A 72,089-nucleotide genomic window follows, 5' to 3' on the forward strand; every position below is an offset into this window, starting at 1 on the left:
CATCCTGCAGGTTTTGGCCCCCGCCCGACCCGGCCCAGCCCGGCGCTCTGCCCCAACAGATGTTAGAAACATTACAAAACACGGCCAACAATAAAAAAAGAGCCAGTGTAAGTTTTCCAAGAGCGCAAACAAAAGAATGTTTTAATGGTGCTGCTTTAAGAGGAAAAATGTTGGACTGCTGGAGAAATTCAATTACAGCGTGATTGAGTGTTGACATTTCTGAGGCTGTAAGACAGGAAATTCATTAAAAGCAGCAGAGCAGCCTGGGAGGGAAACTCCAGCGGCTGTAAAAGAATCCGCCGGTCCGAGGTGATTATGGAACGGATCGTTGCTCAGGTCAGGCGGCCGCTCTCGCTCAGCCAATCCTGGATATTCAGAGGCTCCAGAACCACCGTGCTCGCTCTATTGATTGAAAATAATCCACCTGGGACTCAGACTCACATCTGTACTGAGGAGGGAGGGCCGGGGGTGTTTCAGGCATAATGTGAGGCATTGATTCTGACACGCATGGTATTGTAATAAGCTAATCTGGGAAAGAAACAGTCATGAAATGCAGCCGAACAAGACGGCCATTTGTAAGCAATTTATGACGCCGTCTAATCATTACGGCGAGGTTAGGTCAACATTCACAGGAGGCCCGGACCTGCTGGACAGAAAGGTTTCGGGTTGCAGCCAGTTTCTCCTCCTTTATCAGGATTCCTGCTGCAGAAAATCTGCAGAAAGAATTTCGTCTTTGTTTCCAGGAAATGGTTTGTTTAAAGAATGTATCTGAGCTAATGGAGGAGGAGAAACGCGTCCAAGCTTCTTTCTCCTGGAGTTTTTTTTAGAGCCGCTGTATCACATATCAGCCCAGGTGGAGAGGCGCTCGCGTCCAAAATGTTCAGTTTTTATGACGCGAGGCAGCGATTTACGGCTGGGTTTGTCTCGGCTGACGGGATGGATGTGGACAGGAACGTCCTGATGGAGCTCTCTTCCTGTTTTCCGCTCATCTGATCTGGATTTACACGTTCAATCGTTACAGCTGACCCGGCTCCAGCCTGACACATCTAAAGGTTATTAGCAACAGGCGGTTTCCAGAGACTTCAGGAACAAATACGAAGGAATAACCGAGCAACAAACATGAGCAGGGCAAAATATAAGGAGCGCTCTTTAATACAGCACACATTTAGCTTTAAAAGTGTCTCTAAGGTCCAGCAGGGGGCGACACCTCTATTTCTACTCTATTTATGATCTCAGTGAACACTTTCCTGACGAGTTTACGTAGTCAGTCGCTAGTTTTGAGTTTTATTGGAAAAAACATGATTATTTACTAATTATCGTAGCATTAGAGTAGAAGTGTCAAATATAAGGCCCGGGGCCCAGAATCAGACTCCAGTCTGACCCACTGGACTACTTTGGAAAATGTGAGGATTTTTTTGTTTTACAGAAAGTTTTGCAGGTTTTTCTGCTGACAAAGACGTCACGGTTATTCATACTACACCAGAGCAATCGATAAACAATTCAGTGATATAAATGTTTCAGTATTTTTAAGTAGATCCTTCTGCAAATTAAAAGAAACTTTTATAATTACAGGACAGTCTGAGTAATGAGCTACTTTTTTAGATTTTTTTTTTTTTTTTTTTACCACAGCAGCATTTCTTTATCATGCAGAAAAACTCAGACGTGCTTCTTATTCTTAGATTAGGATATCTGACAGATTAAATGTGTAGTTAAACTTCTTAGCACTGTCAGAAACGGGAGATTCGCCGATCCGGCCCACTGAAGAGCAAAGTGAGCTGTACGTGTAAAATGAGTTTGACATCCCTGTGTAAGAGTGAAAATCAATCATGAATCACGCTGTGGCAGTGCTGTGTCATATCCACTCTCATTCATCATTTGTTGTTTTAAACACGAACAAAACAAGACAGGAAGTGCCCGACCAATCATTAAAGCCCCATCAGCAACATTCATCTTCTATATACAGTCTGTGCTTCAGAACACGTGTTCCTCATAAAGTCTCCCTCACAATAATATCAACTCTGCGAAAGGTACCAGTGAAATATACATAAATAAAGTATTCCGATCACATAAATAACCATCTCTAATTTTATCTTGTGTTTGTCATTAATTAAAATATGAACACTTTGACGTGACGAGAGTCTCGGTGACCGCGACTTAAAAAGATATACAAAAAGAATAATCGATGAATTATCATATGTGTATTACTGGTGTATTACTGACACCAGTATTGCCAATATTTCCTTTTTAAATGCATATTCACACACACAAAATCACACTTTTATTTTATTAATGATGTTTTTATACATCCAGACATTTTATTAGAAGATTATGTGAAAGAATCTATTCGCACTTTAACCAAAGCCTTTTCCTAAACCTGTTCACAGTTTTCAAAAGGTAAAAACAAAAATAAGTCAAAGTCCTGTAACCTGCTCCAACCTCCAAATGTGGACGTTTCAAACTGTGACTGAGCGTGATGTTTTTTAATCTACGATATATTATTTATTTATTCTATTATCTTGTACTGCTGAAAAAGTAGCTTAAATACAGCAGAAGGAAACAACTGAATGTGGTTAACGAGCAACGTTAATTAGAACATAGAAAAGGTGAAATGAAATAACAGCTCTGATCATGTACAAAAACCAAATACAACATTTGTGCTTATGACCTTAAACGTTTCATAAAATGCCCAAAAATGATGCTGACATTGTAAATAATTCTGTTTATGTTTGATTCTTTTTTTTAAATTACAGTAACAGTTAATGAGGCGTATTATTAATCTAACACTTATTTTTAGTATTTTTAAGCCCAAAACAATAACAAAAATGCTTAAAGAGTTTTTTAAATAGAGTATTTTCTGTCAGGATATGTGAAAATGTGTCCATGTCTCTTTGTGCTGTGGAAGTCTTTATTGGTTATATACGTCATATTATAAATAAATTGAATGTTATAATTTGGTCCGAGGTCGATTCACAAACACACGTGAGCAGTGGAAACAACATCGTTGTCTCTTTTGTGCACCTGAGTTACTTATTAACAAATAAAAAAGTGATAATAATAATAACTATGAGACTGCTGGGAGAGCGCGGCCTTCACTGAAGTCAGTTCAGAGTTTCACCTTTAAAGAAGGAAACGTGATCCAAACCAAAACTCGCTCGACCATGTTCCCTGAAATTAGACCCGCTAGTTTTTCTAACAAACTGCAAACCTACCAGAGCGAAACAAAAACAGCCTTTAAAAAGGCATGTCAGGAGAACAGTTTGGGTTTCTGTGGCAGCAGGGATTAATATTCAAGTCCTTCTACTTATTATTATTATTATTATTACTGTTATTTTGAAAGAGCTCCCTTTCAAACACTGATGCTCTGAAGTTTACCTGCAAGTTTTAGCTTGAGTTTCCAAACTGAATCTTCAGATTGATTTAATTTCTGAAGTCTTTGGCTCAAAAAGTTCAGGATGTTTTTGTCAGTTTCTCCTACAAATAAAAAGGTTAGAGGACTGCTCTCCGGTAGCTTTGGTTTCCAGCCCTTTGCGTCGAGTGTGTTGCTGTCGACTTTGTGGGATATTGTTTAAAATTTTGGAGCGGATCCATCTCTGAGTCTGGGTGTTAAGCGCTCCCTGGATGGAAGGCACCATCTCCTGCACTTCCAGACCCTAACGCCCTGCCCTGTTAAGGTGTTTATGAAACGTCATCCTTCATTTCCTTCACCGACTGCACTCCGAGGGCCCGTTTGAGGCCACCAGGGCGGCAGCAGGTATCCGATGACGCCCAAAGAAAAGAAAGCCCGTGTAGATATTTCTGGCACTTTGTTGCATCTTTTTAGTGTCTAACTGAAAAAAGAGCAGAACATTCAAAAAGTATAGCAGCTCTGCAAGTTTCTCCTAAAGTCTGAAACCCTCGGTGCAAGTGCAGAGTTCGATGCAGATGGATCAGCTTTCAGAGCATTGAAACCTCTCTCCTGTCTGCTTCTTATTTTCTGGCTGCACTGCAGGTGTTTAACAGCTAACACTGGAGTGTTAAACCCTCAGAGTCCCGCAGCCATCTCCAGGTGATTAAAAACAGGCCCGTACCTAAATAAATGATGCGCTTCTTCTCTCTGTTTGGATACCTTCCAGCTCTGAGAGGTCAGACTCCCAGCCCGGATTCACTCGCAACACTGAGGCAAAACAACAAAAAAAGTAAAGAAGCACGGAGAAAAGAAATCTTCAACAAAGGGTAAATAATATTTTCTACCTCAGAGCTCCTTCACGGGGGTTAAAGCAAATCCATGAAAACAGGAGCGTCCCGGGGTAATGAAACAGCTCATGAATATTCTGTGTGGGGCTTCGCAACAAGCCCACCTTTTCTTATTTTCTAATTGACGGAAAGTTCAAACAATTATTTATTTATGGCCGCTATCCTGCGTGTTCCCTGAGAGGCCGCTGAAAAATAAGCGAGGGGTGTGTTGTGTTGCGAGGAGGAGCCGGGCGGCCGACCGACAAACCCTAAGACCTTGTAAAGATCGCTGCTAACAGATTTTCTACCCAGGATTTGTGAACTCCATCTCAGCTAATCACAACGGAGCCTATTAGTGCTTGACATTTTTATCCGCCAGCCAAAGACTTCACATCTCGGCTGCAGCGGGGGCTAACGGTAGCGGACAGGTCTGTGCGGCAGGCGGGGGGCCCGGGGCCGAGAGGAGCCCCTCCTGGGCCTACCTGCAATCCAATACCTGAGCCTGAGCGCCCCGGACGCATTGATTTCTTGTCAGCCGCAGAAGTTTTCAGCCCGGGCTGAGGGCGAGGATGGGGGGGGCGATGAGGGGTGAGAGAAATCTTAATTAAGAGAGGGGGATTTACTCAACCTGGCTGCAGCTTCTTTGGGGATCCGGTCAATGAATCATGTGAAGGAGGAGGTGGAGGAGGTGCGCTCGCTGCCGAAGCCAGAGATTAGAAAGAGTGACAGGCCGAACATCATGCGATGTCGAGAGTTTTCCCTCCCTTCGATTCCTTCCTGCCTTTATGGGGGTGAAGGTGGGGCCTCGGGCAGATCTGCACTGTTGAACTCATTACGGAGTATTACCCGCTAAGAAAACACTTCGCCGCTCTAATTGCTCAATTTAGGACCACAGGTGGTCGCGGCAGCAGGCAGTCACTCACACCTTTTTAGCGTTTCGTAATAGCAAACACATGACGCTCTGCAACACGAAGGGTTAAACTTCAAATAACGAGCAAGGAGATCCACTCGAGTTGGCTCTGATTTCACTTCTTCAAACGTTCACTGCAGCTCGCATCAGAAGCAAACAGTCGGAGCTTCAAAAAGGACAAATTAAAAAGTAAAAATTGAAATGCTGAAGAATTTAAAGACATTTCCAGCAGCAGAATTTAAAAAGTGATTAAAACACACATTCATTGTGATGTCTTACAATTTTTTTGTATTTTGTCACAAGTTTTTACTAAAATCAGAACCTTTTCATTATGAGATGACGACGAAGGAAAAAAGAGAGGAAACAACATTTAGAAGCACCGCAGTCTGTTAATGCAATACAACAGAACCAGAGCAGCTGGTGGGAAACCTTCACAGTTTAATTTAAAAAACACATTAAACCTTAATCGACTGCACAGATTCATTTCTGCTGCAGGAAATCTCGGCTTCCAATCCAGGTGCATGGTCTTCATTTAAAAGTAAAAGTTAACCAAGTACAAAATTAGGAAAACTCCACAAAAATCTAAATCTAAAGTGAAATAACTGCCTACAAGAAATCTTAGGCTCTATCACAACAACCCAACTTAAAGCAGAATCCACAGACGACTTCCTGTCAGTCCAGTAACATCACAGCAGCTGTGTTATGATGATGTCATTAAAAAAGCTCCAACAAACACGATCCAGGGGTCCTGTTCAGCTGAGGCGAAGCTGGGAAGTCAGCTAGCAGCTACAGCCGCCTGCGTCACCATCCACCTCTCAGTCAGAGAGGCCACGCCCCTAATGATACAAAGTTTAATAGGTGAGTTATTCTTTTTTTCCCTCCCTTTGAGTTGTTATGAAGGTGTAAGTAATCAGGCTGTAAACATGTTTATTTCTGCTAACACTTTAACACGTGAGTCTGTGAGGGCTGACTGACTGCTGGAGCCTCTGGTGGACATTAGAGGAACTGCAGTACCGGAGGTCGATTCTTTGATTAAAAGTCAAGTTTATACCGATATTCCGGTCATATTCCAAGAGTTATTTATTTTTCTCTGCTTGTGACGTTTGCTTCCTCGTGTTTAGGTAGGTAAGGTTAAATTCCCAATATTGACAAGCTAAATAAAGAAAACATTTGAAAAAGTATAAAAACTATAAACAACAGAAATCTCAGCCTGAGATCTCAGTCGGGAAGTAGTGGACTCGAGTTTGTAGTAGTTTTGTTGGTCTTGTTGTCATTTTTAATCTCAGTGTGGTCGCTTTATGTCTCTTTTTATGTCTGAACTCGTTTCATCTGTTTGTGCTTTCACTTTTTTAGTCTGCTGCTCATTTTGTGACGTTTTTGAGAACCCTGAGTCAGTCCAAGAAGTCTGTGATTAACACAGAAGTGCACAGTTTGTGCAGCCAAGTGTGCTAAATAAACATGTCACATGTAATGCTATAATATAACTGTTTAAAGAAAAGAGCACATCAAGGCCCGAATGGTTAAAAAAAAGCAATATGTGGTGAAAAAACTGGAAAAGTGTGCACACCATGTATTCTTAGACATCTTTCAATGATAATAAATAGGATTTTTCTTAAAGAGTATTTTCTTATGTGAACAAACACATGGCTGGATTAAAGAAACACCGCCTCACCAACAGTTGGAAAAGCAACAACTTGCCAAAATAATCCAAAATCACCGCAAACTAGAGCAAAACAACATTTAATTGCTGATTATTGGTACTAGTTAAACATGGCGGTCTTTCTGTGAAAGGAAGGAGCTGGAGGCAGTAAAATTCTCCTCCATTACTGATATTTATCCTTATTTAATTTAACAGAAAATAAAATTAAAGTTAGAGTTACATTTATGATTTAACTATAATGAAATTAAAATCCTGGAGAAACTGAATGACTGAATGCAGGATGTGGACGACCCCCTCCTCTAATGTTCCACCTCAGAAAACACCTGAACGCCTCAGGTAAGACTTTTATCCACCTTGTCCAGCCTCAAATGAAGACCTGATACTTCAGACAGAAGCTGTGAGACTTAAACAGGACGCAGGGAAATAAAACCAGCAGTGCAGGATCAGCTGTAAAAAAACAACCCAAAACTATAAAAAAAACACTGAAACTGATCTGTGTGAATGGATCTGTCGTGAGCAGAACTGCAGTACTGAGGTTGAAAGTTGGATAAAAGTAGAGCTTGTGCTGATATTCTGCTCATATTACAACATTTATTTATTTATTTTTCTTTGTTTGTGACACCTGCTTCCTTGTGCTCAGGTAGGTAAGGTAAAAATCCCAACAAGAAAACATGTAGAAAAAATGTATCTGCTCCTTTTGCCTTCTTCACCTGTGGTAGGTGCTGAGCAGGAGCATAAACGGGACTGTAGCAGTCTAACACCAGAACACATCATTGAAGAAAATCAGGATAAAACATGTAAATCCCAATAATTTTGAGTGAGGGGTGTGTGTGTCTGTGCAAGCTGATTATTGATTTGATTAAATCTGATTACTGATGATAAATGAATGTGATTATCTATCAATGAATGCATTGATTATTTTAATATTTGACAGTAAATATGAGTTTATTCACTAAATAGAGACTGAAATTAAGATAAAAACATGAGAATTGATTATTTCACCACTATTAAAATTAATTGTTTACATTTAAAAGATTTAAAACACTTGGTGAGATTATACATTTTTCATTTAAATTTAAATTCAGTTTTTCAGTTCAGCAGTTACTTCAAGGTGGTTTATATTGTAAGGCAGAGGCTCAACAATAATACAGAGAAAACCCCCAACAATCAAATGACACCCTTTTAGGAAACACTTGTTGACAACGGGAAGGAAAACCCACAGTTTAACAGGAAGAAACCTCGAGCACAATCAATTTAAAGTAAATTAATTTATAGCCAATAATTTACAAGCAGAAAAAAATATGAAAAATTTAAAGAAACAAAATCTCTTCACTTTGCCAGATTGGTTGCTCAACCAGATCATTAAAAAAAATCAAAGAGAATCGTTTTATTTTCAGAATCAATCAGAATGCTTTATTAATCCGAGAGAAAATGATGTAATCTCACAGGAAATTATGGAAATTTGACTTACTTTTTAAAAAATAATTTAAGAAAGTATTTTAACAGCTGTTTACTTTTTGTAAAAACAACAACAGTTTTTGTACCTTTAAGTAAAATAAAATAATCCACAGATTAGGAGGAAATGCACATTATTAACAGTTAGAAACACGACAGTAGGAGCTGGGTTTTATACGTTTAGGGTGAATACCGCACAGCTCTGTGTTAAAACTGCTTTAACTGAGCAGTAAAAGGTCAGCCTCAGGATTAGCATGGATTGTGTCACAGAGTTTTATTACCTCATCACTGAGAAAAATGTTTTCATTCGTCAGATCAGTTTAAAAAGTCGGGACATGAAACTCGCTTTGAAAACCGATTAAAGGCTTTAGTGATTGTTGCTGGCAGGAGAAAGCCTGGGAGGAGCATCTCCGATGGTTGAAGAACAATGGAGGCCATTTTATTTTTCCGCAGCAGCGCAAAGAAGCCAAAAGTTCAGTTTTAGAGACACACAGCGATCAGAGCGCTGAGGCTCCGCGGCCTGTTTCCTCGTGGAGGCGTTGGAAACCGCACACCACCAGAGACACAATTAGCTCGTTGAGTTAAAGCTCTGCCCGGCCCTCGGCTCGGCCTCTAATCCAGCAGCTCCATGATGTCACTTCCTGCCCCGTGGTATGGAGAGAGGTGTGTTTGGACTCACAGGAAGGCTTGTCACACAGCTGGCCTGGAATCAGGTCTTTAACTAGTGTTTAAGGATTTAACTGGTTCCAGTGAGGCAACAGAAACTGAACATGTGACCCAGAATCCTTCGCTGAATGTGCCTCAGCAGGACGGACTGTAATACTTCCATTACACCGCCTGTGAGTCAGAAGCTGCTACACTGCTGGAGTTAGGGGTACAGTAAAAGTCCATGCCTGTGCCTGCCGGCAAAATTTACCTGTATGTACACCCCGAGGATAATTGTAGGACCTTAGTGTAACTGTACACCGTTTTAGGTGCAGAGAAAGGTTAACATTTAAAACTGAGTATTACTAGTATTAGGAGACAGTCTAAGCTGGATGAGCATTTAAGAAAATAGATGGGAGATGTCCACTTTATCCCTGGAAGTGCATTAATTTCTAAGAGCCTATGAATGATGGGGACGCCACATTTGGACATGCACTGGGATAACAATCAGTCCGACCACAACCGTAGTTTTCATTTGCTTTTTAAAACATGTTTCTGGAAGCATAAATAATGACATATAAGTAGAAATCAATATCTAGGCCCAGATAACTGCTGGCTGCAGTCAAATAAAAGACCAGATCGTGTCCCCAGTCCTCATAATCTTCTAAGATTGTGTAATTAAACTATTAAAAGTACTTTTTTCTGCAGTTCCTCCAAAAGTGAGTCAGAACAAGGAGAGTGTAGAGAGGTTAACATTAGGGGCGTGGCCCCTTTCACTGAAAGGTGATGTGGCGATGTGGCTGCTGCGTATCTGCTCGAAGGGCTGTCCACGGTCTATGCTGTTGTTTAGGACCACAACCACTTTTGGGAGGCGCATGCTTTTCTGTGTTGCTTGCTGCACATACTGCGGTTGTAGTACTTTTACATATAAATAAAGCTCTGTCACATTTAAGCTTTTATCAGATGAGGTCATGTTGAATCAGCCTATCAGCACCAGATAAATCTCTGTGTAGTTCACATAAGGAGATGTTAAATCCCAAGAATCAAACGACTTTGCTGGTTGGGAAGCTAACTTCTGGTTAGCTCCAGCGATGGTTGGGCAAAACTTGAACAGTGCCATCATAACGTTACATCTCAATACAGAATTGTAATTAGCCTAACGTTGCATAAATGAATCCTAAATATATATTTAGTATTATTTAGGAGTGGAGCTCCAGAAAGAGAAAAAGAAAATTAGAGATTTAAAACAAATAAGACAGGATGAAGGTATGTATGATTTATTTATTCTATATGAGTGAATTTGGCAGTCAAAGTTGTGTTTGAATATATTTAACAGTTAACTTTAACCTGATCTGCTGGCTAGACGTAAAAGATATACATGATGACTCATTTAAGATTTTTAGGACTTTCTCACTGATGTTTGATGGTGGTGAAAGGATGGATAGATGTTTTTACCAAAGTCTTAGCTGTTTTGTACAAAAGTTAGCAGTTGTGCTGGATTTTTTTTTTTTTTTTGCTACATATAAAATCTTATTTAGAGCCACCAAAATCCTCAGGCCGGCCCTGTCTGCTAAACTTCCACATTAGCTTTCTTCTGAAGCCAAACACAGCAGGTGGGCGGAGGTGGGCCCAAGATGACAATAGGAGGATATCTCCTCTCTGTGACGTCACACAGATCCATAAGTAGAATAAACTGCGATAAACTGTTTTTAGAGCAGTCTGCAGTCTGGTATTACTGTAGTACTGTGGGTACATGGATCCTATTATTTTAAATTAAAGACAAACAGGCCAAATGACAGAAATAAATACTTTAAAGTTTATACCAATCTACAGCTACAGAGCAGTCCATTTTCACTTTATTAAGAAGGTTTTCAGAAAATACAGCATCTGAAAACTACAAATAGAAACATGAAACCAGTGTAACTCTAAGCTGTGAACAACATGTCTCTGTGTGAGAGAGAGGTTGTGAACCTCCATTAGTTTATTGCCCTTAACAGAAGTAAGATTTTCCAAGTTTGTCGTTCTCAGACTCGGATGCTGAGCTGAGCTGTCCCCCCTTCACTTTTCATATTTCACTGCCATCTCCCTGAAATCACATCCAGATGTTGTCGTGGGCTTGCCGTTCTGCTTCCTGTGTCCAGTTCCCACCGAGCACTGGAACGTGACACTTTCCCCTGGAAAATATAATAAAACTGAAAAAGCTCAGTGCAGCCGTTTCCCTTCATAAATCCTGCGGCCCTCTCGGCCGTACTGTAGCTCTCAGAGTATTCTCGATATTTTAATGGAAGAAGCGCCGAGGTGCGTGGCAGTAAATCCATGTGAACAGCCAGCGGTGGGCTTTCATCATCTACCTGAACTTCGCTGGATTTATGTCCAAACACGCATGCAATAACTCCTCCCATCCTTTCTGCAGGGTGGGTCAGATTTAAGCCCCTGCGCGCGACCTGCCTTGTGTACGCTAATAAACGCCGTCCTCACCTGTCGACACGCAGGCTAGAGAGGTATCTGATCTGAGTATCTGACAGCTTTATGAGTCTTTATTTTTCTAAACTGATTTTTATCATGTTTATGAGCACACACGCATAAAAACGTTTGAGTTTGTCGAGGTCTTTAAAGAGAATCAGGATCATAGACCGACACACCTTCTGAAGCATGAAGCAGCCTTTCTGATGACCAGCAGGGGGCGACTCCTCCGGTTGTAAAAGCAGTTTGATTGCATAGAAGCTTATGAGAAAATGAGCTGATCACCCGACCTCTGACCTCAGTAAACTGTTATCAGGTGAGTTTGTGATCTCAGTTGCTGGTTTAAAAGCTTATTGAATAAAACAAAAAGTTTGTTGTGTTTTATTTGTTGTGTGTGATTTAGGACGATTTAGAGACGACCCCGTGCACGGTGGATATTTCCATTAATGTCGCCTTTTTAACATTTTCATTACAGCTTTTTTTTTTTTTTTTTTTAGCTAAAGATGATTAATTCTAACCTTCATCACACAAAATCATTTTGCTAAGTTAAAAGGCACATAAGCAGTCGACCGTTTTTTCAATGAGTACATTTTTCTTTAAGCTTGTTTTTCACATAAAAAAAACCAAAACTTTATGATGCTCAAGTTTGTCATTTACCCCAAATGTTGATTGTTACTCGAAAAGGAAAGTATTCCACATTAGTCATTACTTTAAGAAAAAATTAATCCAGTGCACTACTTAATTATCAATTGGAGAAACTAACTCATCACACTATTTTCGCGTTGGTCCATAAAATGACCTGAAACATTACATGAACATAAACCCGAGGCTACACAAATCTCTATAAGGACACACACGATCTTTCTTCTAGCTTTGAACACAAAGCAAAGATAACAACCCGCCTAAAAGACAGGTTGTTACCTGATCAGGCTCTGTCTGCTGTGCTCGGGTCTGCATACGCTCAGCGTTAACATCATCCTGGATTCATGGCTAACTCCATGGCCTTTACACACCAAGCACGTTGTGAAAGAACACACAAAACTCTGAATTTTTCAGATGGGAACTTTCTGTGTAACATATGTTCACATCGACAGCATTGCGGTTTTGCGAAAAATTAATTCTCAACATGAAAAAATGGAGGGGTTTGTGAAGCCATGATAGGCTGCTCCTGGTGTTTGAAAACAAGAAAAGGAATAAACAGAGATTCTGGGTTCATCCAATTCTCAGGAGACAGCAGCAACAGGAAAAGTTCATGGATTGATCCAGGAGTTGAAGCTGTATCGCAGCCTCTTTCATACATATTTCAGGAGGTCAGAGGGGCAGTTCAAGCTCTCGTTGGCAGAGTTGGGACCACATCTGAGGAGGCGGAGAAATCATTTCAGCGAGCCGACTGATCCAGAGAAACGTTTAGCAGCGTGTCTCAGGCAAAACTAACCGCTCCACCTTTTTCCTCCACCCTGCACATAAACTGAAGTCAGCTGATTGTAGCGCGTAACACAAATAATAATGAGATTGAATTCACGTTACTGAATTTAGTATGATAACGCGTTTCAGTGGTCAATTTTCAGTAACGTATTGCACCCACCTCTGATCGTAACAGCACTAATGTCGATAAGAATGAGTGTCAGGAGTGCTGCCAAATCCACCCATCGACTCATTTTCTTCCACTTACCCAAATAAGGATCACAGAGAGCTGAAGACTATCCCAGCTGACATAGGTCAAGAGGTGGGGTACACCTGGACAGGTCGCCAATCGGTCACGGGGCTTTTACGCCGATATTCATGTCTTTGTACTATGGGAGGAACCCATGCAGACACAGTAGGAACATGCAACCCTCTGCCTGGACTCGAACCCAGGACCTTTTCGACCTCTAACCAATGCACCAAAGTGCCGCCCTGCTTCCACATGTATCTTGTGAGTGTTGATAAAGGTTTAATAGATTAAACTTTGGACTGGATTCATCTTTGATAAAACGTAATCTTTGTTCTGCTCAGTGTTTCTCTTTAAAACTCTAATTTGTGCCTTTAGGCTTTATCACTCTTTGTTTTCTTCACTTCAGTCATTCGCTCTCTTTCATTATCTCTATGCCTCTGAGTTACTAAATCGCCCTCTTTCTTTGAAAACACTAAATATTCCGAATGCTTTCTGGCCTAAAAATAATTATAAAACGAGTCATTAAAAATCCATTTTGATTTAATGGTAATCACATGAACCTGTTCAGTTTCTGCTCTCCACTTTAATTTGCTTTATGAAACATAATTAGTGGGAACCTTTACTGCCCTCCTTTGTCTTCACCCGCCTGGAGATGAGAAGCGGCTCTCGCTGAAGTGGAGTCCCACACATGAATGAAAAGCAGAGGAAATATTGAGCAGCTGACGGAGGTTAACAGGTTTTCGGCGAGCGTGTTGTCGGTTTTCCTGCCTGTGTTTCATCATCGTGTTCACACTGTCGCTTTAATATCGGCTGTCGCTGGGGAGTGAAACAAATATGTACGATCATCGTCTGAGGCGATGAAGAAATGAAGAACACAATAACATCAAAAGAAGACAAAGTCGCTCTAAAGACAACAGGAGGAGGGGAAAAACTGACACTTTACAGCAAAACAAGCCGTGTTCATTTCCATATTCGATGTTGTCGAACCTTCGTTTAGGGCCCCGGGAGGTGTTCGGGTCCCCAGAGGATCGCTCCATCAGAGGAAAAGAAAAGAAAAGCTTCCCCCTCCAGAGCCCATCAGCTCTTTGTTTCATATGTCTGAGATTTTTTCCCCCTAAAACTAAAGCGTCTGATCGGATAAATCACGCTTCAGCCTGATGTGTTTTCAGAGTCCGAGGCTCCCTGAAGGCCCTGCAGAGTGTTTTCTCTGTCTGATAAGAATAACTGAGTTAATATTTTCAATATCCAGCCTCATACAAGACAAACATGTACAGTAACATTTACATTTTCTGACACAGAGCCCAAAGCCCTCAGAACAAGACAGCTTTCCAGCTTCTATAATAATAAAACATGGCCGAGCACTGTGAAATGAACACTGCATACTCATCTTGGCAGAGCTCTTAGGGCACTTAATGTTTAAGAGTTTAATGTAATTTACTGTTGAGCAGACTCCAAGGGTCATTCAGAGTGTTTCTGGGGTCTTCGAGGAGGATTTGGGGGGTCCTGGAAAAGGTATGGTGGTGCTTTACAGGGTGCAACAAGTCACTGAAGAGGTTCCTGAAGGAGGGCAGCAGGTTATAAAGGAAGTTGGAAGATTTTGGGTGATTCTACAAAGGGCACATTTTGTCAGGGCTCAAATGCTTTGAGGTTGTGGTCTCATTAGGGATCCTTGAAAGGGTTCGAGGACTCCTGAAGGGTGTTATTTCTCTCTTTGGGAGTTTGCTTGAGGGCTTCTAGACAAAGCTGTTGGGAATTTTTCATATAAAATATTAGAACAGCCAGGTTAGACTTTCCTGTTCAGTGTTGTGGGTTAAAATGGAACCTGGTTCAATTCAAATTTAGTTTGACGTGACAAAATATTTAAAAGAACCAAACTCTCCATCACTATACAAGCATGCCCCAACCAGTTCTTTACTCCAGGAAGAGCAGACGTTAGATTTAAAATACAGGCCTCTAAAGGTCTTTAAAAGACTGGGGACAGGTATCATCCACTTTCAAGGAAACACAGTGACTGTGTTTTCATTCTGTCTAGAGTTGGAAACTAGAATCTCAGCAGGGGATTGGCAATCAGCTCGTGCTGTAACTCTCACAGTGAACACATGCCACTCGGGTCACCTGATGATTAGATGCTGGCGCGCCTCACCTGACTCCTTTCAATGTGGAGGAGGAGCAGCTGCTCTGAGCTCCTCCTGAACAGCCCGGTCTCACAGATGTTTATGAAATAGCCACGGAAAAGTAATCTATGTATTTGTGTTCATGAGCACAAATTAGCAAGTAATGCATTTCAATAGGATGTCTTTGTGAAGGTAATTAAGTATGGTTTCACTGTGGTTGGCAGAAAGATTCAACCATTTGAGAAAAGTTTTAGAAAATAGTCACAGCAATAAAATCAACTTCATTCTAATAAAAATTAACCAACATTATTGGGCCTCAGTTTTTATAACAGCTAGGTTTGGGGACCTGCTGTGAACTCTAAATCATTCAGACTCAGAAAAGTTGTTTTGTCTTTTGAACTGACCTGATTTTTACAGCAAATTAGAAATTTTTCTTGATGAGTTTTACTGGGAGTTATTTGTTTTCTGGGATTGACATTTATTTAATTAATAAGAGCAGTTTGTTGTTTGCCTTCTGTCATTTTGGTACCTTGTTAGAGCTGAAAAACTGTAAATACGCTACGTCTTTAAAACTTTTAAAGTTCTAAGTTTAGAGTGATTAAGAGGGTTTCATACTGAGCCTCTCAGGTTTATAGGACTTTACAGGGACCAGTGCAGGGTTTCAGAGCTTACACAGCACTGTGGGAATCGCTAACGGGGGTTTCAGGGGTCTTTGGGGATGTTGTAGGGTGTCCTGGGTGAGTACTCGTGGTCCTTCTGGAAGCGTTCAGAGTTCTGTCTCCTCAATCCAAAACTAACTGACAAGAAAACTAAAAACACTTCAGAAGCAGATTTATTTTTTGTCTCCAAGTAAAATCTGGGTGCACTCGGACTGTTGATCCTCTCTGCATGGTTTCCTGTTCTTCATCTCTGAGCTGCTCTGACGACTGCTGCTGGCTGTACATTAAATCCAGATTGCACCTCTGAGACTCATGAGAACAGCATTTCCAAAACACTGAAAGAAAAGTCGCCTCTTTCTGGGATGTTTTTCTTTTAAGGGAAAAAAAACTGTCAGGGGTTCCTGAAGATGGAAAACTCTCAGAGAAGTCGGGGAATCCCTGAGGAACAACAGTGAGGAACATGGAAAAGAGGAAGGCGGGGCTCAACCCGACCGTGGAGGGTTTCAAGAACCACCGCAGAGCTGCGGTTTGTGGGGTCACATGTTGACTCAGTCCTGGACATGTGGAGGGTTTTGAGGAGAGGAAATGTAGCAGCATATTACAGCCCCCAAATGGTGAAGGTGGGGCTCACATTACAAAGGCGGGGCTCTACTTGAGCAGGCGGGGCTTCAGCTGTGGGCAGAAGCTCCTGCTGCTCTTGTGGAGACACAAGAAGTTTGAAAGCTGGAAACTTAAGTTATTAGCATGTCTACAGCTGTGATTAATGCTTCGCTCGTGCATGAATCAAAAACACGATCTTAAAAAATACAGAAAGATATTCCTGGAGAAGGAAACACTGAGAGTGCTGAAGGAGTCCAAAGTGAAACGTCAATCTCCAAAACTGAACTTCTTCTTCTTCTGTCTTTACCTTTACAGGCACAAGAGAGAAACTTTGGAGATCGAGATTTCTGAAACTGTGTCCAATGAACCTGGTGGGGGGCTGGTCAGGGACCACTGGTGGTCAGTCACCACTTTAAAAGATACTCTAAAAGATGGCGATGAAATGGCAATAAGAAGGCGTTAGTCTGCAATCAGTCTGCAATCAGTCTGCAACTGAATGGGGTCAATTTGGATATTACATCGAGTCTGTTTGTGATCATTAAATCAAAGATCTGAAGCATTAATTTAGAAATTCCTTCACAAGTAGTGACATACTTGCAGCAATTTAATTTGAATATTATTGTAACTTGTCTGCAATATGCAACTGGTTGCCAGCTGGTTGTATAGTGGTTATTTTCTGAGCATCTATCAGTGCAGACTGACTCAGAATGATTGCAGCATGCTGGGAATCTGAGTTTATAAACTAGACTGAAGTCATTTGCAAAAGTGATTGCAATTAATATTAGTTGGGCAACAGTTGTTTGGAGATGGGTTGCCTCAATCCAGATGACCTGTGCAATTAATCAAATGTTGCACCCTTAACCTCTGGGAAACCATTTAATCACTTAATTACCTGCAAAGTAAGTTATGCAGTAACTCAGCAACCCCGTTTTTTGTTCTAGTCATGCAGAGGTGGTCATCCTATTTTTACACTGCACCATAAGCAACAGACAGAAAGTCTGAAGTAGTAGCATCACAAACAAAGACCCGATAGTCTGACCTGATGATTGCTTTTCTACACTCTGATAAAACATCAGCTTGTAATAGTTCAGATGGCATTTCTGCTACTGAAATATTTTTAGTCTGAAGCTGTTCCCACGCTAAATTCCAAATAAGAACAGAAGAAAAAGTGATATAATATCATAAAAAAATATTATTGCCAAATTTGCCTTGGATTCGTTTTTTTGTCCATTTATGATTTTTCATGATTATTTTATTTTATTTCAATAAAAGAAAAGCTGTGTTATTTGACTAAACAGCAGATCTAATCTAAAGACTCTGAAATCTTTATTTAATATCCAGATGTTACTGTACGAACACATCAGCAATGACTAAGCCGTCAACAAATTAAACAAGAATTAGTTCCAGCACAAACGCCACCAGGTAACGGTACCATATCACAAGTCTACCACAGCAGACTGCACTGTTGCACTTTGGGGCTCAGTGCTTTAAGACAACCATCTTCTGATCTGCTCCTCCTCTCAAACACAAGGGTGGAGAAAAAACTGTGTCAAACATGAGTGTTTAGAGCAGTCTGAGCCTTACCTTTCAGATTCTGGCTCACAATGATTACTTGTGCATGCGTTTCCCTCGTTATTTGAAACTTCAGGCATGTTTAACATGAACAGCCACTAAAAGAACAGGAGATGTATGAAATATTAGAAAATAAGGAAAAGCAGAACAGGTCCACTTTAAAGCCTCTGCCTTGGAGAGATCATCTGGAAATGAGAAGCGAGCCGGCCAGATGTCGAACACAAAGCAACTGTTTTCAGTCGAGTCGCGACCTGCAGGGAGTGAATGTGAGTAGATGAAGTCTGTGTGTGTGTGTGTCTGTGTGTGTGTGTGTGTCAGGGGATGTGGCCTTACATTAACCCTGCTGTGAAGGTTCAGAGGAGGATGAAGAGGAAGACGAGAAGGGTCGGACCACCTCCTCACTCGTGCCTCAGAAAAAGCACAAAATGTCGAGGAAAAAAGAAACAGGGAGTGTGAATAAAGGTCAACCATCCCGCGCTGTCAACACACACACACACACACAGAATAACCCGGGCTGTCCTGAGGGGATCTGAGCATGTGCAGAGATGAATTGTGTTTTTTTTCCTCCCTGGAAGAATAAAGAAAGGACTCGTGCATCAGATGCAGCAGCTGCTTCATCATCCAGAGAAATATTCACAGTTCAAAGATTTAAAAAAACACTTCCTGACACTTTTCACATTAAAAGCATGCCTATAAACTGACAGCTGGAAGCCTTTACTGTGAAAATGTAATGTAAATATTAGGGGTGCAACGATATTCGTATCGATATTGAACCGTTCGATACAGTGCTTTCGGTTCGGTACGCATATGTATCGAACAATACAACATTTGTAATTTATTTTATCAATTTTCCTTCTGACGATGCTGTCTGTGTTGAGCGCTCAGTGAATCTGTGTTCGACTACTCCGCCTAGGCTGCACTGTCCAGCGCAGATCCACTGAGCGCTCAACACAGACAGCATAGTCAGAAGGAAGAGCGCAGGGCAAGCTAGCGAGACAGAAGTTAAGCTCTACTTGCAACAGGCAAATTGAACCTCATTCAGATCTGGCGTTTGGAATTATTTTGGTTTTCATGTGGCGTATGACCCTGAAGGTAAGCGAGTCATGGACTAAAGTAAAACAGTATGTTGGATGTGCCATGCAATGCTCAATTACATTGGTGTGAACTAGTGTGTTAGCGCAGTTAGCTCGTTAACGTGTTGGCCGTCTAGCCCCATGCACGGAGCGATCGGCGGTAGCTCGTTAACGGAGATTTGCCGTGTTGTGGCGTTAAGGTCATTTCAACGAGATTAACCTGAAAGCACTAGTGGGAACACAACGAATATGACTGCACATTTACGCCGACATCATCCTAGTGCAAAGACAAGTGGAAGCAGACAAAAAAAAGCAAGCATGCTACTAACTTTAGCCGAGTCATTTAGACAGCTGTTAGCACATGATTCTCCTTATGCTGCTGAGAATATAGCCCAGAAGAAGCGGATAGTATAGCTTTTATTTTGGAAAGAGCCATTTCTCTGTAATAAACTCTCTTTTCCAAAGATGAGTGATTCCTCAATCAGATACAGGGCTTGCAATATCGCTAGCCCGACGTCCTGGAGCTAGCGATTTTTTTCAGTCCGGCTACCAAAATCTTTCTCTTCCCTGCCCGTCGGGCTATTGTAGGAAAAATATATGTCAATGCTTTTGCATTCTTTCAGAAATGTAGCTGGGTAATTATGTCATTGGCATCGGTGAGCCACTGTCAATATGTGACATATTGAAGTCGCGTTTGAATTTGCGCTCGTTTTTTTGCTTTCACTTTGCAATCGTGCGAACTGTGTATAGAGAGCGACAGCACTGATCTGTGAGTGATGATAATTTGTGCACCAATTCCTCTGACATCGTCTTATTAATCGTTAGCTTACTATGCAAACATGACAAGTGAAATCTCCCGCAGCTTACACATGTGAGAGGTTGATCGCGCAGAGAATCGCTGAGCTTATGTGAGTGAGCGTGTAAAAGCATTTCAGTTCTGCTGAGCCAAATAAGACAGGTCAGGGTGAAGAAGTGACAGCCAAAGAAAAGCTTACCACAAAACGGAGAAGTTATGACAAATCAGACTATAAGGCAAAAAGAAAGTGCAGCTTTATGGTTTCATGGACAAAAGAATTTCTGTGGCTGCAATATGACGAGCTAAATAACCAGGGCTGCACATAAGTGGTCCGCAGGTGCGCATTCGCTGTCAAAATAAAAAACACGCACAAGGGTTAGGGTTAAATTTAAAAACTGTACTTTTGAGTTAAAATATACATTTATAATTTTAATAAATGACAAATTAAAAATGCTTGAACATTTTTTTGTATCGAAAAAATATCGAACCGTGACACCAAAGTATCGAACCGAACTGAACCGTGAATTTTGTGTATCGTTGCACCCCTAGTAAATATACACATTGGCTTAAGAAGTGAAGGATCTTCTTAAGACGGGAGGAGGCATAAACCTTTGGACACATTTTCATCTTGAGCCATGACTTTATTTGGGATTACAATCCAAGATTAATCCATGTTTATAACTATTCATCAGTCTTTTGCTGGGGTTGAAGTCCAACCTTCACTAAAAGCACTAGTGAAGGTGACTAATGATCTTCTTATGGCCCTTGACAGTGGATTCATCTCTGTGCTTGTCCTGCCAGACAGTACACTGTCTACACAGAGACTAGAACACACTGTTGGCATTAAAGGAAACGTGCTGCACTGGTTTAAATGGCCTCATAAACTCCAAACGAGATGTCTTCCTCACCCTGAATCCTGAGGAACCAGTGGCGGCAGACACACCCAGGACCACACTGGTACTGGAAATTCCACAGTGCTTGTCCTTTAATGAACACACTCTTCACCAACGTTACAAGGCCTGGTTGAACGGCTGCTGTCTTATCATACATGAAGCAAGCAGTGTTCATACAACCCGTAAGGTTACTTTGAGTAAGGGAGGTAAAGATATGAGGTCCATGTGCAAGCATGTTTCTCCCACACTCTACAGAGGGCAATGGCGCACACTGGTGACGTCACTAAACATTAACTTAAGTTGTCTTAAAGAGACACCACACAATTGCAACTATCACAGGGTCTAGCCTAGGACCCTTACTGGATACAGACGCCCCGGTCGGGAGTCGAACCTCGATGTGGCAGCAACATCAGGAAGAAGGAAAACGAGAAGCTGGAGAAGTACCAAGGGTGAAGGTAACAGTGGTCCCAGTGGTAACAGCGCAGGACCCTCAAGCTACCAGGCCTCTGGTAGAGGACACAAGCTTGAAGAATAGGCGCCCGTAGGGGTGAGAGGGGAATTTAAAAAAAATTTTTTTTAATGAATATAATCAGAATGCAAGCACTTGGCAAGCGATTAAGTCCCCTGTTGCAAAAAGATGTGTCGCAGAAGCTTATGACCTATGTTCAATCTCTGGGCAAGTAGGTGGTCTCAGAATCAGAATCAGAAAGGGTTTTATTGCCAAATGTTGAGCGGGTTTACAACATTAGGAAATTGCTGCGGTGCTTCAGTGCAAACATACTGTTATAAATACTGTTATAAATTAAGCTTAAATAGACATGAAAATAAAAATAAGAATAAGAATTAAAAGTGCTAAGTAGATAGATATATACATGAGTGCAGGTGGTGATCAGTGCCAAACATGGAATGATGCAGTGAACACAGCGTAGGGTCATGTGTTAGTGGTGGGAACAGTCATACGGTTATTGTTCATGTGTCCAACAGCAGAGGGGAAGAAACTGTTCTTATGGCGAGAGGTTCTGGTGCGAATGGACCGGAGCCTCCTGCCTGAGGGGAGCAGGTCAAACAGACTGTATCCAGGGTGAGAAGGGTCAGCTGAGATCCGAGCTGCACGCCCCAGTGTCCTGGAGGTGTACAGGTCCTGCAGAGATGGGAGTCTGCAGCCAATCACCTTCTCAGCAGAGCGCACAACACGCTGCAGTCTCTGTTTGTCCCTGATAGTGGCTCCAGCGTACCACACGGTGATGGAGGAGGTGAGGATGGACTCGATGATTGCAGTGTAGAATTGCATCATCGTCCGTGTTGACAGGTTGAATTTCTTCAGCTGCCTCAGGAAGTACATCCTCTGCTGGGCTTTCTTTATGACGGACGTGATGGTGGGCTCCCACTTCAGGTCCTGGGTGATGGTGGTACCCAGGAAGCGGAATGAGTCCACAGAGGTGATGAGGGTGTCAGTCAGGATGATGGGGGGGAGTGGGGCTGTGTGCTTCCTGAAGTCCACATTAATCTCCACTGTCTTCTGGGCATTCAGCACCAGGTTTTTGTGGCTGCACCAGGACACCAGACGTTCAACCTCCCTCCTGTAGGCAGACTCATCCCCGTCCGAGATGAGTCCAATAACGGTGGTGTCATCTGCAAACTTGATTAGCTTGACAGATTGGTGGGTGGAGGTGCAGCAGTTAGTATACAGGGAGAAGAGCAGAGGAGAAAGAACACAGCCCTGAGGGGAGCCGGTGCTGATGGTCCGGGAGTCCGAGACATTCTTTCCCAGCCTCACATGCTGCTTCCTGTCCGTCAGGAAGTCAGTGATCCACCGGCAGATGGGATCAGGCACATTCATCTGGGAAAACTTCAGTACAGTAGAAGCCAACCATCAATTTTTGTTGATCTCAAAGAGACTAATGTCCTTTTTTCCCCTCAGTGTGACTGAGCTATAAACTCCTGGCATGTCCTAAAGGCATAAAGGTTGATGTCCTGTAATTTTCTTCTCTAAATTTAGACAAAACTGAGTTTGTTCTATTTGACCCTGAAAACCTCAGAAACATGGTGTCTATCTAACCAGATGCTTTACTCTGGACGCCCCTAAAGGTTGATTCTGTTCATCATTTTCAGTGGGAGAAATGTTCCGTCACTCATCCAAGTGACAAAACGTTTCTCCCAATGAAAACATTATGTCCAGATGAACAGTATCAACCTTTGGGGATTTACTTACCTGGATGATTTAGCATGCATCAAGACATTTACTCTAGATGGCATTACCTTGGCCTCCTGAAACACTGTGAGGAACCTTGGAGTCTTTTTTAACCAGGATATCTCCTTCAGTGTGCACATTAAACACATCTGTAGGACTGACAGGGAAAGACAGAACACATTTCCCCTATATTAGCTTCTCTTCATTCTTGAATCCAGAAATACATTTCAAATCCTTCTCCTCACATATAAATTCAAATTCAAATTTATTTGTCACGTACACAGTCATACACAGTACGATATGTAGTGAAATGCTTGGACAACTGCTCGTGACCTAAAGAAAAAAAAGGAAAAGGCTATGAATAAGATAGGAAATAAATATGAAAAATTAAAAAGGGTAAATTTAACTAGGAAGGAATAAAATATAAATTAAGGTTAAAAATGAAATAACTGTACAACACAAATTAGAATGAAGGGTAAATTTAACTGGGAAAGAATAAGAAAATATATAAATTAAAGTTGAAAATAAAATAACTGTATAACAAAATACACAATATAGAACTATATAAGAATGTATGAAGAAATATAAATAAATATATACACAATAACAGCAGCTGTACAAGTATTAACTGGAAATGAAGAATATAATGTCCAGTGTTGTGCAATCCACATTATGTCTTGTGCAGTGCAAATATGCTTAAAGTGATTTAAGTGATGAAGTGAAAACAATGTCCAGAAAGTCCAGTGTGTGTGTAAGAACCATATGTGTGGGTCAGTACTGTGTGGTGGTGTGATTGAGAGACCGTATCGCCTGCGGGAAGAAGCTCCTCCTCAGTCTCTCTGTGTTGGTCTTCAGGGAGCGGAATCGCTTTCCTGACCTCAACAGAGAGAACAGTCTGTTGTTGGGATGGCTGAGGTCCTTCACGATCTTCCTGGCCTTGGTCCAGCACCGCCTGCTGTAGATTGAGTGCAGGTCAGGGAGCTCGGAGCGGATGGTGCGCTCAGCTGATCGCACAACCCTCTGTAGAGCTCGTCTGTCCTGCATGGTGCTGTTCCCGAACCAGGTTAAGATGTTTCCCGCCAGGATGCTCTCTATGGTGCACGAGTAAAAGTTCCTGAGCACCTTGGAGGGCAGTTGGAAGTCTCTCAAGCGTCTGAGGTGGTAGAGACGCTGACGGGCCTTTTTCACCATGGTGTTGATGTGACAGGACCATGACAGGTCCTGCGTGATGTGAACTCCGAGGGATTTGAAGCTGTCCACTCTCTCCACTGGGCACTCGTTGATGACAGGGGTCTGGTAGTTCCTCTCCTGCTTAGTGCTGAAGTCCACTATCAGCTCCTTTGTCTTACTGACGTTTAGAAGGAGGTTGTTCTTCTGGCACCAGTTCTCCAGATTCCTAATCTCCTTCAGGTAGGCAGTCTCGTTGTTATCAGAGATCAGGCCCACCACGACGGTGTCGTCAGCAAACTTGATGATGGTGGTGGAGCTGGTAGTGGCCACACAGTCATATGTGTACAAAGAGTACAGCAGGGGGCTCAGAACACACCCCTATCTTAAAGACTTCGCAGTGCCACCTTATCCCAACAGAGCACTTCACTCTCAGGCTGCTGGTTTACTTGCGGTTCATGGAGTTTGTTAAAGTACAATAAACCAGCTTCCAGTTTGGATCCAGGAGACACACACCCAAATATAAGGGCCAAATGCATGGATGAGTTCTTAACTCTGAGACAGGACGTCTTTAATGTTGGCAATGCCGTGCAGATAATTTGATGTTGAAATGCAGCTAATATTCCACAAGTTGCAGCAGCCGTCACTGTGTGTGTGTTTTATATTCGACATCAGTAATCATGTCTTGTCTAAGTGCTTTACACGCCTGCTTCATCCACACAGTGTGATGATCATTATTACATCCTATTATTGGAGCACAGCGAGGCAGCACAGACAATTATCCCGAAAACATGCAGTGGATTCAATATCTCAGCTCTAATAATAGACACATTAACTGAGCTCCAAACAAACTCTGAATCCTATTAAGACTCTGCTGCTTATTACTGCTGCAGTAATTATTTCCCTCCCTGCTCTAACACTTGTCTTACAGGATAATTCAGTCTCCGACAGCAACTCTCTCACTTCCTCCCTGTGAAAACCAGGTTACCGTCTTTATTTTTTCTTTGTTTCACTCTGACACAACCACCTATGTGCGTTAATATGAACAAAAGGAAACTGGTAAGGAGCATCCGACAGATCGCTCACAAGTTTTCTGGCCTTTGTATTCATCTGCTAATTGAGATGTTTGGCTGAAAGCAGCACATTAGTCCTCATGTTTTTATTAATTTCCATGTTTTTCAGTCACTGAGGAAACCACAGCATGAAAAGGAATTAAGTTTATTTAATCCCCCCTCAGGTTTTTCTTTATGTTGAGCAGCTTAGATGTAAAAACAAACACTTGATTTGTTCCAACTATTTTCCCCAACGTGTTGTTTTGTGGAAGTGACCATATTTGGATGAGAAGGTGTTATCAGCTACATTAGCTACATAAAATCCTAGAATTTCACCAAAAATGGAACACAGCCTTCTCGGATGGTCTGTTAGTACATTAACCTCACAACAGCCAAATTATTGGTGATTAAAAATTCCCCAAAAGGCTCCAACAGCACAAATACGGTCCAGAGGGCCAGTCCAGGGATTTCAATGGGCTGAGGTGAAGCCTTGCAGACAGCTAGCAGCTACACCAACGTGTGTCCCCCTTTCACCTCTAAGTAAAAGAGGCCATGCCCCCAATGATGCAAACTTTAAGACTTAATACAATTAAACAGGTGAGTTATAAAAACATTCTCAGTGGTACAGTTGTTATGATGGATTAAATTACCTATAGAGATCAAGCAGTTTTGAATCAGGCTGTAAACATGTTCATTTCTTGTAACTGGAAGGTTGCCGGACCGATCCCCAGCTCTTTCGGTTCTGGTCGTTGTGTCCTTGGGCAAGACACTTTACCCTACTTGCCTACTGGTGATGGCCAGAGGGGCCGATGGCGCGATATGGCAGCCTCGCTTCTGTCAGTCTGCCCCAGGGCAGCTGTGGCTACAACTGTAGCTTGCCTCCACCAGTGTGTGAATGTGACAGTGAATGAATAGTGGAATTGTAAAGCGCTTTCAGGATCTAGAAAAGCGCTATATAAATGCCATCCATTATTATTATTTCTGCTGTAAAGTTTTAACATGCCAGACAGTCAGGACTGACTCACTGGTGGCGCCTCTACTGGACATTAGAGGAACTGCAGCTTTTGGTGCCTCTTGGTTACTTGGTTTTTCAGCCTCAGTGTTGATAAATGAATTACAAAAGAACAAAAAACCCAAACCATGACAACATAATATCATTGTGAAATTTAAAAACCTTTGGTGTGCCACTAGGTTAATTTTTAGGTCCCATGTTATTTCCAAAAACCCAGTTGTGACATCACTCCAATGATGGCTGTTTTACTGGCCATGACTATATATAAAATATGTTGCTGAAAATTTGCCTTTTATTTTGTTTAGTTGCAAAAACAAAATCAGGAAAGTTTCTGTGTGCTTGAGGCCTTTTCCAAGTGATAAATATCAGTTAGTATAACGAGAAACAGAAGGGAAATCCTATATTTCGTGTCCTTAAGAATGAAAATGCTTTATTCTAATTTTTGTCGTGTTTCGGCCATAATAAAAACACTGAGATCCGAACACTTCAGAGTCTTTTTCCTGGACGTGGAGGCCTCGTTCAGCTCTGAAGCTCCGTCCTTCACATGCTGGCAGCGTCTGCAACCACACAGGGAAACTTGTCAGGAAACATGTCATGGGAAAAGCAGTAAACTGGATCAGGGAGCAGGCAGGAGGCTCGCCACATGAAACGATTCCTGGGAAGAGAAAAAAAAGAAAGAAACGTGGCAGACATTCCTCTGACTAGTTCTGATCCAGCAGCCAGATGAGGGTTAGAGTCAGAAAACTGGCAGGAAATCTTCTGCTGGTGAAGAAACAGGGTTAGTGCAGGAAGTTCATATTGACGGAGCTGGAATCTGCAGATGGGGAGGTGGTGGAGGGGCCGTCTTTAGAAAAATCTGACCACTGTAACATTTACATGATCCTAACTGGTTTCACAGCCTGCACAGGTCCATCTGGTTTGGTGGTTTTCGCTCATAAATGCAAACTTTTTTCTTGTGTTTCAGTCAAACGTAACTTTGGAAACAAAAGTTCTGTTTAAACATAAAATATTATTCACATGGTCCCATTTTTTCTCCACACATTTCTTAATGTTCTTTTGAAATGGCAGATTTCTGCTCTGTTAATCAATCTTTTCATCACTAAAAGTTAAAACAGAATGAAAAAAAGACTTCCTGTGCACTGTGGTGTTTAATCTGCAGGCTCTTCTTCCATCTAAAAACACATTTGTTGTGAAAGTAGTGAGTTTTTGGAGCAATTAATGAAGATGAAGTTTAGATAAAATAAAGTATTTAAATGTTGTTGTTTTTTAAATGAGGGAGCACGTGTCATGTCATTATGCAAATTATTATTATTTTATTTATTTAAACAGGCTGTCTCACTGAGATCCAGATCTATTTTTCAAGCAGAGAAGACAGACATTATGCAGATCTATTATTATGTAACAATGTACCTGACTGAATCTATGAATCAAGAAATACTGTGAGAGAGTGACTGCAGATACATAAATATGACTTTTTAAAATGTTATTGTGAAATAAGAGGAAGTCTCTTCATATTCCCGCAACTGTTGAACCAAGCTGTTCCAAATGAGGGGAATGGCATCACTATGTATACTATGAGACTTATTTCTGACAGGAAACAGGAGGGACATGAACAGAGACGAACACAATCAAAAAGAGAAGTATTTTATAGTGATGTGTCGTTCGCGAACGAAACGGCTCTTAGACCGACTCTTTGAAGTGAACGACGCGAGCCGGCTCGTGAGGGTTTTTTTTTTCTTTCTCTCACCCTCTCTCTCGCCCTTTTTTCCGCTAAACAAACTCAGAAGCACGTACAAACTCCAAAACACGTACGAACTCCAAAACACATACAAACTCCTAAGCATGTACAAACCCTGAAGCACGTAAAAACTCCAAAGCACGTAAAAACTCCAAAATGCGTACAAACCCCAAGGCACTTACAAACTCCAAAACATGTAAAAACTCAGAAGCACGTACAAACTCCAAAACACGTATGAACTCCTAAGCATGTACAAACCCTGAAGAACGTAAAAACTCCAAAACACGTAAAAACTCCAAAGCACGTAAAAACCCTGAAGCACGTACAAACTAGTGATGGGTCGTTCGCAAACGAAATGGCTCTTAGAGCCGACTCTTTAACGTGAACGACGCGAGCTCCTTATCGCGAGCCGTCACGTGGGGTTTTTTTTTTCTTTCTCTCACCCTCTCTGGCACTTTTCTTCCGCTTCACTCTGCACGCTAGCCTTGGGGTTTACGCTGGGCAGAGGGGGGCGGGGCGGTAGTTACACTTGCAGTAGCACAGGAACAGAGCAGGAGGGAGAGAGAGAGAAAGAGAGCCAGGGACAACAACTTCACATTAGAAACGGTATAGTAATCATCCACAACTATTTTCGGTTGCAGATGATGAAGGATTCAGAAAGTTTATTCATGCGGGCCCATATGACAGATGTTCTTTTTGTTTTCATATTATAATTTATATTTAATTGCGTTGTGGTTTGCAGTGTTTTGTGTTCTTTTCACTTTAAATTTGTAAAAGGAAAAAGCTGAAAATTTAAATAGTTAAAAGTTGAAATGTGAATAGTTGATTTTTGTATTATATGATTTATTTATTACATTTTATGTGGAGTAAATAAATAAAAGTATGTTTACGGTGGCCCCTAGAGACAAAGCACATACAAACTTCAAATCACGTATGAACTCCGAAGCACGTAAAAACACGTACAAACTCCAAAACACGTAAAAACTCCAAAACATGTACAAACTCCGAAGCACGTAAAAACTCAGAAGCACATAAAAACTCAGAAGCACATAAAAACTCAAAACATGTACAAAAGACAACAGAAGTGCTCCAGGCCCATATGGAAAAGAAATAGTAAAAACCTATATGTGATTACTCATGAAAGTGGCCACTTTCTCATTACTTTCATACATTGTTTTAGTAAGTATCCAAAACATACAAGTTTCATTATATAATTTTTCAAGGGATCTTATATCTGTTTTCATTCTTATATGCTTTTCATACAAGTTTCACACAAGACAGATAGAAACTTTATAAGATTTATATATATCTTTTCCATATGGGGGATGCTGGGCGCAGTGTTGAGCTTTTGTTATCTTGTGGCTACACAAGCCAGCAAGTACCAACGACCGGATTTGGTGTGTGGTAGTAACAGGTAAATGAACTTTTTTTTTTAAATTATTTGAATATATATGAGTGCCTGTGTATAAATACACAAACAATACACACATGCTTTCAATTGTGTAATTTAAGTCATCTAGTAGCTCTGCTTTGGAAGTTCAGTTCATGCTAGAAATGTGTTTTGGAGTTTGTACGTGTTTTGTCTCTAGGGGCCACCGCATATATTTATATATAAACATATATAAATAAAACCACTTTTTTTTACGTTAGTAATTCCTTTTGTGCATAATTTTATATTATTGTTAATAATAAATTAATTAAAGTAACAAAACAACATGAAGAGCCGGTTCGGAGCCGAAAGAGCTGGCTCTTTTTAGTGATCCGAACCGAAAGAGCCGGATCTCTAAAAAGAGCCGGAAATCCCATCACTAACGGTAATCTAATTACCGTTTTCGCAATAGTATTCCCTTACTTTACTCGTTACTTGAAAAAAGTAATCGGATTAACGCGTTACTGCCCATCTCTGGTCTTAAAGCCATTAGGTAAGTTACCTGCTTAAGACGTTAACACAGATTCTGTGCAAATGTTTAGACAACACTAGCTTGAATAACTTCCTCACTTCACCATCTTGTGGTTCAAAGTGGTATTACTTGAGATTACAACCTAGCTTGTGTTCACTTTTATGTGATATTGCTAAAGCACAATAAATACATGTGCTGGGCATGAAATCATAGCTGTTGTTTCTTCACATTCTTTTGATAGTTGAGGTGATTTTAGAAGATTCGATCCATTTTTAATGTACCTTTAGGTAGGTCAGTGTGAACCTTAATTCAGTGACATACGTATGTGTTTATGGTGAAAGAAAAAAAAACTCATATAACTTTAGTTCTCATCAGAATCCACTTAGATGCAAACAAGGTGACTCGTAGGTTGTCCCAGTCCAGCAACCGCACGCTTAGTAGTGCGTGCAGTTCACGGACTGTGTACGGCGGGTACTACGAAGTACGAGAAGTGCGGAAGTGAGAGGCTTGTGAAATGGGATGGTATGGCCTTCCTCACACTGCTCATGTTGCCTAGCAACCATTGTACTAACATGAGAAATGTTTCATACAGCATTGTTTGACAGAACTGAAGGAGAAAAAATGTTTTTTTGTTCGTTCATTTTCCACAGGACTGTAAAACATGATTGTTGGGCTTCATTTCTGTACTGAACAGTCATTTCAAGATTAGTTAGTAAATATCAATTAGCTAATGTTGTTCATGAGACTAAATTCATCACACTTTGGCAATGTAAATATAATATGGCCAATTTTAAAGTTATTGTCAGATTATTATTAGTTATTACAGCAGTGAGCTTGAACTCTGTGTCAAATACTGAGCTTCAGTAAAGACTCAAGTTGCATTTATTTAAATGTCCTATCACCTTAAATCTTCACTCAAAGACAAGTATCTTTGACAGTGTATACAGTGGGGCAAAAAAGTATTTAGTCAGCCACCGATTGTGCAAGTTCCCCCACCTAAAATGATGACAGGGGTCGGTAATTTGCACCAGAGGTACACTTCAACTGTGAGAGACAGAATGTGAAAAAAAATCCATGAATCCACATGGTAGGATTTGTAAAGAATTTATTCGTAAATCAGGGTGGAAAATAAGTATTTGGTCAATAACAAAAATGCAACTCAATACTTTGTAACATAACCTTTGTTGGCAATAACAGAGGTCAAACGTTTACTATAGGTCTTTACCAGGTTTGCACACACAGTAGCTGGTATTTTGGCCCATTCCTCCATGCAGATCTTCTCGAGAGCAGTGATGTTTTGGGGCTGTCGCCGAGCAACACGGACTTTCAACTCCCGCCACAGATTTTCTATGGGGTTGAGGTCTGGAGACTGGCTAGGCCACTCCAGGACTTTCAAATGCTTCTTACGGAGCCACTCCTTTGTTGCCCGGGCGGTGTGTTTTGGATCATTGTCATGTTGGAAGACCCAGCCTCGTTTCATCTTCAAAGTTCTCACTGATGGAAGGAGGTTTTGGCTCAAAATCTCACGATACATGGCCCCATTCATTCTGTCCTTAACACGGATCAGTCGTCCTGTCCCCTTGGCAGAAAAACAGCCCCATAGCATGATGTTTCCACCCCCATGCTTCACAGTAGGTATGGTGTTCTTGGGATGCAACTCAGTATTCTTCTTCCTCCAAACACGACGAGTTGAGTTTATACCAAAAAGTTCTACTTTGGTTTCATCTGACCACATGACATTCTCCCAATCCTCTGCTGTATCATCCATGTGCTCTCTGGCAAACTTCAGACGGGCCTGGACATGCACTGGCTTCAGCAGCGGAACACGTCTGGCACTGCGGGATTTGATTCCCTGCCGTTGTAGTGTGTTACTGATGGTGACCTTTGTTACTTTGGTCCCAGCTCTCTGCAGGTCATTCACCAGGTCCCCCCGTGTGGTTCTGGGATCTTTGCTCACCGTTCTCATGATCATTTTGACCCCACGGGATGAGATCTTGCGTGGAGCCCCAGATCGAGGGAGATTATCAGTGGTCTTGTATGTCTTCCATTTTCTGATGATTGCTCCCACAGTTGATTTTTTCACACCAAGCTGCTTGCCTATTGTAGATTCACTCTTCCCAGTCTGGTGCAGGTCTACAATACTTTTCCTGGTGTCCTTCGAAAGCTATTTGGTCTTGGCCATGGCGGAGTTTGGAGTCTGACTGTTTGTGGCTGTGGACAGGTGTCTTTTATACAGATGATGAGTTCAAACAGGTGCCATTCATACAGGTAACGAGTGGGGGACAGAAAAGCTTCTTACAGAAGACGTTACAGGTCTGTGAGAGCCAGAGATTTTCCTTGTTTGAGGTGACCAAATACTTATTCTCCACCCTAATTCACATTTTCACATTCTGTCTCTCACAGTTGAAGTGTACCTCTGGTGCAAATTACTGACCTCTGTCATCATTTTAAGTGGGGGAACTTGCACAATCGGTGGCTGACTAAATACTTTTTTGCCCCACTGTATACAGATGTATTATATATAAGAGACAAATATTGTTCTTTTATTATGTTGGCATTACTTAATTTGGCTCAGTGCTTACATATATGTGTAAAAAGAAAATGTACGAGCTGTGATAACTGTTTCTGACAGAATGAAGAGTAGACTGATATATTAAATATTCCTTTATTGGGTGAGAAAATCAGACCATGTCATAACTGCTTTAAGTTATACAGAATAGATATCAGAGCCTTAAACAGGCTGACTTCTGCTAAATGGGTCAAACTGGGCAGAAAGTACACAAACACATAACATCCTTATAGAATATGATGTAACACTATAGATCAACTTACCTCAGAATATATAAAGCATATAAACAATTACAGCAATATGATGCAACAAACACAGCAGTGCTACTAATCCAAAATACTCAAAGCTTCATAGAACTGAAACAAACATTTATTTTGGCTCCATTCTGCTGCTGATACAGACTTTAGGTTTCTGAATATTAAACTTACAGGGAGTGCAGAATTATTAGGCAAGTTGTATTTTTGAGGAATAATTTTAAAACTAAATCTAAATCTAGTTAATCAAGAGTAATGAAAACTAGACTTTAGCTTAATATGTAATATCTGGAGCTTCGGTCCAGTGCCACCTCAGGCTGTTGTGTATCGCCTTATTCTTATTTCCAGCTCATTATTTGTATTCTTTGAATCTACTACTATATAGGGAGTGCAGAATTATTAGGCAAGTTGTATTTTTGAGGAATAATTTTATTATTGAACAACAACCATGTTCTCAATGAACCCAAAAAACTCATTAATATCAAAGCTGAATGTTTTTGGAAGTAGTTTTTAGTTTGTTTTTAGTTTTAGCTATTTTAGGGGGATATCTGTGTGTGCAGGTGACTATTACTGTGCATAATTATTAGGCAACTTAACAAAAAACAAATATATACCCATTTCAATTATTTATTTTTACCAGTGAAACCAATATAACATCTCCACATTCACAAATATACATTTCTGACATTCAAAAACAAATCAGCGACCAATATAGCCACCTTTCTTTGCAAGGACACTCAAAAGCCTGCCATCCATGGATTCTGTCAGTGTTTTGATCTGTTCACCATCAACATTGCGTGCAGCAGCAACCACAGCCTCCCAGACACTGTTCAGAGAGGTGTACTGTTTTCCCTCCTTGTAAATCTCACATTTGATGATGGACCACAGGTTCCCAATGGGGTTCAGATCAGGTGAACAAGGAGGCCATGTCATTAGTTTTTCTTCTTTTATACCCTTTCTTGCCAGCCACGCTGTGGAGTACTTGGACGCGTGTGATGGAGCATTGTCCTGCATGAAAATCATGTTTTTCTTAAAGGATGCAGACTTCATCCTATACCACTGCTTGAAGAAGGTGTCTTCTAGAAACTGGCAGTAGGACTGGGAGTTGAGCTTGACTCCATCCTCAACCCGAAAAGGCCCCACAAGCTCATCTTTGATGATACCAGCCCAAACCAGTACTCCACCTCCACCTTGCTGGCGTCTGAGTCGGACTGGAGCTCTCTGCCCTTTACCAATCCAGCCACGGGCCCATCCATCTGGCCCATCAAGACTCACTCTCATTTCATCAGTCCATAAAACCTTAGAAAAACCAGTCTTGAGATATTTCTTGGCCCAGTCTTGACGTTTCAGCTTGTGTGTCTTGTTCAGTGGTGGTCGTCTTTCAGCCTTTCTTACCTTGGCCATGTCTCTGAGTATTGCACACCTTGTGCTTTTGGGCACTCCAGTGATGTTGCAGCTCTGAAATATGGCCAAACTGGTGGCATCTTGGCAGCTGCACGCTTGACTTTTCTCAGTTCATGGGCAGTTATTTTGTGCCTTGGTTTTTCCACTCGCTTCTTGCGACCCTGTTGACTATTTTGAATGAAACTCTTGATTGGTCGATGAGCTTTGCAATTTTGAGACTGCTGCATCCCTCTGCAAGATATCTCACTATTTTTGATTTTTCTGAGCATGTCAAGTCCTTCTTTTGACCCATTTTGCCAAAGGAAAGGACGTTGCCTAATAATTATGCACACCTGATATAGGGTGTTGATGTCATTAGACCACACCCCTTCTCATTACAGAGATGCACATCACCTAATATGCTTAATTGGTAGTAGGCTTTCGAGCCTATACAGCTTGGAGTAAGACAACATGCATGAAGAGGATGATGTGGATAAAATACTCATTTGCCTAATAATTCTGCACTCCCTGTATTGCTGCCTTTCATAGTGTGTAACTTGAAGGCCCTGAGTACTTTCTCCCACACTGAAAACACTGGAATGGTAAAATTATTTGAACATTACCTAATAAGACTGATTCAGGGCAGACAATTAGTGATTTTAAACTTTTCTAGCAGTCCTTCACAAACAGGGAACAGTCTGTCTATTCTCTCCATCTGTCAGCTGCTGCTGGCTCTTCCTCCTCTTCCTCACACACTGCTGAGTTTGTCCTGGTGGATCATCAGGGGTGCAACGCCTCACAGATGATGTGTAGCAGTGGGTCCCTCAGTCTGTCCTCACTCTGGACACTTGCAGTTGTCACACATGGAAATCAAATGTGTGATAAGCTGCAGGATTCAAACACAAGTGTAACTTATAAATACATGTTCATACTTTGGGTGGGGTGGCTGTTGCTCAGGTCGTAGAGCAGATCAGCTACTGATCAGAAGGTTGGTGGTTCGATCCTTGGCTTCCCCAGTCTGCATGCCAAATATCCTTGGGCAAGATACTAACTCAAAGTTGTTCATCAGAGTATGAATGTGTGTGAATGTAGTTTAGAAGTGCTTGTATGAGTGGGTGTGAATGAGGCATGTTGTATAGAGTGCTTTGAGTACTCCAGGAGAGTAGAAAAGCGCTATATAAGAATCAGTCCATTTACCATTACTTTTATTACACAATCAGAGAGAAAGAAACAGAGAGAGAGTGCAGGACAGACAGACAGGTGATAGTCTCAGGTGTATACACTAGTGATGGGTCGTTCGCGAACGAAATGGCTCTTAGAGCCGGCTCTTTGACGTGAACGACGCGAGCCGGCTCCTTATCGCGAGCCGTCACGTGGGTTTTTTTTTTCTTTTTCTTTCTCTCAGCCTCTCTCTCGCACTTTTTTCCTGCTTCACTCTGCACACGAGCCTTGTGCTTTACGCTGGGCAGAGGGGGGAGGGGCGGTAGTTACACTCAGTAGCACAGGAACAGAGCCAGAGAGAGAGAAAGAGAGCCAGGGACAACAACATTAGAAAGGTATAGTAATCATCCACAACTATTTTCGGTTGCAGATGATAAAGGATTGAGAAAGTTTATTCATGCAGGTCCATATGACAGAGAATATGCATGTTCTTTTAGTTTTCATATTATAATTTATATTTAATTGTGTTGTGGTTTGCAGTGTTTTGTGTTCTTTTCACTTTAAATTTGTGAAAGGAAAAAGCTGAAAATTTAAATAGTTAAAAGTTGAAATGTGAATAGTTGATTTTTGTATTATATGATTTATTTATTACATTTTATGTGGAGTGAATAAATAAAAGTATATTTACGGTGGCCCCTAGAGACAAAGCACATACAAACTTCAAATCACGTACGAACTCTGAAGCATGTACAAACTCCAAAACACGTAAAAACACGTACAAACTCCAAAACACGTAAAAACTCCAAAACACGTAAAAACACGTACAAACTCCGAAGCACGTAAAAACTCAGAAGCACATAAAAACTCAAAACACGTACAAAAGACAACAGAAGTGCTCCAGGATGCTGGGCGCAGTGTTGAGCTTTTGTTATCTTGTGGCTACACAAGCCAGCAAGTACCAACGACCGGATTTGGTGTGTGGTAATAACAGGTAAATGAACTTTTTTTTAAATTATTTGAATATATATATGAGTGCCTGTGTATAAATACACAAACAATACACACATGCTTTCAATTGTGTAATTTAAGTCATCTAGTAGCTCTGCTTTGGAAGTTCAGTTCATGCTAGAAATGTGTTTTGGAGTTTGTACGTGTTTTGTCTCTAGGGGCCACCGCATATATTTATATATAAACATATATAAATAAAACCACTTGTTTTTATGTTAGTAATTCCTTTTGTGCATAATTTTATATTATTGTTAATAATAAATTAATTAAAGCAACAAAATAACCTGAAGAGCCGGTTCGGAGCCGAAAGAGCCGGCTCTTTTTAGTGAGCCGAACCGAAAGAGCCGGATCTCTAAAAAGAGCCGGAAATCCCATCACTAGTATACACTGCTACAAAACAGCACAAGTGAAGGAGGATTTAGTGTTTGTGTTATTACAAGTGCTAAACAAGAAGAATTCCCAGATGGTACAGTGGACACATCTTTCTTTCAGCTTAACGAGTGAACCGTCAGCTCATTCAAACACACGTTAAAGTCCGTTTGGCTCGACACCACCGAACAGAGGCAGCAATGTAACGTAGCTAACATTAACAGTGCAGTGAATCCTGCTTGTGCCGTGATATTCAGGACTGTAAACCGAGCAGCATCACTGACTTTCAGCTTGTTATGTTTGTGGATATATGACTGACTTTAATTATCCATAAAATCATCTCATTCTCTGTAAGATTAAGGTCGACTATTGAACGGCGTATAATTTAAAGGCTTTAAAACCAAGCTGACGCTGGAAGTACAAACATCACTAATGTCACATAACTTGCCGACATGTGGCCAACATTCACGTTTTAATGTTCTTCATTATTAAACATTCGCACATAGATAAGTGACATAATATTCAGTACTTATTTTTGACAGTTTACTCTTCGGCTTCAGGCATCCGCCGTTTTTTTCCGAACAAAATATCCACACCGCCACGCCATGAATTGTGGGATTTATGGGACCACGAAGTCTACACCGGACCACACTTCAAATTTGGGGAAATGAACGGCGTATTTGTCAACCGCATTTGGAGTATACTTCGAATTTGGAATCGGTCTCCAAATGCACACTACGAAGCGTGTGGTCGCTGGATTGGGACACAGCCATAGCCTTCATAAATGCCACAATGTGGGTCTTAGTCAGTTATCCAATCAGCAGCATCTTATAGAGGTCACACATCTGTGTGGCTCTTTCTGATTGGATGATTGGTGACCCCTCCATTTTTGGTTTTTACGTAAAGCAAACTGAAAAATCTATTGGTAACTGAGATTTCAGGCATCATCAGCCAATCCAACCACTTATCACTATTGTAGAGTCTTTACCTTACAAGTGCCTTCGGATGACTGTTGCTGTGACAGCACTATATATGAATAAAGCTGAACTGAATTCAATTATTCCAAAATATTAAAGGTAGTGATTCAGAATGAACGCTGAAAAATAGGTTAACTCAAGTTGTGTCTTTTCACTGGTTGGTTTCTACAGTCAATGCGTGACTTTTATTGACTGTGTGCAGCTCGTTAACATGCAGGACAAATCGTAGTCGGGCACCCTGATTGGACATCTGTCAATAGAGGAATTAACGTGCTGGTCCCCCCCCCCCCCCCCCCCCGTCCTCTTTGGACAAAGGTTAGACAATCCTGTAGAGGCGACCCCTCGACCCCCACCACCACAATGAGATTGACAGCAGGATTAAAGTCAGAGCTTTTCCCCTGAAGACCTCTGAGAAAACTCTGAGATTGACAGCTGGGACTGAAAGAAACGTTCTGTTTCTTGAATGCGACAGCTGAAGAGGGTTTTTTGTTGTTGTGTTTCACTCGTTACAGACCGTGGAAGCTAGAAAAAAATATCTACTTCTTGTTCTTTTGACTAGCCAGTTAGGGTCACCACTGTTGATTCTCCTTCCCTACATCCATTAAATTTCTCTGAGATCTTCCCCTTCTCCTCTTGCCTGGCAGCTCCATCTTCAATATCCTTTGTCCAAATCCACTATCCCTCCTCTGCACATGTGCACAGATCAAAAATTTTAAAATATAAATATAATATAAATAAAAGGGAAGATCAGGTATGATTTTATCATCATAATATCAAGGTCAAAGGACAGCTCTTATGTGCCATAATCATGCATTATTAAGTCTCATCATTTTCCTACATATCCTCAATGTGCGAGCTAGCATCAGCCAAAATGATGAGACCAATGTAGGCTGCCCTTCACTGCTAGTTGCTCTGTTGTAGTCTATACTAAGTGTCAGGTTTTCATTACAGCTGAGAAACCAGCAAAGTATACCTGAGTATCAATACGATGACAACAAACTGACAAAGCTACCAATATCAGGCACACTAGTTACAGTTGGCTATCCGACCTAGCTTGCTATCGTTGCTTTGTGACATTATATGATGAACTAAAATCAGTGCTTTTACACATTAGTATCATAACTGGTGAATTAATTTCAACAATTCTAACCAAGTAAAATTTTTACTCAGATGTAATTTTGCTAGTGATAATTTTAGCAACCAAGATACAGTTCACTAGCTAACGGAAAATTATCTATAGCAGTCTGGTTATGGTTAATTTGTAACATTAGCTAATAGATTAATATTAAAGTGGCCAGTTATGAGATTAGCTGACATGACATATTTCACTACGAGTTTTTCAGATGGCTAAATCTGAAGTCTGAATCAGTTAGTCAGACAGGCTTAATTAGAAAAACTAAACATTAGCTCCTAACAAAGACAAACTTGATACCAAACCTAATAGCTAGCTGGTTAGCCTTAGCTTGCTCTTTAATGTTGTCTGTATCTAAATCCTCTGTGAAACCATATCAGTGTAAGTCCTCTTGGAGTTAGAGTCTATTCGTGCTGGGAGCCAGTCATTTAGTGATGTCAGTGATTAGTCTAGTCCATTTGTAAGCCAGTGTTAGCTAGTGTAGCGCTCTTTTGACACTGGAAGCAGAGGAAAGATGGCACTAAAGAGCTCTGGGACATAAACCTCACATGTTTTGGGTTTTTTCCTCTGAGTCCTTCATATCCAAATCATTCTACAGGATGTTAAGGGCATGTGGGCAAAGATTTTATTTTACATCAGGTCACAGTCAGTTCATAGATCAGCAGCATCTGACTATTTTACAGGATAGACAATATAAACATATTTAAAATTAAAGGAATTGAAATGTACATTGTGCCTTGGTTTAGAGTGTCTGGAAGAGAGTCCTGTCTCAGTCAATTATAGATGATGTGAGAGGGCGGGTGTGTGTGTTTAGGGCACGGATGGCTTGGGGATAGAAGCTCCTCTTGAGTCTCTCTGTCCTTGCCCGGAAGATGCGGAACCTTCTACCAGATTGCAGAAGTTGGAACAGTTTGTTGCCAGGATGGGACGGGTCCTATGAAGTGTTTCCCCCGAAATAAAACATCTTTTTCCTAAACTTCACTGAAACACCCTGTTTCTCAATGACTGGATCCAAACTCTCCAGGATGTTTTTTGTAATTTTCCAGTAATTCACATCTGAGCAGCATCTGATTAAGAAACTATAAAATGAAACGTCACATAACATTCAGGATTTCACAAATTGCCACTAATGCTGTGTTAGTCAGGAGAGCGAGGAGGGGGCACGGAGGAGAAAGGAGGTCCAGCATCAGGAACCAGAGGGCTGCAGAGAGACTTCCAACAAAAACTCAAGCAGAACTGTGGACGTGAAGCGTGAAATGGTCGAGAGGCAGCCGTGTGCCTTCCTTAATGTGTTTATGGTTCTGGACTCCGGGACGCTTTCCAGACCAACTTTAAGGCTAAAGAGACTCCAAGTGCCCTCCGGCGAAATAACACAGCCAGCTCCGTGACTGCTGACACATGAAAACAAGACCGGGTTTCTATCCAGATTCCTGAGCAGCTACTCTCACAGCCACAGCAGTCCTGAAACCTGAGCCAGCTCACTCCTCCTCCTCAAACTGACTCCTGGAGGTTTCGAGCCCCAGGTGAGGGCTGGAAATACACCTGCTGTTTCCTTTGTCTGTGACAGATATTCTCAAATGTTCCTGTTTAAATTGAATGACTCTGTGATACTTTTATCAATAACAAACCACGGAGAAGTCACCATAATCAGGAAGCTTCTGTTTCAAACTAAATCTGAACATCTGGTTTGCAGATGTGCGGTATTTCAGATATTTTGTGCAGAAACTCCCAGAGCAGTTAAACTGGAAAATTATGACTGTCAAAATTAGATGGCTAATTATCAAATAATTACCAAAAAATTGCGATAAAGTCGAAGCTTATACTATTTTAAAAAAATACACATTTCCTTGTCACACCAACAGCCCAATTCCTGTAAAAACACTACAGGAAATATTTTCTGATTAAAAATATACAGCTCTGGTCTTAAATGAAGGGTTAGTGACTTGAAGATTAAGCCTGCATTCGTTCATCATAGACAGTATAAAATATGGACGTAGCTTTCAGTTTTTCAAAGTGCTTAAAATCGGCATTATTTTAAATGACCAGCAGGGGGCGATAGCTCTGGTTTTGAAAGGACTTCTGTGGGAAAATGGCGCCCGATATCCTGGCTCTCTGACCGTCTGCAAGCTAGTAAACTAGTCACTGGTTTCAGGTCAAATTGAAGAAAACTTGGAGTCATGTTATAAATAAAGATTGTTATTGTTATTTCCTCCACGTGAGTTTTGTGTTGGCCATTTCCTGTTTTAATTTGGTAATTTTCTTTTTGTTTTCTCTCCTTTTGTAGATTGTCTGCGCCTCGCTATTAGGTTCACCTCAGGTTCATCAGATCAGTGTATTTATATTCCTCTTCTCCTCATTGAGTGTCTCAGCGTCTTCTTTAATTCGTCAGAGACTTTTTGTTTGTTCATCGAGCTGATTTTCAGAGTAAAGTCCTTAAACTGATTTCATAGAACAACATAATGAACACTCATCACTCATAAGGATGATGCAAAGCTGCTGTAGTAGAGTCCAAGAATGAAAACATAGATGGGGGAATAAGCAGAACAGATCTATTTTAAGATTTCCTTTTATTGTGAAACATTTTCGAGAGACTTGAAACATAAGAGAAATCGAATTATGTGGTTAAAAATAAATGTGTCAGCTGTCCAGATAAGAGGGAAACATAATGTGTCAAACTCAGCTGCAGAGTATCTGATGTTTGCTGATAAAATGATCGATTTACGGGCGTCGCTATCAGTGTTTTAAATGTTAAACTGAGATTACATTTAAGTGTAATTCAGCCAAAACTGACTGAACTCAGCAGTAAAACGAAAGAAAAGAGGTCAGCGCCTGCTTTCCCCTTAAATATTCACACTGATGATTGAGTACTCACACATTTAAAACACACACAAACACACTTTAAACGCACACACACTTAAAATTCATCCAAGTCCACGGCCGACCATTTAGATTCAGGTCATTAGATGCCCGAAATGTGCATCTCAATATGTGGGCCAACATTTATTAGGATTTTTTTTGACGGCTGAACGACTGAATAATTCATTTTTTGTTGGGGGCACATTATTTATTTATTAATCAGCCTTAAATTTGGACTCAGATCAGATTATCCGGCTGCTTTCCAACACCTTTCCTGCCTGCTTTTGACTGTTTTTTTCCCTTCTTCCTGTCAGTGAGGATTTCAGGTCTGAGCAGCAGCATTAACATCAGCTGCTCATTATTTGTTCCATTGATTTCTGCAAATGGCGTTTCCCCAAAATATCAGCCGCCCATTAAACATTATGAATTATAGATGACAGACGGGGCTGCTGGGAAACAAAAGGCAGGGCGTCCTCTCTGCTCCCTCTCCAAAATAAATGAGAGTGAGGTTTCTTTTCAGAGTAAAACAGCCGTTGAAAGTTTTTGGGGTGCTCGCAGCCGAGGTAAATCTGCTCCGACTGACCTCAGCGCTGTAAGGAGCTGAAAGTCTTGCATCACGAACTCTAACCAACTCCAGAAAAAAGGCCTTTAGCAAAATCTCTGCATAATTTAGCAGAATATAAAGTTTTTTTCCCACTAATGTGTAAATACTCATCGAGCGTGTATTTTTGCAGATAATGAGAATGATGAACAGAAAGGAATAAAGTCTTAATGCTCTGCAGAATAAACACGTTTAGCAGAAACTTGCGGCATCATTTGAAGCTTCGCACATCTGTCACAGATGCGAAAACACATTTTATTGAACGTGTCACTTTTGAACGCTGTATTTCATGATTGTTACAGCACACTGAAATTCTGGTGAGTTCTTTGCATCTGAAGACAAGTTCTCCCTTTAAACTCTACAAAACAACTTTGTCTGATTAAACCACATTCACAGGAAACCAAACTGTGTCTCAGAGATGTTTGTGCTTGTAAAGGAGGAGGTCAAGGTGGATGGAGGGCGGTGAAAGCACGGGAGTCTCACCGTTTCTGTATCCTGTTAACTTCTACTGAGCTGCTGGTGACCAGACTGGTGTTGGTTTTGGGTTTTCATCAACCCCCTTGTTTTTATTTGTTATTCACTTGTTATTAACCTCTGTCTCTCTTCCACAGCATGTCTTTTATCCTGTCTTCCTTCTCTCACCCCAGCCGGTCGCAGCAGATGGCCCCGCCCCTCCCTGAGCCCGGTACTGCCTGAGGTTTCTTCCTGTTAAAAGGGAGTTTTTCCTTCCCACTGTCACAAAGTGCTTGCTCATAGGGGGTCATATGATTGTTGGGTTTTTCTCTGTATGTATTATTGTAAGGTCTACCTTACAATATAAAGCGCCTTGAGGCGACTGTTGTTGTGATTTGGCGCTGTATAAATAAAATTGAATTGATTTGAATTTAATTGCTTGGCCAAAATTCATGACAGAAGTTTGCTTTTAACAATAATATGTTCCAGGTCAGGTTTTTAATGCTTCTTTAGGTATTCATAGGGCAGGGATAGTTCAGTAGGTAGAGTGGTCGCCCCATGATCGGAAGGTTGGGAGTTCAAATCCACTGAACCGCTACTCTGAGGTACCCCTGAGTAAGGTCCCGTCCCTACACACTGCTCCTCGAGTGCCTGCTTAGTGGCTGCCCACTGCTTCACTGAGTGAATGGGTCAAATGCAGAGAAAAAAAAAAGTAATTTCCCCACGGGGATCAATGAAGTATACATTATTATTTAGTGTGTGGCTAAAATGGAACCTAACCATACCCTGATGTGGTTTGCCAGTGGCCTGGTGGTTATTAAGAGCTTAAGGTTGCCTAAATATGTGTGGTTCAGGTGTCTGTATTAAAGCATCGCATGATCTTTCTGCTTCACGAGGTTCTAGCCATCGATGAAGAGGTTCCAAGAGTCTGTAGAAGGCCTTTGGGAAGTTCCATTAGCTCTGGAGAGGATCTACATCTCATTAGTTAGCCATTATGTCGTCACTTGGGTGGCTCTAATGGTCCTTAGTTGGGTTACCAATCCACTGGATGAATTTTAGAAGGTTTGTATCTTCCTTTCAAAGATTCTACAAAGACTAAAGGGGTAACTAAAAAGTTTCCACAAGGACTTCATAAAGCTTTTTGGTGTCTTAGATTTCCCTTACATCATCATTTAAATGCCTCTGTTGCTCCTTAGCTGGGCTTTGCAATCGATTGAATGGGCAGAGGTGTCCTTTAGAAGGTTTGTAACTTATTTTTTAAAGGTTCTACAAAAAAGGGTCACTAAAATGGTTCAACAAGAACTTCGTGTACCCATCATTGAGGAGGTTCCACAAGTCTTTAACTGGTTGTAGACCGCTCTTTTGAAGTACCAGTTCCCCTGGAGAGGTTCTCTGTGTCCTCAGCTGGCCTTTATGTAGTCAGTCAGGTGGCTCTAGTAGTCCTTTGGGCATAGTGATAACTTGGGTGCCTGACACTGCTTTTTAAAAGGTTCTAGATAAACTGTCCTTTAGGTGTTTCTCTAGTAGGCTTTGTTTGATTGTTCAACATACCCTGAATGTCTTGTACTTACCTGGTTTCACCTATGCTAACATCAACAATCAAGCTAGGTGATTACATGAAGGTGCTAATTAACTCGGTGTTCACAAGTTTGAAAACAACAGGAAAAGCTCTGTAGTTTGTACTGTCAACAGGTTTGAGTAGGTAATAATACTGAAAAAGAATTATATAGTTAATCAGTTAATGATGATCAGTTTCACTGCCCAATATTGGGAGACAAGAAGATCTGACTGTTTTCTAAACTGTGCTTACCATTAAATTAATGCCTAAATGAAAGTGTTTCTGCTGGTGTAGTACAGTTTAAGTTTTCTTCTTTCAGTGGCAGCCCCACGAGGGAACTCCAGTCAGTAAGTGGACAAACTGACACATGTATGGTTGCATGTATGGTTAACAAGGAGAAGGGTTAGATAACCTGTTTCAGAATTATATTTTACTGCTTGCACATTAACACAGTTTATTTCAAACTAGGGGGGACAGCAAGAGGTTGCTCCTGAGAATTCCTAGTGAGCATCAATAACAACACTTTAGACACTCGTTAATAACTATCCTCTCATTGTGTCTGCCAGCAGCTTGCACAGTTTGCAGATCTGTAGGTGGCGGCTTTGTACCTGTTTATCTGTAATACTGTGCACCTAGCTCGCAGCACCACCATCATAATCATCAAGAAATCTGAAGAAACCAAGCATCTGCTGCTACAGATCATTCTTAAGTGCTGCTTGGTGTTTCTTGGCTTCATGCCTCCGGTTCTTTAAGTTAAAGAATTAGAAATAAACATTCTTTATATTGACCTGATTTTGCTGTCATGATGTTCTTGTTCCTCTTTGTTTATCTGTTTGTTGGCTCCATAACTGATATTTGTAGGAAAGTTGAATTTGAGCCAAATATAATTGATTAGTTTTTGATTCAGATCCAGATTTTTTTATAAGTATTTCCTAACATAGAGTTGTTTTTGTGTCTTTTACTATTTTCTCATGAACTGTGCACTGACTGAAAATAAAATCTGGCTCATGTTATATCATCTTGTTATCTGTCACTGTATTTTATTTGATGCAGATTCAGATACAGATAAAAATATAATTTTCTTGCTATTATTAAAATAATAAATAGACAGTTATTGCACAACCTCAGCTGTATCCTCCGTGCTGTCCAGGATCAGAATTTGATTTAACAGTTTGCAGCTATTTGGCAGGTTTCTTCATTCTGAATTATTTCACTGTCATAATATTTCATGTTGTTTATATTATTGAATTATGATTAATCTTTAAGTTTGGAGAATCGCTGCCAAGAAGAACAAGAGCTGTTCAGGATGCTGGTGGCGAAACAACGGCTTACAAAACACTTCTGAATCTGTCACAGAAAGAAAAGGAAAAGATTTAAGTGATAAAGTAATTTGGATTTGATCTGATCAACACTGACAATGTTCTAGTAAATACTGGTGAGGTATTACAGTTCTTTCTATGTACTTCTTAATTTTCAGAGATCATCAGTAAGTCATGAGGTTAATGTGTTGATTTCTTGGAGGTGGTACAGAAACAGTTAGAATATAATTTTCCGTTCGGGCTAAAATAAAATGTTCGCCACTTTTTAAAGCTCACATGAATTAGTCCCTTGAAGATTTCAAATATATGGGTGAAGACAAGAAAATTCCTTCATTTTAGTTATAAAACTGTGTTGACCAAGGAAAAGAAAAACAAAAACGTGAGGATTTCCATCCATGTGCATGAGCAAACAGACTTTTTGTGACTCTTTCATGTTTCGCCACATGGCTGAGAGGTCTCTTATGAAGCTTCAGGATCTCTGACGAGCTGCTGGAATTCATGATTTGGCCTTGATGGAGTCACTGAAGAGGCTCGAGTGGTCTTTATGTGGATGTAGGTTTAAGTGGTTGTTTATGGGGTTCCTGTGATCACCGAGGGAGGTTCTGTTGGTCCAAACATACATCTTTCATCTTACAAATATAAGTGTTAGGGTGTTTTAAAAAGTTTTAAAATAAGAGAAGATGAGTGAACACTGTATTCGTGCAGATGTGTCAGTTAACGCATTAAATGTTCCCCACTGAGGCTGCAGATGTGCAGGGTCTAGATTTTTGCGCTGCATCGCCGCTTGCTCAGATCTGCTGTCGCCTTCCTCATTTATTTTTGTCCATCAGCGAGTCCCTCCTGGTTTCTTCATCTCGTGGTGTCCAACTGGACCAGCATGGCAGAAACTCGCCCATCACTGAGCGAGCGTTAAACCCCAAACACCCAGGGTGGGTGTTTTCGTTGGCCGAGCCTGGGGGAGCACGGGGGCCTCTGTACAGTGGCGTTGGGCAGAGATGGACGCAGGTAGATATTGAGTGCGACAGCCATAATGACTCCCAGCCATCTGGCAGTGCTGTGTGTCAGAAACAGACCGCTGCAGAGAGAAAACGCTAAGAGCTGCAGTGAAAACTTAATCGCCTGCTCTGCGTTTCAAGGCTGCAGCAAATGGTTTGTATGTACTCTCCATCTTTATACTTCACCGTGAGGACGCTTTGAGAGGTCAGTTAGTCAAGATGCAGCTGACGACATCCTAAAGGAATCGAGAAGTTTCTGTGGGAGAAACAAGGAGCTGTGTTCAGTTTAAAGGGCCAGTTTGAGCTTTAAAGCACATCCAAGGACTAAATAAGTAAATATGAGTGACTAAAGTCATCCGATTTTCAGTTTATTCTTTAACCAAACACACAGCAAAGCAAAAACATCACATTAAAAAGATACAAAACCACAATCAAGACAAATGAGTTTGCCATAAGTATGTGACAGAGCTGTTCAGTGATGTGGTCAATCTGATTTTCTTTTCTAATAAAAATCTGTGTCGCTTTTTTAACCTCAGATCAGCCGTTACTTCAGAGGCCTCGGCCCTCAGCCGCCCAATTAACCAATCTCAGCCGCCTTTTCGTTGTTAGTGGCCGATGGCGAGGGAGTGTCCGCATGATCATAAAAGACTAATCAGCTGATAAATCATCAAACCTTCAGAGACAGCGTGAAAACTGGGGCTGTGCGACCTTCAGTTTCTTATTTGATCCTCAATTTTCTGATAAACAGAAAGAGAAGTAAACATGGAGCCATCAGCCTGGACTTTATCATCATTTCTGTAAAAAAATTTAAATACAAACGTTCACCTTTAATCGTGCAGTTGTGCAGGTGTGTGCATGAGCTAAAGTCAGTAACACTGTTCTGTAATGATCTGTTATTAAGCATTAAGCAAAAAGTGTCTCAAAGGGAATTAAAGGGAAATTAACCCAAAATATTCTGCAATAAAAGCGCGCAAAAACAACATTAAAAAGTCTGCATCAGCCCACACATCAGCGATTCAGTTGTTCTTGATAGACGGTGCTGTTTACTTGGCATAAATGAGTGTTATTTCCCAGAAACTGGAGATGAGCTGGAGAGAGAGTCGTGCTGTAAAGAAGAGGAGTGGAGACAGTGATTGAGTATCCACATGTTAAACTCATCTTCAGTCCTGGCTTCAAGCTTTCCTCCTTCAAGTCACACTGCGCCCGCTTTGAATGTTACCAGCCGTTATCGCTGCCATAGAAGTGACAGCAGGCGCCCTCCTTTACATCCCAGCTGCTCCCACCTATGAGGGTTTCACAGACGTTCAGCAAGGAGAGCAGACTTTGTGTTTGCTCGACCTCGTTAGACGACACCAGCAGATACCAAGTGGATCAATTTTTGTTCACATACTTTAAACCCGCTGCCAGTTTAGTTTTATGAAGCACAAGTATGGTAGTAACAGGGACTGAGTATTCTTATCCTGTTACATGGCCATTATCAGTCCAGTGTTACTTACTCAATAATACTAACACAGTACTTCTTCTACTTGTGTGGGTTTTTTATCACATCACTTATATAAAAAGTACTATATCATCTTTTTTTGTGTTATGGTACATTTAAGTTGTAAATTTTACTGCCTTTACTCTCTATAGTACTTCAAAGTTGTAATTTGACAAACTGTTCCAGTTAGGTTTTTGTGTCTTGTAACAGAGTAAATGAAAGTTGGGAGTACTGTTGAATTTAACACTAGTTTTAACAAAAAAATACTATCATAGTACTTTTTATAGTAACTGTAGCTTTGTAACCACTGTTACTGTTGAAGCAATAAAATTACATTTTGAAGTGAAGACATTTTTTTTCATGCAGTGTTATTTTTAGGTCTATTTTTTGGAAAATGTTGTAACTTCCATCTAGTTTTTCTTAACTTAGCAAAGTATAGTACTTTAACAATGCATTTTTTGTATCATTATTATTGCAGTATTTTTTATGTGTTGTTCCTCGAATTTTTTTTTAGTTTTACTGCAAAAACTACTCTTAAATTTTTGCTGCTATTATGGAAATATTAACAGTTAAACTGTATCTTTGATTTTAATCTAAGATTACTGGAAAGTAGTTTTCACAGACTTTACTAAAATACCTTTTAAAAATGCATTTATATTTTTCTTTTTCTTTGAATGTATATTATTTGTAGTGAATCTCTTTGTATTTTTACCAAAGTACAGAACTTTAAATTTCGTATTTTATGACTGGATTTTTTTCCCGATATTGTACCACCTTCTCTTTTTTACTGAAATTTGCTCCAGTTGTATTTTAAAGTTGCAGTTTATCGTAACGTGGTGTACCACAGAGGTGCTTTTCTGTAGTTTTTTTGGTCACTTTTAATGCAGTACCGTTGTTGGCTTGGATTGGAGTATCCTCCGGTTTTCCCCCTGCTCCTGTTTTTTCTGCTTGACCAGCGGATGCAGAAAGGCCTGGCTGAGCTGCAGATCTGTTTTCCTGGAGGGCCGGGTCTATGTGCTGGGTTCACTAGGTGTTTAGTGGCGATGCAGGTCTGCCAAGTATGATGTTACGGCCTTCCCATGTTAATGTTCATTCAGGAAGGACCTTTACTGCCAGAGCAGCGGGAGGGAGCCAGCCAGCTGTGAAAACACTGTTAAAGAGGCTTTAGAGCTCATTTCACGAATACTTGAAGTTCACTTATTGAAGGGGAAAAAAGAAATTAATGGACTATGCGCTGGGCTTTTCCTTATTGTACTTCCATGAGACTTCTCCATATGTGCCGGTGAGCGCCAAGTCCAGCCCCCCAGTGAAACCAGATCCTGATGTTCCAAGTACGGAGGCACTGGCCTTTCCCCTCCGCTCCTGCTCTGGGATCAGAGTTTGGCTCGCTGTGCCGGACCAGACTGTAAACTTTCACCTCGGAGACGGAAACAGCGAGAGGGTGAAGGACAGAGAGACGAGGTCGTCCTGCTGCTGGAGGGCCCTCAGGGGCCGCCGCGGGGCAAACGACTAACTTGGAAGCACTGATTGGCTGGTAATGTGAGTTGGGGGTAACAGTGATGTCCTTCACTCCCTCAGACTCACCTCCTTAAGACCCTCCAGAACCTTCCTCAGCACCTTCAAACTTTATTAATGACCTTTAATACACATTAACAACCTCTAGAACCTTTTTAGAATTGTTGTATTCAACAATTTTACCAGGTAAACGTGTTTTCATGCAGGTGAAATCCAGACTCTGAATAGAAGCTTGGTGTTATCTACATCTAGTAGCTATAAGAACATTCTCCCCCTGCACAGGTGCTATGAAGGGGAAAATATCCAGAGACCAAAACAGTTTTTCTGTCAGGCTGTAAACATGTTTATTTCTGCTGTAAAGTTTTAAAATGGGAGTCTACGGGGGGGGGGGGGGTGACTCACTTCTGGAGCCTCTGGTGGATGTTAGAGGAACTGCAGCTTTTGGCACTTAAGAGTTGACTTCATTTCTCAGTTTTGGACATTAAAGGTTGGTGATTCTAATTATCTGAGAATAATTAACTAACAATCTATGAATTATTCAGCCCTTGTCTCAGATGTTAGTTCTTAAGGCACATAAAAGTAATGAAGCAACAGAAGAATTTTGATTTTTAGGGTCAAATTTTATTTCAAAATGAATAAAATAAAGAGTAGACACAAACTACTTAAAAAGAACATTCAAAAATGAAAAGACAGATGTGTGAAGTTTGGTTCAGGCTGGAGGTCAAAGTTCACAGAGCCTTTAAAAGCCGCAGAGAGAAAACAGGCCGTCAGCGTGAACATCTGAGACCACATGTTGTGATGCCTCGCACTCAGCCACGTGGGCGAGATCCGAGTGTTCATACGACCATTAAAACATGCCGTCTACATGCATGTTTCTGCCTGATGTGGCTCTGACAGCTGCTTGTTATTGCACAAATAAAAGTGCAACCAATTAGAGGTGCGGCAGAAACTCCGAGCTGCTAAGCTCCGCTGTATCCACGCTCCACAGAGAGGATCAGGCCAGATGAGCTCGGCTCTTGCAGACATTAATACCTCGCCTTTTCTCTTCCTACGGTGTCCTTCAGCCGAGTCTGCCGGGAGCGGCCCAAACACAGGCCGAGTGCGATCCAAAGAGGACGGATGTGTCGACACAAACATCTGGAAATCATTACATGGTTCCTCTTCTTCTTCTTATGTGGCCGAAGACAAGGAGCATCCGCGGGGGTGATTTTAGAGTTTGGAGGTGAAACAAGAAGCGATGCTTTATTTATCCACGATGGCGCCTCACAGGAGCAAAAGAGCACACAAACATCATTAATGCTGCGAATGTGATACAAAAACAAACAGGCTGACCGGAAAAACAAAAACACAGCAGGAAATCATAGACTGTATATAAACGATGGACACAACCGTCGTAGTCACTGAATGATGTCCCATCTTGAAGCCTTGTTGAGTGCTTTAGCCATCACCATCTTGATGTTTTGAAACCACACATGACAATGCACCCTCATATGTGTGCAACCTGTCAATCACAATGTAGCTCCACCCTAAAGCCACCTCCCTTTTTACCCCAAACAGACAATAACTGATGAAATAACCATCATGTTCTTTTAGTGTTGACTTAATAATCCAAAATTAATCCAAAAAGAGACTTTCTTTTACAGGACAACCATCATCCCGTTCAATGCCAACAGTTGGCAATGCCAGCTAATGTTAGCTACTGATCACCAATGTCATCAAATGACCGGCTCATCACCACAGCACATCACAACCCCGGCTCCACATAAGCACAAAAATGAACACTGATGTGCCTTCACACAGGATTTCCATATGTTAGCAAGAAAGGTAAGGTTAGCCACTTAGCTGCTACATCAAGTATTCCCCAGTTTGTCCGTTAGCTAAAATAAAGTTTATTTACGTGCTGAGGCACAACTTTTACTTTGACGGGGAACCTTCTCCATTTTCATCATCACATTTTAAGTTTTATTACTGTACTGTAGTAGTTAGCAAGTGCCTACAGAGAAACATCAAAAACTTCAAGCAGCCATGGCAGCCAACCAAAGTAACCAGTGGGAGGTTTTTGGGGCACCCCGGTTTTTAAGTGATGATGTGATGAACCCTGCCTCTGGGTCCAAACTACTCTGCGTTTATGAAGGCTGTTGTTTTTCTTAACATGTTTTAATGCCTTGTTATCTTGTTCTATTTAATCCAAACAAGCCCCTAAAAAGTCAGTGATCACTGTCGGCCTTTCTCGGTTTTTATTATCACTATTCATTTTAAAGCTCAGTTTTTAAAACCTTACAGCCCAGCCCATGCATCAGTACATTAATGACTAACCTCGTATTGTAGATGGATTATTTCAGTTGTTCTCCCGGCTGAAGTTTAGTCCGTTTACAGCATCCTGCCATGTGATTGCATTTGTCCCTATCCATCGAGAACCCTCGCGTTAACTTTTATCAAACTGAAAAAAATTTGCATTCATCCTCCAGCTTCACTGTGCTAATGTGTTTATATCATGCTAACCATAGCTGTGTAGCTAGCCACCAAGTAGCACATCATTATATACCAGCTAGCCCAACTTCAGTAACCCTACAAACGTCACTGCTGTTTAGTTTTTTGTCTTTATTTATGTTGGAAGTGATAGCAGAGCTGTACTTTTTAATTTTTTCAGAAATCCCTCAGTCATAGCATGGTATATCATCTTTAGATGGAAACTAGTGAGCTAACTCTCTGCTAACTTCGTTAAATTTCATAAATTCCGTTTTCATGGATGCCTGGATCTTCAACTTAATTGTTACACCTGGTAGAGCAGCAAGCCTGATCATTTTATTAAAGATAAAGAATTTAGACAGTTTGTAACTCTCAGTGATGCTGCAGTGTTCCTTAGACTTTGGGACCTGAAGCAGAGCTTTACCGAGAAACGGCTAATGACGTCAGACTTAAAGACCGGACAGCTTCCTAACAAACAGTCGTACCCAATGAGAGCCAGAAACGTCCAGAAACCACCGCTAACCAGTCGGGAAATATAGATTTTTCCCTAGCAACCAGTGCTGGTATCATGCCCAATATGGCGGGCACCTCTTGAGTAAAGACTTTGATTAACTGAAGGTTACAGATCTCTGACTTTAGAGGATGGTTTTATTTCTTCTTTGCTCTGTAGCGTCTTAACATCCTGAACAAGCTGTTTCATTTCTCCCAGGTCAGTTTTTGTGACCGCGCTCACTCTTCATCTTGTCTCCTCTGCTCGTATAGCTGATGTTTCTGCATCCTGATAAATCACTGCCATCGTATGTCTCCAGCTCGCACGCTGTGTCCCGCCTCTTTCTTTCAGGTCAGCCTGGATTAAAGCCGGTAACGCAGGGTTGAATCCCTTCTCCAGCTCCTCGGAGAGGCTGCAGCATCCTCTTATCGCTCCCACTGTCGGCGTTAAAGTGTCAGCGCATGAATTCTGCTTTACAGCTCTGAGCTGGTGTTTGGATTTATTCTGAGAGTTTGGGTGAGGAAGAGGAGCTGGAGAAGGAGGAGGGAGTCGAGGTGAGCTCCTCAGTGGCCAATAAAAGTCTGTTGGTCTCAACAGGTTTAACAGGATAATTGATGATGTCGGCATGTTTGGGTGAAAAAAATCGTTTGGAAGCTCTGTGGGAGGCTGCCAATAATCAATCAATACTGTTAACTAATCAACAGCTTCACTTTAGACTCAGTCTGTCGCTCATGTTTAAGTGTGAAGCTTTTCCTACAGTCGCTGTTTTCCTGCTATAACCACAGACAGTCTGCTGTGTTTTTATTCTGTAAATTAGGTGAAATGTTAATGGAGTTTTGAATGAGTTTTTCTTTCTTTATAATCTGTCATTTCCCACTGTTTGATCACTTAAACGATATTTTATATGAAAGGAAGAGTGAACTCTGAAATAAGTAGTTTGACTAGTGCAAAAAAAGTACTACAACCCTGCAGTTCCTCTAATGTCCACAAGAGGCTTCAGTAGTGAGTCAGTCCTCACAGACTGAAGTGTTAAAAGCTCCATCTTTACAGCAGAATTAAACATGTATACAGCCCTGTTCTCTGTAGCTAATTTGAATATTTTGTTCATAAATCATCTGTTTAAAGTGTATTATGGCTTAAAGTTTACATTGTGGCTTCTTTGACTGACACACAGGTGTCTCTAGCTTGAATAATACGCAACTTTTAAGTCTAGTTTTTGCCGATAATTTGCTCACTTCACCCTCTCATTCAAACACAGTCACTTGTGGCTCCAAAAAACAATACAGCAGCGGTCAAAATGTTTCACTTTGAGACTTCAAACTGGTGGGTGACGTCCATCTAATGGCTGAATGGATCAGTCTGAGCTTTGTTAGTTTATCTGTCAGCTGATAGAAGCAGTAAAACACGGGCTGATTAACATGAAAGGAGAGGATGGAAGCTGACATGAAACAACCCAGAGTACAGTCGCTATCACTCAGTGGGAAAGATAAACAACCTGAGAAAACACAGTTTGTCTGTGTTGGTTCTTTCAGTTCGGCTTGAACCTCAGTCTTTTTGGCTGCAAGCTACAGCTAATAACATTATGGCATTTTCAGGGTAGAAAAACTCTTAAATCCTCACCCCCAGATTTTACTTGGTCTATTTTTTAAGTGACTTTTAACCTTTAAAAGGTTTTCCAGTTTGGATCATTACACTCTCATAGTTTAATCCTGCTTACACACAGGGAAACAGCTCTACATGTTGGTTTCAGCAGCTGGTTAAGTAATCACAGGGTGAATTTTATCGATCAGATATATGATGTGCAGCGTGTCCTGTGGGGAGTCTTATCATTCATGTTAATGGGGTGTGTTTGTTCCCGCTGCTCGTCTCCATCCAAGAAACTCCGGAAATATCAGGTTAGTGAGATGAAAAGTGGCAGAGCTGCGTCTGACCCAGGACATGCTGAAACGCTCACAGAATGTAAATATGATGTGACAGCGACGTGAAACCGTGCAGTTCATACAAACCAGACCTGTCACACCACAAACATTACAATGTTGTACTAAACCAAAGGGAGACTTAAAGTCTTTAAATCTAGTTTCAGTTTTACTTCAGTTATAACTTTAGTTCAGACAGACAAACCTTTATTTTGTTTTATTCCCTCTTTTGTTTTTGTTTTTTGCAACAAAGAAGAAGATCATGCCAACAGATGGGCCAGCTGAATGACTGCGCAGAGACAAGAAGACTCACAAAACAAATCCAGATTCATACATATCGTCCTAAAAAATGTCAGAAAAACTACAGAGACAAAAAAGAAGAAACAACAACAAGAAATGAAACTAACAACCAGAAACTAACAATACAGAAAACCCTTACAGAGGCAAAAAAGAGTGAAAAACGAAAGATAAAAATGAATACAGAGACCTAAAAAAAATGCACAGAGATAAAAATCCACCCCAAAGTAACAAAACTAAACCCAAAGACACAAATAAATGACACAAAGACACGAAAAACAGACACAAAGACACAAATAATAGACACAATGACACAAATAACAGACACAAAGACACGAAAAACAGACACAAAGACACAAATAATAGACCCAAAGACAAGTGTAAAGAGACTAAAACAACTACACAGTGCAAAATACAACAAAGAAACAAAAAGACACAACCATATCACCGTTCTTAAAGCACTCCCACATCGACTCGCCCAGTTTTTTTTTTAGCTACACAGACACATCTCACCGTCTGCATTTAATCTCAGCAACTATGAAGGGTTCAAAGAAGAACAACAGCATTTAAAGTCTATATGAGAGAAGTGTATGTAAAATTCGACCTTAGGGGTAATTTTAAGTGAAGTTTATTCAAAAGGGAGCAGGAAGATCACATTAAAGGTGATAAAATATTGAAGTGACCTCCTTTCCCCCTGTTGAAACTGCGAATTTTCCGGGTTATAATTCCATTTGGCAGATCTGATTACAACCTGGACAGTTTCCACTCGAATAATAATAAAAATAAAAAAGAAATCCACCAAAGATGGACCCAGCGAGTCAAAGCTGCCGCCGCCGCAGTCGCTCTGATTGAATTCCAGCATTTTCTTTCCCCTCCAGAGAAGCCAAAGTTTGATCTTTACTAATTGATATATCCCGGCTGTGCACATGAATCTCAGAAAGCTCATACCTTGGGCCAATTTAGCTGTTCCACTGGCTGAGTTTTAATTGAGTCCACATTAAAATTTACTTATAAAATAATAATGGGCTCCCATGCAAATGAGCCCGTCCCGATATTGCCGCGGCTGCATTTGCATATCCACAAGCAGTCTGGGAGTTCAGAAATCAATATAGATGATTAATAATATATGGGCTACAGGAATAATTAAATTCATTTGATGCAAGGACTCAGTCAGCCTTGGCAAACCAAAGGTGCAATTTTGCCACAATCCAATTTAATACAAGTTGCCTGGATTGCCGTTTCAATTACAAGGATTGAAATAATAATAATGTGTGTTAAAGAAAAATTACACTTTCAAATATATGTTATTTCATTTCATTTTGCTGGGCTGAATCCCTCTTTCTTCCCACATTAACATACTGCACCAAATTGCTAAATTAAACTGCTCTTTAATTTATTGCGGAGGCATTAAAACGTACAGCTCCAACAGGCGCGTCTCCAACGTGTTGACACAGTTTAAGGATGTGATAAGTCAAAGCTGGACGCGCGAAGCTGCAAACTGTTTCAACGTTTATTAAAGTGCAGTGAAAAAAAACTGTTAAAATCCAGCTGTTCTTCGATGGAAGAGACATTAATCTCTGAGATAAGACTAAAAAAACAGATGTTAATTATTTGAGCTGAATCCCAAACTAACTTTACTGAGTACAGGCGCTGTTATAAAACAAATTCCGTCGCTAAGACGTTCAGGCGCTCACAGAGGTGAGCTTAAAGTCACACCACCTGACAGGAAGCACTGACAGCTACACTCTGAGGGTAACCATCCACTGTGGTGCATCAAACAGGAAGTACTTACCGTCAAGGACCTTTCTGACTGAGATACCAGAGGAGAAAACAGACTTTAAAACAGTTAAATGCTAATGGAGTTACTTAATTGTTACTTTACTAATCATTACTTGCACGAAAGAAAGCGTGACATAAACAGTTTGACAGGCACATATTCAACCAGCAACCTCCAGGATTAAAAAGCAAAGAGCCACCCACAACCTGCAGTTTCTCCAGTGTCCACCAGAGGCTCCAGCAGTGGGTCGGCCATTTTTTTTATGGCAAGCAACAGTGGGAAAGCTGTTTTGGTATGTTTAGCTCCTTCATACCAGCTGTACAGGTGGTACATTTATTTTCTAACTGACCTGTTTAATTTTATTCAGGCTTAAAGTTTGACTGAGAGGCAGATGTAGCTGCTAGCCGTCTGCTAGGCTTCACCTGAACTCACCTCTGGACCGTGTTTGTGCCGTTGGAGCTCTTTGGAGCATTTTTAATGCTGTCAGGTTAGTCGTACTAACAGATCGTCCAAGAAGCTCCAGTTTTGATGAGTGAAATTCTTGGATTTGGATGTTACTTCACACCAATTAGTAGGTTTGTGTGTATGAGACACATAACTTAGCTCTCTTCTTTAAATTTGGTCATTTTGGCTCCAAAGTCAGCACAGTGGCGACCAAAGCAGTGCAGTTGAGGCTTCACAGACATATAAATTGCAGTGTGCGGGTGATAAAATGTTCCAGGGGTCTTTGAATGGATTCTTGAGGAGGTTGTTGGTATACTTGATGAAGTTTTGGGATCCTGAAGCAGGTTCTGGAGGTTCTTACTTTACAGCAGAAATAAACATGTTTACAGCCTGATACAAACAATTTAAAAAGTTTGCCAAGACTTTGGGGTTTCTGTTGATAATTATGCAAGAATAAATATTTTTGAAGGTGCTGCTGTAGTAACCTAAACAGTTTTGGCAGCAAACGGGGACCAAAATGTTTTCCCTAAACATAAAATTACATTTAGTTTAGAGTTTATTTTCAAGGAGGCCTGTGCATAAAACTGACTCTAACTCTAATCTTCAGCCACATTGGAGGCAAAACTACAAAAAACTGTGTCACTGTCCATAAATCTAGGAACCTGAGAGTACACACCATGTGGAATACTTTCAGAATAAAACAGGAAGTGAAGAATAACCAAAGCCCAGAACAGAGAGTCCAAATCTTTGGGCTCTGGTTTCCAGCTGTACGCCTCAGCTGGCCGTCTGTTCGGACACAGCAGCTCTGACCTTTACATCAAACCACCAAGGCGCCGCTCGTGTTTCCCACCTGCTTCCTGTCACACCTCCAAACGAGCACCTCAGACTCCACCTGAGAGTCACGTGACGTCTTCCTTCGTTGACATTCAGCCGGTGTTCCTCTGGAGTTCGGGGAGTCTTGGACTGAGGCTGAGATGAGATTATGGGCATTACGTTCTAGACATCCTGCGTCATCGCCGTCTCTGCCAAGGCGATGTCAACAATGCCCAGAATCCACTGCTGCCCATAATGAATGCACTCCAATATGTAATGACTGAATAATCACATTATTTGCACCCTCGACTTTATTCTGACGAAGCGGCCGCCTGCATCTGTGCTCCGGTGGTAATTGCCAGGCCGGGGCGGCGAGCGCGAGCATTTGCATCCTGCACTGGGGAGTCGCATTGCAAATGATTATGCTGAATTGTTTTTGCAACAGGAATGTCCAATCCAATAAAGTTAATGATCTTGAAAGACATGGAGGGAAAGGAGGAGGAGGGAGGAAACAGAATCGATTAAAATGCAGATGTTCGCCATCCGACGGAAGCTGCGACGGTGGCGATGTGTCGATGTAATTAAACCCCACTTTTTGTCAATTTTTTTTTTACTTGCAGGAACTGCTTCAGCTTCTCGTTGGGCTTCACATTCATCACTTTCTGCTCGCTCAAAGCAAATAAAATGCTGCGAGTTTTTCCTCGCCTGATGAGAAGCATCATTATCCAGCATTTTGCAGCCTATTAGCTGTAATTTCCTTATCAATCTTAATTTTAAAACATCCAGTTAATCACAGTCGTAACCTTACGCAGAGACGTTTCCATCTTTCTGCAAAATTCATGTTGATTTTATTTAAAAACACAGAGTCGGAGATTTACAGTCATGACAAGTGTCTGTGGGGGGAAAGGGAGATTATTAAAGGTCCACAGATTAAATGATAAAATCCTGAAGATCAAAACAAAGCAGCTTATCCACATGAATTGTGGGAAATGTAGTAGTTGTTATATCAGTGCAGCCAGTGTTGAAATCACAGATGTGTGACAGCTGCTGTAAAACTGTTGGATTTTCAGGTAAACCACAGAGCAGGTGGGTGCTTCGCCAAAGAGGCTGTGAGCACACTAACAGCAGCTAAAATTAAATAATTTTAGTCACAGGGAGGCAAAATCTGGCGAGTTTGCACACCCAGAAACTCACCTGTTGTCACGATGGAGACCAGCGGTCACAGCTCTGGTCATGGCGAACGCCTGGTAGTGGACTGCTCTGTAAAATGATGAGTGAGGTCTTTCAGGATCCGACTCGCCGTTTATCTCTTCATCTCTCTCTCTTTCACCCAGGCCTAACTGAGTCTCCACCTGTGGGTGGAGCTGCCCTTTGCCACTGTTGCATCTGTTTTCCTCACGGAGTCAAGCAGTCTCTGTGGAAACAAGAACTTACCTGTTACTCACATGCCCACCCACCGGTTACCCCTCCTCAGCCTGAAGCCCTGCAGACCCCTCCTGAGCACTCCAGATGTTCCAGCACACTTAGTCACCTGCCGATCAATCATTCCATACATAGTGTAAATAAATCTTTGAAAACCTTTTTCTGCATCCGGAAACTGCATGAGAGGTCTCAGCTGCTCTCCTGACCTGACACATCCTCTTCGGTCTCAGTGTCTTCCACGATGAAGGATGCCGTTTGGTGTTTGTAGCTGTAAATCCAGCTCTCATCTCCACTTTGTTGGAGACCCTTCCAGGCTCAGACACGGCACCGGGCACAGAGAGCCTTCCCATGTCACAAGTTGAGATTGTCTGTGATGAAGATCCACTGTCTGCTCACTTTTCAAAACATTGTTTTGGAGATTGTCTCCTTGGAGCGGTACTCCTGACTGTAATCCTGTTTTAACACAAGTTTGAAAGGTTTTGTTTCTGTCAAGTCCAATCTGCTACAGATCAAAGAGGTGGTGCATCGTCACCTTCATGTGCCGACGGGCAGATATCGCTCTTCAACCGGTCAGGAAATACAGATTTTCCAAGACAGTGTTGGGGGCTCGCCGACCTAAACAAGCATGAATGAAAACAAACACAGCTACACATAAAAGTCTACTTTAAAACATAAGCTACAGAAACACCTGTTTTTCTCTCATTTGAAGATGATGATGGATCAGTGTTACGGATCATTTCAAACGCCACAAGCCTTCACAGTCAGTCACATGGGTTGGCGTCAGCAGGGTCAGCGATACGCAGAGATGCAAACATGAAACCAGAGCAGGACGACTTGAATGCATTAATGGGGAAATACTCTGATCTCTTTGAGAGCGTCCATCAGCACAATCAGAGGTTAAAGATGGCCATAATGATGAAGGACAGAGTGCCAGCACCTTTAATTTAATGAGTTATTAAATCTGATTAATACATTAAATATCAGCAAGTTTGGTTTTCGTGTGCTCTCTTGCTTCCAGCTGACGCCACGCAGGTAGCTGCTCAACAAAATCACAAAGTGATCTGCACGCCGTGTTTTCCTCTTCATCATCACGTATTCATGCATGCAGATCCACTAAAGACGAGCAAATAGAAACCAAACCTTTCAAACACATGAGCAAAAATCTGAAAAACGTATGTTTGGATCACATCATGTCTTTGAGGTGGAGTTGTGCTGATTTTTCAAAATAAATGCTCCTGTTGTATTAGAGGGGGACTCTTCATATTTTAACCCAAACGTCCATGTTTTCCTGAACATAATTAAATGTTTCTGGTGCAGAAACTAAACCAAACAGCTTAAAGCAAACAGTGGCCTTTATGTTCACACCACCATCATCGCCTCATCTGCCTCCTTATGAATGCCCTTTAAAACAAACTGAAGCATCACTTCCAAATTTATCATCCAGTTACTCAGCGTTATCATTTTATTGTTTGTTAGAAGTAAAAAGCGTTCCCTAAAATTTAATTAAGTTAATTTACGATTACAAATCGTTATCGAATACCAGACAAAACAAACTTGGGCCAAACACTCAAGGGGGGTTTAAGGATTTGAAGTGAAACACTACATTTGTAAAATATTTGTATGATTTACATGTTTACTGCGCTCCGAGCAGAGAATTCAGGAAGTATTATACGACGTATTTATTGGTTTGAATATGAGGTTTGTAGAAAAAACAGAATAAGAGAGCTCGGGTGTATTCATGGAAAAAATAAGCTGCTCAATCCTTCAAGCAATAAAACCAGCGTAGTGTTATTAAGTGCCGAATATTCCATGAAACTGGGCTCAGTTTGTATAAAACACATTCTGCATAGAGTGTACTTTTTTTCTCACATGTAATTAGCCGGCCTGTGTGATTACCAGGTAAAACAAATTATGTGTTTTGTTGGCAGCAGATAAATCTGCTCTCAACTCGCCGTAATGACCCGTGTAATTTTTAAGCAGCGCCTACATCGTGGCTCTTTTAACACGTATCATTAGTGGGGTTGTATATTAGATATACATTCTGTGGCTTAATTTGGTCTCCCAGGAGCACTTGTAATGATGCAGCTGCTGGCTACAGGACACCTTTAATTTATTTATTTTAAATGTTGTGAGTAATTGAGTTCTTGAGAGATGTGAGGAGAGCCTGCTGCTGCTGCTGGTGGGGTTTCTTCTGAAAAATGCATTAATTCCACACCGCAATCTGTTGCGAAAATTAATATGAAGGGAAGCATGTAATGTGGAGGGATGAGGAGGAAAATATATAAAAAGCAGGCAGGACTTTCTCGTCTAAACTCTTCAGAGAGGAAGCCACGGCTCCGGTGGAGTTATTTATCTCCCTCTGAAGGGTTATTTATTACAGACAATCAAAACGGCTCCTGCGCCCTCGCAGCATTGCAGCAGCTGCAGGTGATGATAGAAATCATTTGTTCCACACATCTCATAACGCCCTCCGCCAGACGTCTAAACGGGTCCTCGGCAACTAAACGGTCAGTAATGAAGAAGATGCAAGCAGGTGGAGGAGAGTGTTATGATGCTGATGATGTCAGGGGACACATCATCACGTTTTCACCCGTAAAGATTGAATCTTGTCACATGTAAAGAATAGGGAAGAATAGGGAATAAATGACTTTATGCACAAAATAAACATAATGGGCCCAACATGGAGCCCTGGGGAACTCCACAGGCCTCTGAACTTTAAATTAAATTAGTCTACATATGTTAAATCAACCTTTTCCTCATTGTCTAGTGTTCCAGTGGTGGATGTTCATATTTAACCACGCCCAAAGTTTCAAATTAATTCATCTCGCCCCATACCCAGCTTATCCTCAGTGTATGCACAAATAATCTCTGTGAGTCAAAAGCTGCAGATTGCTCCAAGCACTCAGATTCACACAATTTTTTCTACTCTTGGATCTGTATGATGTTATAGAGAGGAGATATCCATAAGCTAATCAGAAGAAAGTTGGTGAATAGAATCTAGGTAATGAGATGAGGAAATGAAACTAAATCCAAAGCACAAGAAACAAAGGACTACCAAAAGAAAGCAGGAAATAACAAATAGGAAGAAACAAAGGGATACTAGAGTATGATAGAAGATCAAGGAAATATGGTATCATTTGTTTGAGAAGTTTTTTGAGAAGTTTTTAAGTTTTATTCAGTAATCGTATTAAAACTTGTTTACATTTCTTAAAGAAACTGCTAACTTTCTCAGTTAGCAGTTAAGCTAACATTAGCCTAAAGAAAATGTATTCTAGTCACAGACATCAGAGCAATCAGCAAGATGTTCTATTCAAGCAGGGATTGTTTGGTTTTGGGAATCAAATCTGAACCGGAGATGTCGTTCTCATGGCTAATGTAGCTAACGTTAGCTCGCTCCCAAATCCCAGTCTAACCGAAAGCTAACTCTTGTAGTGTGACCCTTGTCGTGTCTAAATTCATGGGCTGCATCCTCCTGAGGACCCGGCCCACGTAGACCGCGAAGGCCAGGTCCTCAGAAGGTCGGGCACGCCGGAAGTAAACGGCTGTGAAATTGGACGGTCTAGCCTTCTGATTAGCGTCACCGCTGTCTCGGTGGAGTTTAATAAACTCAGCTGTCTGCTCCTTGCTATCTAAAATATAACAGGACACTGGTGTAAATTCTCGACCATCTCACACTTTTGTTTAATCAGTTTTCTGTTTGACGTTTATTCAGCTGTGTGAAAACCAAGGAGGAACCCACCCGGGGGATTAATAATGTTTTATTTTATCTAATCGAATCTAATAACTTTAATCTCAGCCAAACCGATTTACTCACGAACAAATAAAACACTGAAAAAAGCCAAACAATAATATTTTTAGGTTATCTAAGTGAATTATATATTACGTTTAACCTGAGTAGTGAAAGGCCACGGTGATCTGAAAATGATGTGCCGGGAGTTGTGCCGTTCTCTGCAGCTCTAGTGACCCTCTGAAAACGTTGAAGCACTTTCGCAAATATGCGATATCTTGATAAACCGATAAACCGAACAGATATTTGAAGTTTACACACCCATATTCTCGCCTGAAAATATGTTAAAAGTTTATTTTGTGACCCAGAAAGATTAATAAGAGTAATTTTGAAACTTAGTAGTGGCCGCCATTGCCGGAAACTGAAGTTTGGCTGGGCCGCGCTATGAATTCTGGGATATGGTAGGCCACGAAGGACACACCCGACCCATCCTTCAGATTCGGGGAAAAGGAGGAGGTATTTGTCGGCTGCATTCGGAGGAGTCTACGAATTTGGACAGCCTTCGGCGCGTAGTTGTGATGTAATCGGTCTACAAATGCGTCCTCATTTGTAGACCGATTACGTCATCTGGCTGGCTAACTGTAATGTTTCTCTTTCCTCACATTATTATTCCTTTTTTTATGTGACATCATGCACACAAATAATAACTTACAGATCAAGACAATTTTATGAACATCCATGAGACTGTTGATGTAAGATGCATGTGAGTGTTACATTTAAAGATTCAGCGGCATCATCATGCAGTTGCTTGAATATCCAGTTGGTTAGTTTATTGGATACCTATACATTTTTGAGTGAAATGTCAGTTTTTGAGTTAAAAGGTTAAAACTCGTTGCCTGAAAGTCAAAAGCACTTTCACGGATGTTCAGACATCTCTCAGCATCACGTCGAGCCACAGTCGGCGCCGTCCACCATCACATCACGCCCTGACCTGCAGCGACGCAGGCTGTTTCAGGGCCGACGCCGCTCCACGCTGCCGACCGACCGCAGTGTGAGCAGGAGGAGGAAAAGGAAGGAGGAGTGAACTATAAGATGCTTCCTGCTTCTCTCTCTGCCTGGTTGTTGGCTGGTCGGGCTCCTCAGGGACCGGGCTTTGGACGGAGGCCCAGATCAATGTGACCTAAATTCAAATGCGAATTAGAGACTGTCAGTAGGAGAGGACACTCTGTAAATGAGCTCAGACAGTGCGAGGTCCCGGAGGATGTGGGAACCGGGGCCCCATGTCCGTTGGAGATCTTTAATGAGTTCCAAATGGATATCCAGGACCTGAGCCCCGGCTCCACGCCCTTCCTGCAGGCCTGCAGCCAAGCTGACGGCTTGGGGAGAAGAGTGCTGCGTGGGGCCTGGCAGCCTGGGAACCTGCCGAGGAAACGGTGCAACCACAATGGCGTCCAAATGATTAAAATTCTTCTGCAACATTTGTGAGATCTGCAGCTCTAAAAGGGAAAGACTCGTGCTGGAGTTTGAATCCATCTGACTGCAGCGCTCTCAGCTAAATACAGTGTCTTCATGTTGATGCACAAACATCTCATCTGCACAGGGTGGAAAAGCGCTGAATGTGAGGGCTGGACTTTTATTACTGAAAATCTGAAACTGGCTCCTGTTTGTTTTATTCATCTTAAGAATAATGATCGAAGACCTGCCCGGCAAGCTGAACATTCAAAATAAAAGCTCCAAATAAACAGATTGTGGCTGGAGAGAGAAATTTAAAAACAAAAAACAGTTAAATAAATCAGCTTGAGAGTGGTGTAAAAGTGCTGTAAAAACAGAAGTAATGACCTGGATGATAAATCCTTCAGCTACTACGACTCAGATAGCTTCAACTGTCAACAACAGCACCTGAACTCACCTGTATGTTCCTGCCAGGCTCCTGTAGGTCAGGAGGTTCAGCTGCCAGTCAGTTTGTTTTTCAACTGGTGTAGGCTGTGATGGGTGCTTCAGCTCCTTCTAGTAGGTCCCAGTTGTTAGACTGCTCTTGTTTATCTCTGCTTTCTGTAGTTTTGATTAGTGTCGGGTCACCTTTGTTTATGTCTTTCCTGAGTAGTGATAGCTGAAGGTTCAGCCTCCTGTTCTATAATGTGGTTCTGTGAGGACTTTAAGATATGACGAGACCTGATTGTTTAGGCCTTTAAGCCTTGTTTGACCTTGAAAAGTTTCAAAATAAAAGTTTTGCCCAAGTTGGATTTAATGTTTAATGTAATAGAGAAGAGTGAAGCATTATTAACTGAAAGAAGAGTAAGAACATAATGAAACAAATTCAGCTTTGGGACCATTACTGACTGCAGTGAGTGAGATTTGTTTCCTTTTTCTTTAAAATTAAAAATTAAAATTAAATCAGACAAAAAAAAAAAAAACCCTAAAAACTAAAGAAGCTGCCTCCCCCTGAGCCTGGCTCTGCTGGAGGTCTCTTCTTGGTAAAATGGAGTTCTTCCTCCCCACTGTCAACACGTTTTTGCTCATAGGTGGACCGCTTGATTGTTTGGGGTTCTCTCTGATATTGTAGGGTATATAAAACGGCTGTTGTTGAGAAACAGCAACTCATCAATAATGGAGCACTGAGATTTATCACTTCATTGCACTTTGCAGACTCCAGTTGGTCATTTCAAGATTCAACCACTGCTTTATTTTTGTGTTTATGAGTTTATTTTTGTTTGTTTCTATGTGCATTAGTAGCGCATGCACCCACTGCTGAGTGTAGTGCTGTTTGTGCAGGACACTGTTGCAAAAAAGCAGATTTTGAATCTCGGGTCAAAAATGTGCCGCAGATAAACTAAGATGGTTAGAGGTGAAGTTTCAGATTAGTCCACCATTTATCAGATATATATATTTGCAAAAAGTATAACTGTTCTATCAGATTAAAATTAAATCCAGACATTTGACCAGGATGCCTCCTGGGTGAGGTCTTTCAGGCATGTTATGCTGGGAGGAGGCCAGTTCCCAGGACTACACTGGGAATGCCTTGTTGTCCCAGAAGAAAAGCTGGAGGGGGTCTCTGCTTCTCCCGCAACTCTTCCAGAGATGGATGCATGCAAATGAGATTCATGTGTAAAACACATGATAACATCTGAGTTTGGATGGTAGAAGTATTGAATCTGTTCAGGTGCTTCACTGACTGAAGCCGAGTGTAGCAGGTAAGTACAAGTGACAGTGTTAGTAATGAACGTGGTTCATGTCTGCCCTCCACACTGAAGGGCTCAGATCTGAGTTCCCTCACGCTGAGCGGCGATCGGTGACCTTTCTCCATCAAACCTAGCCGCGTGAAGCCTCCTCCTCTGGCTTGGACCTCCGAGACTCAGCTGGAGGAGGCGCCGAGGTCAACGCCGCCACAAAAACCCAACACGCTGCTGTTCAGCCTCCCCGCCTCGCCCCCTCTGTGTTTCCCCTCCCCCTGTGGAGCTGCAGTACAGCGGGGTGAGGCTGCAGTAATTAGCATGCTGATTCTGCATGTAATCAGATCACCCTGGATGCTCGCCGGCCGGCTTCTATACATCAGGCCGAGCCGGGCGAGCATCGGCGTGGGACTGCAGCCGCGTCTGATTGTCTTCAACGCCGCATATGCTAATTGTTGATTGTCTCCAATATTATATGCTAATTGTCAGGAATTAGCATAATTCATTAACATTTGGGCCCTAATTACACAATGAAAAAAGAGTGAAAAACACTCAGCTGTGCTCAGACTGCCTAATGTGTGATGCGATTAATGCCGCGTTCATTTGCATCCAGAGAAGGAGCCTGAAATATTAAAAGTGTTATTCAGAGAAAAGCGTGATTAGTCCCTAATCAAATGTTGTTTCTGCTGTTTTAAAAGGTGCTGCAGAGTTGGCCCTCAGGTGAGAGGAAGCAGCGTTTCTTCCTCGACATGCAAAATGCGAGTAATTAGCCGGCTTCTTTTCGTCTGCGGTTTAGAGAAACAAATGGACGAGGACGCTCTTCAGCGTTTGATTCTCTTTGATGTCTGCAGTTTATCTAATGAGACGCTCAAACAAAAAGAAACAACCAAACTGCTTTGATTTCATCAGAGTTTTAGTCATTCGACGCCTCACTTCATTTAGCAGCCGGCGGCGGCGGCTGGAGCAGCAATCTGAGCATCCGTCAGCAGCGAGCAGAAAGTACAAATACTGCTGTGGAGAAAGAGCTGAGACATGAACAGCCGAGGAGTTAAAGGAAGGCAGAAGCTGTAAACCATCAGTCAACCTTTATTTATACAGCAGCTTCCACACAGGTGACAGAAATAAACAATTTCAAATAATAAAGATAGAATAAAATATGAAATAAACTTTAAAAAGCTTCTAAGAAGAGGTTCACTGTAATTCAGAAAAATATTTAAATAAGGCATATTAAAAAGATAAAACATCATAGAAAAAAGAATTTGACTTATGTACTGTAATAATAAATAATATAATATAAAATATACCCAAAATAAAGTAAATACAATAAATACAATAAAATACAATAATACTGCATAAAGTACATAAAAAATCCAAATGTTATAGGAAAATATTTTCATTAGTACACCAAGATTATTTGAACAAAAATGAGAGCAATGAACAAATATCTTGCTAGATTACATGCATGAAAAAGATAAATGATCACCATAATAAATCACATTTAAATCAGTGTGTCAATAAAATCACGAGTAACAAATTTAATCCTAACATTTAATTAAACAAATATAATAAATACTGGTTGATAAAACTGAGCGAACATTAAGCCATAATACAATTTAAACAGGTGAGTTATAAAAACAGTCTCACCTGTACATGAAGGTTTAAATTATCTATAGAGACCAGTTTGTGTATCAGGCTGTAAACATGTTTATTTCTGCTGGAGCCTCTGGTGGACGTTAGAGGAACTGCAGGAGCTGCATGCTCCTCTCTTTGGTTTATTTATTGTTTTTTTCATGGGTTCATGTTGACATGAATGGCTGATTTCGCCTGTTGCTTGTTTGTTTCTGGGACTTTTGAAGACTCTGAAAAAGAGAAGAGAGCGAAAGGTCGTCCCTGTGTGTGGATTTTTCTGCCTTTTCTTTCATGTTTCGGTCGCTCTACCTTCGACCTCGGTGTGCCAGCTCATGACGATCTCCAGGACTCGGCGAATGACACATGATGGATGCCAGTCTGTCAGCCGGCAGGGCGAAACCTCGAGTTCAGGTTTCTCTTGTTAAACATTAGCAGGTCCAGGCGGGGGCCGGGACCCCTCCGCCTCCACCCCCACCCACTGCATGTGAACATGGAGGGCGGGGTTAACTCGGAGGTAATTGAAGCGGGGCTTTTTGTAAGGATCTGCTTCCAATCCACAGGAGAGAGGGGAAAGAGGGGAAGAATGAGAGTTTTAATGAATGGAGGCCGTCATTAAAATGATAACTATTTCCTCCGAGATCACTTCCAATTTAAATGAGGGGGGAAAAGAGAAAAGACGTAATTGAAAGATCTTTTTTTTCCTCCTCCTTCTGCCATTCAAACTGTAAATTTGGATCTCGGGGAGAAGAGGGGAGGCTGTTTGTAGCTATAGCTCACTAGTTCCAATTACTGCTCTTTGTGCTGCTCTTAAAGCCATCAGGGAGCGCCGAGACTCGTATGTTTTAAGCCCTCGGCCAAAAACAGACGAGCAGCCCTGTTTTCTTTGGATCCGCGGCGGTCAAAGGGAACAGATCAGATAGTTTGGAAATGGATTGAAACCGACGTGAGGAATGACTTAATTGATAAACAATGGGGCTGACAGGTTTTATTTTTTGTTTAGTTTTTTAAAGAAGCTGGCCCGTGTTATCCGAACAGCTGCACATACAGTCATATCTCAGGTCCTGACAGCTATTCATCCTCCACCACGATGGCTGTAGATGTGGGTGGAGGAATAACGAGGAAACGCTGATTTTTATCAGCCGCGGGTCACGGGATCACTTCTTCTTGGACATATTTTAGTTTTGTTGGAGAGCTGAAGTTTAAACTTTGTCCTCGGATGTAAAATGCACACAGATACACACTGAGATGGATGGGTGAATGAGCTAAAAAAGCAGCATGGCGTCATCCAACTCACAGGGCCAGTCCTACGCAGGACAGCCAAACCCTGGAAGCTCCTCCCATTTGTCGGGCCACCCATCCGCACAGCTAAGAGCCGACTTCTTCTAAAATCCTCCGTGTAGCTACATGAGTGTGAGTTTCTGTCCTCATATGGAGTCTGTTGTGCTGGGAGCCGCTCGTTTGGTGATTTTTAAGCTAATGTTAGCTAGTGTTGATGCTAGCACTCTGGAGCACAAACGTCATATAATTTGCTTTTAGATTCATCACAAGTCCTTCACGTAGAAATCAGTTCGCAGGCTGCTTGGGACAACTGGGACAAAAGTGTTAACTGAATGTGGGGGTGGTGGGTTAATGGGTTTATTCTGTGCCCAGCATACATTAAACCTACATCACTTCTAACAGCCTCCAGGGGGCGACTCCTCTACAGACAAAAGGCCTCAAACTATCAGAATGGTTGTGAAGGAATGAACAAAAAAGTGGAAAATCTTGGGGGACAAATAAACCACAGCAAAGTCCAAGCATTTTATTTTTTTTTCTATTTTTTCTGCATATAAAACACCAGGGCACAACCACAAAGTAATCAACACATAATTGCACAAGCAGGACACTTACGTAGGTCACATTGTGGCTCTGCAACGATTCCTGCTGAAATCTGAATCAGACCTGAGAGTCAGAAAGGTCCAGAAAGCAGGTCATGATTAGGGTACGGCTGCCATATGGACGTGCAGTGTCATATGGGCCCCATAATACCCGCCGCATTGGTCACCTCGCAACTCGACAGTGACGTCGTCACACATTCACATCCATTTATACTACATTTATTACGTATATCACAACGGCGCTTTGGTGCATTTGCAGTTTTGCACTGCTGACGTTGTTACGGGCAAACAACGAATCACTACCTCAACAAACAACAACAGGAGCCAAGATGCTGGCCGATGTTTGATCGGAATTGAGAACTTTGTCCAAAAAGCCATGAAGGAGAGGAAGTCTCTAACCGAACATGCACAAAGCCACAGCGCCAAGCATACAGGAGGGACAGTGACAGCGAGCAACCACCTGCAAACCTGTCTGGGTGTGCACGCTTTCCCTGGCAGCTGGAGGCTGATGGGCGCCGACCAGTCCTGTGGCCTCCCTGGTTCTGAGCAGGAACCCTATCCCACATGGTGATGTGACAATTCAAAGTTTACCCTGAATGCACTTTTGAAAGTTTTCTTCAGTGAAATATCAGAAAACAGATCAAACATGTTTCTTTTTCTGATTAAGAACAACTCTTTGTCTTCAGATTGTGACGCATGGAGTGCATTTAAAAGGGATTTGTTGGCAGTTTTTAACACAGCATAGATGAAAATTTGATGTGGAAATCTCCTGAAGTTATGACATTGCTTCATAGTGTACTGGTTAACACATCTGCTTGGCAAGTCAAAGGTTGCTGGTCCAATTCCAGCTGTTGTGTCTTGATGTTATGACGGTTCAAAAAGGCTGAAAAACTAACTCCAATAATGTGCAGGGCTTCATTAAAGCTACTAAAATTATTGCATGAAATAATTTCGGTGGGTAATCTGAGAGGGTGTGTGAGTTTTTTTAAGATGACTTTAAATGTTTCAAATTGGGAAAGTGTCTTCAATTAGAATATCTACAATTTTAACTATATGTACTACAAAAATGTGAACTTTTATTTTTCCCTCTAAATCTAAAAAAAGAGTTTTTCTCTAAATATTGCCTTCAAACCACTGAACCCTAATATTTTGTTTAACCTTCAGAGGCTTCATTATGCTGTACATACACAAAAAAACAAAGCGTACAATCCAAGCCTATTCAAATGGCGGCCCGTGGGCCACAAGCAGCCCAGAAGCAACCTGCGAGTGGCCCTGCCTGTGGTCCTGGCAGAAACACAGTGAACACACAAAAAATTAATTAATTAATTAATTTAAAAAATAAAGAATTGAAATAGTGTAGACTATGAATGCAACACTCCTAGTAGCCTAGCAATATTTAACCCACAATGCACCGTGATGTAAACATATTAAACAATCATCGTAATATATGATGCGACAACAGCATGTCTTTCTCAAAAGCGTAAAATTGACAATGAAAATCGTCGGTTTAACCCTGCCTGGACTGACAAATACTTATTCATTTTACTGCCAAATCCAAATGCCAAACCTATGTGCTTAATTTGCAGTGAGTGTGTTGCGGTACTTACGAAGGCACCACAATGACAACCAGACTTCCTACACAAACTTTCCAGAGCGATCTCAAAAGTACAGTTTAATTGCGAGTTTAATTGCATCTTACAACCAGAGTTGTACTACCATGGTGAGGGTCCTGTACAGCCCTAGAGAGAGCTGCAGCAGCTTCCCTTCGTGTTTGCCTGATATCGGCGAAGAAGAAAAGGCCTCACACAGATTCTGAAACAGTAAAATACTGCATGCTGGCCGAGGTGGATGCCGTGACAAGTGACGAAAAAAATTAAAGTGAGTGTGACATCTGCTCTTAAAAACGTAACCCTGTCAGACAGTTCAAATATTCATAGAGTTGAAGTTCTGGCATCAGACGAGTTTGAAATGCTGTTAGATGACCTGAAGAAAACTGATGTAATGTCCATAGCAGGAGACAAGTTCACAGACAGAACTGATAATGCACAGTTGATTTCCGGTTTGAAAATCTGGCCCAACTAAGTTTTTAGTTGAATAGCCATGGTATAATCTGTTGAATTTAAGACTTCCATATCAGTTTCTAATGCTTCTGACTGCAGACATGCTTACTCCACACCTATAAAATCATGCACATTTGAACAATTATATTTACTTCACAGCGCCCCCCCCCCCCAATAAAGGGCAAGCCAACCCTATATTCTGTTGTCCACCTCGCTGCTAAGGTTTCAGCTGATGGCTAACATCCTGAACTGCTGTTGAATTAGTTGTAGTTCTCATATCCCCATGTTCCGTCAACTGTAGGTCGAGTAGTAAAAAATGGCTTTGTGCATACATATGTGGCTTGAGGTTGTAGAGGGAGGTCTGCTGGCAGAATAATATTTGACAAAAATATATTCTAAGAGATTTTCAGGATCAAGATAAATGCTGGAGGCGGTGAGGTAAATTAAAAAAAAAAAAGTCCACCGGTTTTCAGATTTTCTGGGCTCGCCCTTTAATTATTTCACATTGGCAAATGATTGCTGAGGAAATAATGAACATTTTTGGCACAGAAGTCAATTGCTCTTTTGTCACATTATACCTGGGCACAGTTCCAGACTAACT

Source organism: Rhamphochromis longiceps, linkage group LG2, assembly GCF_057381845.1.
Source record: "Rhamphochromis longiceps isolate RC_006_pf linkage group LG2, R_longiceps_female_GT1.1, whole genome shotgun sequence".
NCBI lineage: Eukaryota > Metazoa > Chordata > Actinopteri > Cichliformes > Cichlidae > Rhamphochromis > Rhamphochromis longiceps.